This window comes from Natrix helvetica, assembly GCF_964273705.1.
Source record: "Natrix helvetica genome assembly, chromosome: Z".
In the NCBI taxonomy this organism is placed as follows: Eukaryota; Metazoa; Chordata; class Lepidosauria; order Squamata; family Natricidae; genus Natrix; species Natrix helvetica.
Genome location: NC_138554.1, coordinates 120,708,878 through 120,780,966, shown reverse-complemented (window position 1 = coordinate 120,780,966; position 72,089 = coordinate 120,708,878). Strand labels below are relative to the sequence as shown.

Below are 72,089 nucleotides of genomic sequence, written 5' to 3'. Positions count from 1 at the left end.
AAACAATTACTGCATGAACTTACACTTTCGGCATCACAAAGTTTCTTCACCAGCATTTCAACTGGAAGAGAGGTTTGTCTATGACAAAGAATGGGGGTTTGTTCAGAAACGGGGTCTGATTGTTTTTTCAACATCAAGGTAAGGATTCTAGATTTAAATGGAATAGGGTGTTCATCCTTAAATTCTGGAATTGTAATGACATCCTGCAATGAAGTTATGCTTTCTTTCTCAGAAAATTCTATGACAGCATACATAGCCTGAAGCAACATGAGAGAAGAAACAGGAAAAAAATATTAGGAATAAGAGCTTAAGTTTGAGAACACAGATGAACTATTTAAAGAATTAGGATTTAACAGTTAAATTGATCTCCCAACTCAGATAGTCAAGTTCATTAGATTGATATACTTAACTTCTTTTAAAATCCTTCAAGGCAAAAAAAGAGAATGTCAAAAAATAATTATTATGACATCCAATATAATAACAAAGCAGAAAAATAGGGATTTTCTTAAACTCATCCTTTGAGGCCTGTACTACCTGAAAATACATATACCTTAAATATTTAGATTTCAATTTCAATTTCAATTTTATTTGATTTATAGTTGCTAACCTTTCAAATACTTACTTTACTTTTATAGAAGAAATGATTCTTAATATTTCCATGCTGTGATAAGTATTTGAGAAAAGCCTTGGTATTGAAATTGGGGGGACAATTTATTAAGACAGTCCTCTGTGCTTGTACTTGTCTTTCTGCAAGAATTTCACTGAATGTCTTTTTCCTGGAGTCATTTTCGCTATCTAGATTTGGAGGAGAACAAGAGACTAATGTGAGAAACTTAGATGACACACTAAAAGGTTTTTTTTAGGATTACCTATAAGAAGTTTTCGATACAGAAATAAAAGGTTTGAGATGCAAAAGACTACATGGTTCTTCTCCTGAGTCCCTCTTGAATAATTCTCTGATTTGTCCTTTATAAACTATTTCACTGATGATGTAGCAAATTTATTAAGAGAAATAGATTGTGTTGATTAAGTGTTGTGTTTGTTAGCATTTACAATAGCTAAAATAGCATTTTACTGCCTCGTAGCAAATCCCAGTGAAAGTTAAGAGACAGAGTTCATGTGAACTAGGGAGGTTGGGAACAAAATTCATGATGTAATTTGAATTGATATGGAAGCTAATTTTTCAGGGTTTGATGTCCCATTTATCTTCAGAGTATCTTTAGCAAAAAACATGTTAAGTGCTAATAAAGAAAAATATTTGTAGCTCAGAATTGAAATGAGGAATCCATGATGTTCTCTGAGCTTGATTATTTTCTTGCAGACGTTTATTATCCAAACTAGGTAACATCATCAGTGCTCAACATCTGCAAGAAAACAACCAAACTCAACACATGAAGTGAGTATGAGTGACTAGCCTCAAAAAAGGGCAGATATCTGAAAGAATTGAAACGATGTACAGTCTGCCTGCCCCTTCCCAAACTGACTGAAATAAGAAGAAATTTTGTTATTATTCTAGATTTAAAAAGCAAGAGGATCGTGATCATCAATGAGTATCAATAAACCTAATGTGGGATTCTGATGTACGACCCATGTCCTCATAAAGAGACTAAAATGGAGAATGCAGAGATATAGTTCAACATGACATAAATCCCAGATGTAGGTTATCAACTCAATTTTGTCAAAGTATGGTTTTATCATTGCTCTTTTAAAAAAAAAGAATCTTTGAACTAAAGCCTCCTAATATAAAACAAGGAACCTCAGTGTAATTTTACAAGAATTGTAAAATCATGAGAATGCAGTTGAAAAAAGTAAATCAAAGAACTCAGGTAAATCCAAACACTTATATTTTGATTTCTTTTTTAATTTAGCAATTATGCAAATGAAAATTATGCAAATGATGCCATGTCACCATACATGGTTCAACTTTCCCTAGTCTGGCTTTGGACAGATTTATATGGTTAATATTATCAATGTTATTTATTGAAATGGTTAGAGGAACTTCAGAAAGATCAGATAATAATCTGGTATGAAATATGTTTAATCTAACATAATGTCCTTTGATAAAAGGAAAAAAATACTTATATTATTTTATATATCAGAATAAAAAGGATGCACGCCTTTAAATGTTATCTTGGATGACCTTTTTTTCTTTCAGATTCTTGGTTATGCAGCTACAGCTCTGTTTTTCAATCTTCCAATTTAACATATCTGCACTTCAAATCCCAGAATTCCACATTAGCATACTTGGGGGCAGTCTAGAAGCGAGTCCCTTTCGGGAGAGGGGGCGGTCTAGAAGCACGGTAAATAAATAAATAAATTGGGCACTGAGAGATGCATGCTGAGATTTGCAGCATGTTGCCAGTTACTGAATAAGCTTTTAATTTGGAAATACCCACTTCAAGATATCCAATTTAAAAAGTTTCAAGGTTAAAACTCTTCCAACATTGACTTATAGCACAGAAAAACACTAAATTTACCAATACTTGTCAGTTGAAAGGATCCGGGCAGACTTTGGGTATATGAAAACTTTTGTAACAAAGCGTGCATTATGTCAGAGCTGAATTTAAAGCTGAGGCTATTATGATCTTAATCCATATGGGAATGTTGCATTATTTGATTGAAGTACTGACTATCTCAGGCATCTCTTGCAGAACAGAATAGGAAGGTCAATGAAAACTCAAGGCTTTAGAAATGTATGAATCTAGTTGTAAACTTTTTATTACAGGTAGTCCTCAATTGAGCTCAAATTGGACCCAAATTTTATGTTGCTAAGCAAGAGTTTTTAAATGAGTTTCACCCCATTTTATGACCTTTCTTGCCACAATTAAGTGAATCACTATAGTTATTAAGATAATAACATGGTTGTTACATGAATTTGTCTTCCCCATTGACTTTGCTTGTGAAAGGTCACAAAAAGTGATCACATGACCCCAGGACATTTCAACTGTCTGAATTTTGGTCGCATGATTATAAGAATGTTGCAATGGTTGCAAGTGTGAAAAATGGTCATAAGTTACTTTTTTCAGTGCCATTATAACTTCAAACAGTCAGTAAACGAATGATTGAAAGTTGAGAACTATTTATATTCAATCCTCTGGCTTCTGCTTAAAGAACAGGTTATAAAGAAAATTTTAGATTTAAATGCTCACATCAAAGCAGCTGTCCTGTCAACAGTTGCAGTTCCAAATAGAAATTATCTAACATGCAATAAGAAAAGGAAGCATCTGAAAACTTTGACTTACCTGCATTTTATGCATATGGACATTATAATGAAGCTTGGCCAACTTTATGGCATCTCAGCTCAAGAAAGGCTTTGTGTTTATCAGTGAGGCAAGTATCAGAAGTGTTTCTGAACTTCTTTTAGTGAAATCCAGGAACGTAAAAAGAATAAATTCATACTGGAATAAACCACTACATAATAGTGGTTATTAATTATATTGATATGAACTGTGGTGGTGGAGTAGTTAGAATGCAGTACTGCAGGTTACTCCTGCTGACTGCCGGCTGCCAGCAATTTGGCAGTTTGATTCTCACCAGCTCAAGGTTGACTCAATCTTTTATCCTTCCAAGGTGAGTAAAATGAGGACCCAAATTGTTGGGGGCAATTTGCTGACTCTGTAAACCGCTTAGAGAGGGCTGTAAAATGCTATAGAAGTCTGAGTGCTATTGTTATTAATAATATTAATTACTAATAGATGATGATGTTATGAATGTTTGCCGCCTTGAGTTATTTGTAAAAACAATAACGGCAGGATACAAATAATTAACTATTATCAGCTAAGTAACAACTCCTAAATGTGATTCCAGTGCACTGCTAAAGTGATTCTAAAATATCAACACTTGTATTTGGGGAAAACAATCACTCTTTCAGAAAAAATTTTTTTTTAATGTTTTTAATTTTATTTGCTCTGTTTAGAACATTTTATTTGGTTTGATGTCTGTGGAGATTTTCAGTCATGGCTGTCCCAAAGGTGCTTTTTTTTTTCAACTGGACTTTTTTTTATTTTCCTCGAAGACGTGGAAGGAAAAGAAGAAAAGAAAGCCCAGCTGCCTTTTGGGGGGAAAAGCACATTTGGGATATTTGGTTTGGTATTTCAACTTGATATTTCAATTCTCTTTCACTAGGCTGTTGGGTTTCAATCCATTAACTCTTTATGTTTCATTTGCAGTCTGTTCACATAAGGTACACTTGACTGGATTCTCACGAACCTCTAGAAAGCAAAATCTCTCTCTCTCTCTCTCCCCATATATACATACATACATACACAGACACATGCGTATATACATACATACAGAGATACACACACAAACATATATATATATATATGTATATGTGTATATGTGTATATGTATATATACACACAAACACATCTATACATAGATGTGTGTGAATATGTGTGTATGTGTATGTATGTATGTATGTATGTATGTATGTATGTATATATATATGTTTTCTTTGGTTTTCGTGGGTGTTTGTATGTACGTCTTTGGTTGTTCGGGTTTTCTCCCGCGTAGAATTGGAAGTATCGACTTTAGCAATAAAGTGGACAATGCCTGGCATGCACTGCCTGGTTCTGTTGTTACATCCTCACACCTACAAAACTTCAACCTTAAACTACCCTGGACCTCACCCCATTCCTAAGAGGTCCATAAAGGGGGTGAGCATAAGCGCACCAGCTTGCCTATTGTCCCTGTCCTACTGTCCCCATTTATTTGTACTCATTTCTTATGTATATACATATACCTGCTATACCTATATGTTTATATGTTATATTCTTACTTATACTTGTTTTTTCATACATGCTTGACAAACCAAAATAAATAATTAAATAAAAATACCCTACATCTTAGGGCAGGGCTCTTCAACCTTGGCCGTTTTAAGATTTGTGACTTCAACTCCCAGAATTCCTCAGCCAGGTAAGCTGGCTGGGGAATTCTGGGGTTTGAAGTCCACAAATCTTAAAGCGGCCAAGGTTGGCAGAGGCCTTTCTTAAGGCATCACCTCGTGGTCCTCCTTTTCTCCCGATTCGCTTTCTCTAATGCCATCCCCTCAGAGAGGCCTTTGCCCAGTCTGATTCTTCGTAGGTAAAAACTCACGGACTATACAAAGTAAACGGCATTCCTCTCCCATTTCGAAAATCTACACCAGCCGATCTCCATGCGGGACCTAACCGTTCGCCTTTTCCCTTAGCTGGCTACCGTCCGAAAAAAATAAATAAGAGACTCCCCGTTTTACCCTTCGTCACCGCCATGCCGTCCGGAGCCTGCGGCTCTCCCACGGACACCGCAGCGGCTTCCGCGGAGCTGAATCGGATCGCACCGACCCGCCTCTTTGCCACAACCTGGCGGGATAAAACCAATCCTCGCCATTGAAGCAACAGAGGCAAGGTCCCTGTGGGGGCAGCCATAACTGCCGAAAGGAAGGAGAACAGTGCGCTTGCGCGCCGCGACCGAAACCGAACGGGACAGGGTAGCGCGAGGGTCAATCTTCCTCAGACGACAAAAAAAAACGCGTTTCCAGTCAAGGAGTCGCTATGGATCTGTCAAATTTATTTAGCTTCGCTCGAAGGATTATTGGAGGGAGAAAAACTAACCTGGCAAAGGCATAAGCTTTGCTTTGCTGCACTGAATGAAAAGTCAGGTTGTTATTTTTTGTGCTCTGTAAGAGGTCATGATGGAATTCTTTCTTTCTATTTTTGTAAAAGTTTCCCCCCCCCAATTTTAAAATGCATAAAGTCCATCTTTCCTTAAGCAGTGTGTCATCTGGGCACAGATATCTGTGCTGTATTCCTCCATAATTTATAATACATTATACAGTTAAATCTTATGAATCTCTTCATTTCCTTCTTAATATGTCTTCTAGGATATCTTCTTTTGTGTGTGTGTGTGTGTGTGTCCTTTTCTGTCTATCAGCTCACCCTAGGAGCCATCCAGACAGAAAGCCATTTTTTAATGTTGCCTTGTTACATTTGTGTTGCATTTGTGCTGATAAATAAATTCCTAGTAAGGGTATGGCTAGCTGATGAGAGCTAAATAGCTTGAAATAGATCTGTACTAGTCTCACTTTATTTATTTATCAGCACAATATAGTTATTTCCATCAAACTCATGCATTTACTACCGGTTTGCTCGTACTCACACACAACGCTTCTGCACATGCACGGAAGCGTCCGGGTGGGTGGGTGGAGCCTCCAGCCACCGCCACTACCGGTACAGCCAAACTGGGCCAAACCGGGAGCAACCCATTCTGATTCATGCTAACTATTGTCATTTTATTCTTATCTCTGTCTTAATACAGTACAAGAAGTAAATATAAAAATAAGTAACTGGGTGGACCGTAATCCAATAAAGTTATATGGGAGGGATAAAAAAGCGCACTATGATGGAATTATTTCTTGTAATTGATATTATTCATCTATTTAATGAGAATGATATGTGCGGATTTTGAACATAGAGACTCCATTTGGACAAGGAGCTAAGAATGACTGTGTTAACCCAACAACAATGTAGGTTTCCCTAAATCAATGAGGAAGAAGATAGAAAAATAGCAAAATATGAAAGAAGAAGGTGGAAAGGAAGATGGAAGAGAGCAACCAAGATTGGGAAGATGGATTGTCTTTATCGCGTTGTATATTTCATCATTTTCAAAGCTTTGCACTTTTTATCAGATAATTGTAAATCTAGCTCCCATTGTCTCTTCTAAAAAAAACTAAGAAAGGTAGACCTGACTGATACAGGATTGTAGGCTAGATGGGATGCTGGAAAACATCCTAAAAGAATCAAAAGTCAAGCATTGCCATACAGAATCACTGCCAAGAAAATGATGTGAATGTAGTACCAAGTCACCAGAAATAAATCTCTGATATTATTGTATGGTACTTATAATCAGATACAGTCAAAAAGAATTCTGGGTAGTATAACCAAAGGAAAGCAGCAAAAAGAATAATATAATAAATAGCAAAATCAGAACAAAAATAGCCAGTTGGTGTAGCACAGTGTCTTTCAAACTTGGCAACTTTAAGATGTGTGGATTTCAACTACAAATATGCTATGTGGGGAATCCTGGGAGTCAAGTCCACATATCTTAAAGTTGCAAGTTTGAAAACAATGTGGGTATTGCTTAAGGTCTAGAAACTAGAAAACATTCGAGTTCTAGGTTGCAGACATATAAATTGCCTGTATGACTTTGGGCCAGTCACACTTTCTCACCTCACAGAAACTGGGAAATCGGAAGCAGAATTAGGTACGTTCACTGCCTTAAGCTACATATAAAAAAGGCAAAATAGAAATGGAATCATAGCAATACTTCCCAAAACAAAGCATAACCGTCGGTAGCAATGCTAAAGTCCCCACTAAAATTCAAGATAGTTGCTACATTCAGCCAGCTAGGATGGAAAGCACATAGAAATAAAGCAATTTTTGCCCTTTGCACCCAAGTGAGTGCTACTTATGCTTTCTAGGACAATGCTTCCCATTAGTCATTTTAAGATGTGTAGTTTTTAACTCCCAGAATATTGCAGCCAGGAATATAGTACAATCCACACATATTAACATGGTTAAAGTTGAGAAACAGTGGCTTGGGGTGAAAGTTTTCCACCAAGGAAAGGTCTGCTGCTTCACCGCACCCTAAGGACCTCATAAGGGGAGGGACCCTTCAGCACTCCCTCCCTCAAGAACTGGGTCAAGTGAGTAGAAAATTTGCAGGCACCGCCTAGAGAAGATGTAACCCCTCCTGATGTACATTTTTCATATACCAGCCCTGCATTTATCACTCGGGGTGGCCCATAATGGCAGCACTTAGGATCTTTGGAAAAATACTTACCACCTGTCTCGTTTTGATACCTCTGAAAAGAAATGCATTAATTTCGCTGAGAAGACAAGGGTTATTAAAGCGGGCAGGGCTGACAGATGAGTGTGCACACGTGTGCTGGAAGTGATGACATGCTTCCAGTTTTCACACCCATCACAGTAGATAACCACCCATCCTGTTTCTTCTTTGCTCTGAAAGGCTGACTATTCAAAGCAACCAAATGTAAAACAAGCCAGTATTTGTATTAAACATACTATGTTCTTCAGCATCCCATGCACTCAGATATAGCAACAACAATATAATTTGATGTCCCTATGAATGGGGTTGGTTGAATATATGGAAAAAGAGGATCCATTCAGGGAAGCAGGCAGCTTTTTTAATTTTAACAGAAATGAAATCTATATAAAAGCTTCAAGGAGGCTGGTAAATAGTCACTGGAGCCAGACCAGGGCAAAGATAGCATTTTGTCTGTCTGGGCAGGATGCTGAGTAAGCAGGCATTAACTGCAACATGTCAGGAGAAGAGGGTGGAGAAGGTGAAAACAGCATTATCCTCTTAAACTGTAAGTGCAAACTGCTCTAAATTTACTAGGAAACATACTTCAAAATCGTGGAAGACGGAATGTCAACCAGGGGTGGGAGAGAAAAGAGACGACAAGGCTTCTGAGTCAGCCATACCCAGAATACAGGCCGAAGAGAGTCACAATTTATTTGGTGCTCTACATTTTCTTAGAGTCTTTCTTTGCTGTTGAGATGTTATCCATAAAACTAAACCACATAAAAGTAACTATTTTCACTGATGATCCTGATCCTGCCTAGGGGTCAATTTGCGTTCCTCCCCAGGACAACCAGTTGTAGCCACTTTTTGCCACTTTTACTGAACTTATGGTTCCATTGGAACTGGGGTTGGGATGGGGACAGAAATAAATTTTCTTTGCATTATTGTATTTTAAAACAATTTAAGGCTGTTTCATCTCTCACCTGGAAAGGAGATACGGGTAAATGTAATGTCATAGACCAGGGGTGTCAAACTTGCAGGCTGGATGTGTCACGAGCTGGTCACCCCCACCCCCATTTTAGCAAAGGGTATAAAAGTTCTGATACGTCATGCGATGACCTGTCATCGCAAGTTTGACACCCCTGTCACAGACAGACAACAGTGTGTTTCATGTCACCTTTAGGTACAAATAAGAAAAAGACCCTTCTTCACAGCCCACTTAAGTGCTATCCATAGATTTCAGTCAAGAGAACTGATGTTGACTCCAGCGTATAATTTGCTCACCCAAATTGTGATCCCTATCCTACCAAGTGAGAGATACTGGCAAACCCTGTTGTCCTTATGTAAGGCATACAGGCCATGGTAAAAGCAGAGATTGCTAGATTCCCCTAACTTGGTTTACCACTCCCCCCATTAACTAAACACTCTCCTTAATGTGAGCAGAGACTGGGGAAGGAAGTGGGTATACTGGCTGTTTAACCATCTGTCAAAACCCGTTCTGGTTTGGCACAAGTGTTTTGCTTGTTTCAGATACTTATATAGCTGGGCTACTTTTGAATGTACAGAACAGTGTTGGAGTGGAAAGGATATGACTCCACCATGCTAAAGTACTTGAGGATCAGAAAAGTTGGCGGCAGTTCGAAACCCTAGCACTTTGAAACGGAGATGAGCACCATCCCCTGGAGTCAGGAACGACTAGCACATATATGTGAGGGGAACCTTTACTTTTACCTTTTTAATCTGTTTTAAGATTCAGTTCATTTTTGTATTTGTCTTCAAGATGGGGTGAAATTATCTTATTGGTTTTGGGCAGTTCTGATGGGAGAAGGCTCTGAGGACTGCCAAAAATCAGTTACGGCTCTTCTAACACAAGCCCCATGGACAGTTACGCAAACTTGAAGTGATATAATTTAGAGCAGAGGCCTAATTTGCAGCTGCTACTGTTCAACAGTTGGGAATTAGGAATCCTTTCTGTTCCACTATAGCTATCATTAATATCTGCTAGTAGATCCTGATCTCGCTTCTGTCCTACAAAGGTACTTCTGAAAGGTTTCAACCACACCCTTTGTGCTATTTTGAGATAAGCCTGAGTTGTGATTTCCATCTGTGTGGGCTAGGAGTTCCCTGATCACTTATTCTATGATTAAAATTTGATTCTGCTGGTGGCTCTAGACTGCCAACCTGTGAATTAAATTTGTAAAATTTTTTTTGCAAAGATTGCAATGAATATGGAATCAATATCCCAGCATAAATAATACAATAAAATACAACAGCAGAGTTGGAAGGGACCTTGGAGGTCTTCTAGTCCAACCCCCTGCCTAGGCAGGAAACCCTATACCGTTTCAGACAGATGGCTATCCAACATCTTCTTAAAGACTTCCAGTGTTGGAGACAAGCTGTTCCACTGATTAATTGTTCTGGCAGGAAATTTCTTCTCGGTTCTAAATTGCTTCTCTCCTTGATTAGTTTCCACCCATTGCTTCTTATTCTACCCTCAGGTGCCTTGGAGAATAGTTTGACTCCGTCTTCTTTGTGGCAACCCCTGAGATATTGGAATACTGCTATCATATCTCCCCTAGTCCTTCTTTCTATTAAACTAGACATACCCAGTTCCTGCAACCGTTCATATGTTTTAATCTCCAGTCCCCTAATCATCTTTGTTGCTCTTCTCTGCACTCTTTCTAGAGTCTCCACATCTTTTTTACATTGTGGCGACCAAAACTGAATGTCGTATTCCAAGTGTGGCCTTACCAAGGCATTATAAAGTGGTATTAACACTTCACGTGATCTTGATTCTATCCCTCTGTTTATGCAGCCTAGAACTGTGTTGGCTTTTTTGGCAGCTGCTGCACACTGCTGGCTCATATTTAAATGGTTGTCCACTAGGACTCCAAGATCCCCCGTGGTAGTGCACGTGGTAGTGCAGTACTATAAATATTCTTTAGTTGCACTTGTAACCATTTCCAGAGATACTTACATTTGTATGACACCTTCACTTGCTATTCGGGTTATTGTCTGTTTTGTTGACTGCAGATTGAAAAATATAGATTGCAACATCAGCATGTAGATTGCAGAATATACTACTATCAAAAATACATCGTGGTTTTGTGAAAGAATCCCAACCCTTTTGGATGAAGGACCTGATATCATCAGTAGGTAGATTATATTCAGTTATGCATCTCAACCCAATCCAGGTCATGTTGTCAGTCTTTTGTCCATGTCAGGAAGCAGTTCCAGAGATGGGATGGACTCAGGTTCAATTCTAACTAGCTTGAATAGTTGTAGATGCTTGGATTCCTGGATCTGGGAACGTTTCATTTTTAGTTGTGAAAGAGGTAGCATAAGATCATAAGCTGCCCTTACTGGTTCAGACCCCTGATTACACAAGCAGCACTACCAATCTCTCAGCACATGACCAACAGTGAGTAATGCTGCTATCAAGGCTAATAGATATTGAGCCAAGATGCAGGTGGTAGCTTGGCCAAGAATGCTTTGCAGTTTTATCTGATGGGCCAGTCCTATTTCTAGTCATGCTCCATTCAACTCACAAATGGGCTATTGCAATGCAACTTCGTGAGATTGCCCTTGAAAATCACACAAGTTACAGGTGATCCAGAATGTGGGCAATGACAGGCATGTTGCAATATGTTCATATGTCTGCTACTCTCTGAGCTACACTGATTGCCAGTTGGTTTCCAAGTACAATTTAAGGTGCTGGTTACTACCTATAAAATGCGTCAAGGCTATTTGAGTGACCCAGAACTATTTGAAGGATCTCTGACAGCTTCTGATCATCCAAAGAGATTAGGTAGAATGGATGTGCTCCAGATCCCTTCAATTAAATGGTATCATCTATTGAGACTTAGACTCACCATTTCTATCGTGGTGCTTTCCCTCTGGCGCATACCCCTCTCATCTCCCCCCCAAATACCCTGTATGACTCCCACCCTGATGCTATTTCAAAAGTCACTGAAAACCTCCAAATCTTAGGGTACATTATATGCTGCTTCTTTGATATGCTAAGGATGATTTTTCCAAATTTGCATATCTTTTCTCTATTTTATCACATTTTTAAGTTGTCCAGAGTCCTCAGGATGCTTTTACATTTAATGAAAGGTAAAACATCTCTTATTACTTCATGTTTCCTTTTCTCCACCCTCGTCATGAAATGAGCCAAATGACACATAGCTAGAGGTCTGTCCTTTCTATACACGTGCTATGTGAAAAATCCTTTTCAATTCCCTTGCCCCGTTAATTATACTGTTTTTCCAAGACTCTCGTGACCTGCCCTTGTAAATCTGCCAAGGTGGCTTCAGAAGGAGCTGCCTCTCTTTCCTATGACGCTGGCCTTAAAAGGACAAAGGCTTCATTCAATTAATTATGAGCTTAAACATACTAATGGTTCTGACAGGTTATTTAAATTAATGACATCTTGACGCCTGCTGGGGAGAAGGTGCTTGACTCCTGGTTTCACCTTCACCAGTCATGTTCCTTAATTCTCTTCCTTTGATGTCCTCCACCCTCTGTTCCTCACCTGTACTAGATTCACATCAAAGATAGAGTTTTGAAAAGAAATTGGCTGGGACAAAGTTCTGGGAGAGGTTAATAATTAGACCAACTCATTAGCTCAGTGTTCAACAAGGTAGACAATGATGAATTCAAGAAAGGAATAAAATATTTATCTCAAATAGAGCTGACTTTAGATGTTTATGGTTGGAAAAAGTAAACTTGTTTTACTTTTTATTTTGATGTGAACATTTATATACCATTTCATTATATATGAATATAATCATTATATATAAATATAATATATGACTATTATATAATCATTATATGTGAATATAATCATCTATCACTGGAGGCTTTTAAGAAGAGACAAATGGGCAGCCATTTGTCTTGAGTGGCATAGGGTCTCCTGCTTGAGCAAGTCCCTTCCAAGGCCTCTTCCAACTCTGTTATTCTGGATTCCAGGAAGGTGTATATTATATAAAGATAATGCTTCATTTTCCTTTGAATTGAATTTGACTCCTTGTGATGCCCATGTGCATTTGAAAAGAACCAATATGGCCATGATGGCGAACCTATGGCACACATGCCAAAGGTGACACCCAGAGCCCTCTCTGTGGACACGCACACCGTTGCCAGCTGCTCCTTCGGGTTACCGTGCCAGCCAGCTGGTCTTCAATACTTCTTATTCAATTAATAGGCCCCTTTCATTTCCTTACAATGACAATAATGTGGAGGGCATTTTGGCCATTATGTGCACAAGAATATGTGCCTGAATATAATTTAGACTTCAGTATTAATCAGCTTTCTAATTGACCGATGCTACAAGCTCTGAAATAACAGGCCATAGCGCAGTGGCCAGCTGCTCTTCCCGGATTTGGTGCTCCAATGCGTTTGTATGTGCTCGAGTTTCATTACTTGGTGCCAAAAGGGTTAGCCATCACTGCAATATGGGAATGGCTTGTCATTACCTTTTTGGGATATCTAGTCTATAGCCCTAAAGTTTCTCAATGGTATCCCTATCCAAGCATTAATCCCAAGCATATAGCCCTAAAGTTTCTCAATGGTATCCTTATCCAAGCATTGTAGTTTTTCAACAACAACAAACATAAGTTAGATTTTGCTCCCTTGCTGGAAGTACATTATGTAAACAATTCATTGTTTGAAACCCATTTGTTGTATAAGATGTAATAGATAGACCTATAATAAAAGGCCTCCATAAAAAGTTAAGAGATAGTGATGCCAAACATGTGGGCCTAAGATATATGCTTCACTGTAATGCTGAGTGGACAGTACATAAGGTGCTAGGTATGTTTCCAGAGGAAGTCAATTCATTCATATCCTTTTTCTGATTAATAATTCTTACTGGAGTGAGTCTATTTCCCCCCTACTCCCAGTCCTTAGAGGTTGATTTGAAAATGCCACCCTACTGTAGCATTTTATTTATTTTATTTTTATTTATTTAGTTTGTCAGACGTGTACGAGATAACAAGTCCATAAACATGGACATGAACAAGGGAAATGAGTACAAATAAATGGAGACAATAGGAAAAGGAGGAAGGCACATTGGTGCGTTTATGCACATCACCCCTTTTTAAAATATATTTTTATTGTTTTTACATTTAAAAGAGTGCAGTACCGCAAAGTCAGTGACCATACAATCACATTATATACAAATAATCTCATCCATTAGCTATTAGCCTACTTAATACATTATCTATCCTTCTGTCCAATCACATTATTTACAGTTTGTTCCAGTCTTGTCACCTTGTGACAATAATTTACCGATAATAAAATCTGTTCCAGACTTCAAAGTATTCCGATTTCCCCTTTATTTTTTAGTTCAAGGGTTGGCCTATCTGCCTCCGCACAAGCCAAAATTTTTCTGAATATATCTAACTCTGATGGTGTATTTTATTTTTTCCAATACTGCACATAAGTTATACATGCCACAGTTAGTATATGTATAATTAGATAAAGAACATCTTTCTTATACCCCTCCCGTATTATACCTAGGAGAAAAATTTCTGTTTTGAACAAAATTTGATCTCCCACCATTTGTTCCAACCATGATTGAATAATTTTCCAGTATCTTTTTGCCTCATTGCATGTCCACCACATATGATAAAAAGTTATGCACATCCCCTTTATGGACCTCTTAAGAATGGAGTGAGCGCCATGGTAGACAGTTTAACGTTGAAGCTGTGAGGGTTAGAGGATGTAACAACGGAGTCATGTAGAACATTCTAGGCATTGAGCACTCTGTTGCTGAAGTCATATTTTCTGCACTCTAGTTTGGAACGGTTTACCTTGAGTTTGTATCTATTGTTTGTCTGAGTATTATTGAAGTTAAAGCTGAAGTAGTCGTTGACAGGTAGGATGTTGTAGGAGACAATTTTATGTACTATGCTTAAGTCAGATCGTAGGCGGCATAATTCCAGGTTGTCCAAGCCCAAAATTTCGACCCTGTTGGCATAAGGGATTCTATTGTGAGCAGAGGAGTGGAGTATACTTCTCGTGAAATACTTCTCAACCAGCTCAATTGTATTAATGTCAGATATATAGTGTGGATACCAGGCAGATGAGCTGTACTTGAAAATTGGTCTGGCAAAGACCAATTTTTTCATGGATGATTAATTGAATCTTACCAATCAGTGAAGATCTCAACTCAAAGAGATTTGAGTTCAAATCTTCACTTGGAGTTATTTTAGCCTTATTGACTGGACCAGTGATGGCGAACCTATGGCACGCGTGCCACAAGCGGCAAGCAGAGCGATTTGTCAGGGCACGCGAGGTGCTGCCCTGTCAGCTGGCCAGCGCGCATGCACGTGCTGGCCAGCTGAGTTCACCTTTTTAAAAGCTATTTTTCGCCTTCCCCAGGCTCCAGAGGCTTTATAGGAGCCTGGGGAGGGTGAAAAGAGCCTCCCCTGCCCCCCCGGAGGCTTCAGGGACTGTCCGGAGGCTTAAAACCACCTTCCGAGCAAACCGGAAGTGACTTCCGGTTTGCTCGGAGGGTCGTTTTAAGCGTTCTGAAGGCTTCAGGGACCGTCCGGAGGCTTCCCTGATGCCTTCGGAGCGCTTAAAACCACCCTCCATGCAAACCAGAAGGAGCCTGGGGAGGGCGAAAAAAGCATGTAAAAATGGGTGTGTCGCACGTTGCATTATGGGTGCGGCACGCCCGCACACGACCCCCCTGCGCTCCCCCCACTTGTGGCACGCGAGCCAAAAAAGGTTCACCATCGCTGGACTAGACACTAGAGGATAAATCATGTGAAAGGCACATCAGTCAATTGTAATGGATCTGACTGGAAAAGCATGTACAACAAAGATGGGACATTTGTAGCTGGCAGGAAGCCAGCTTTATCACTTCCAGGCAACCCACAGATTTCTGGACAAATCTCCCATTCTGCTGTCAAGTGATCAGTCTTTAGCTAGATATGGATACATGGGGAAAAAGAAATGTTTTTTAATGAAGGCTTCAGCCTCCTGCACTGTATTAATTCTAATCCTATTTTCCTCCCAAAAGATCAATATTCCCTCTGGCAATAACCACCTAAACCAAACTCCTTTATTGTATAATTTCTTTGATAAGGAGGAATACTTCCTCCTTTCTCTTATCTTTTTCGGAATCTGCTTAAGAATGGTGATTTCTTCATCTTTATATTTTAGTAGTCCCTCCCTTTAGGCCCCAAGCACCTCATCCCTTGTGGTCCTCCTGAGAAATTTAACATGTACCTCCCTTGGAACATTATGACTTCTAGCATATGCTGAATTAATCCTATAAACCAGATCCATATCCCACCACAACTGTTCTTTGTCTCTCTTAATATATTCTGCTAAGATTGTACTCATAATATCCTTACAATCTTCACTTTCTGTCTCTGGTAGATTCTGGAATCTGAGAAAAAAGGACATTTTTTCAAATTCTATTTTTTGCCATGAAGTTATCCAATTCTATATTTCCCTTCCAGACTGCTTTAACCTCCTCCCCTAGCCCAGCCGTCCCCTCCTCCAACACCATAATTCTAAGTTTGTTTTCTGAAATATGATGTTGAACACCCCTGAGTTCATCTTTAAGATCTGTCACTTCTTTTTTCAACTCATTTTGACCCCTCATAATTTCTTGAAATATTTGGGTAACAGATAGCTCTTTCGGACCCTCTCCAGACCCTTCTTGTTGTAACAATGAGGTAATTTTCGTTTGCTGCATGCTTGGATTGGAGGTGGCAGACGGAGGAGCTGAAAATGACTTGCCTGTTGGTGGTTTCTTAGGCCCCATTTGTCTAAGTTCAGAGATGTATATAAGTCTTTTACAAAGAAAATGGCGTCGGCGGATTGCACAGCTGATGCACTCAAGATTCTTGTTGCCTACACTTGAAGCAGCAACTTTTATCACCATCACTGGAAGTGACATTTACCATCATGTTCTACACACACATTTCCCCCCCTTACCCTCAGTATTTCTTCATCATTGTGTTTCAATATAGATATCTCTAGTGGTGCATCTTGGCTGCTAATATTATATCAGAGAAATAATGACCAAAGAACCATGTCCCTATCAACTTGTGAGCATCCAAAAGGGGCCTAGTTAGCTATTAAGAGAAGTAAACTTCTTCATGGACTACGATGGACATTGTTTTGATCTAGCTTTCTAATTTCTGTGAGCATTCACAAAATGGAACAGAAGATGCAGTTGAATCCCATACCTATCTTTCATAAAATGACAAAATAATCACTTTAGAAACCATTTTTTCTTTCTTTTTTTCTTTCTTTTTCTTTTTTACCTCTCTCCTCTCTTTCCTCCCTCTTTTCCATACTGCCCAGCTCAAACAAATATAATTTGCAATAGCTAACATAAAACAGTAATTAATATGGCTATCCAACCAATATCTCACATCACTTAACCTCCAAATGCCCGCACCAATGGTATTGTCTAACTGCTTTATAGGCTACATGCACACCCGTGACACAGAGAGGCATATCATGGATATCTCTGGGGACAACTGTGAAGAAAGATTGCCTCGAGTCCATATCCCTTGGATTTCTTGCTAAATTGGGATTGGAAGTGTTAGATTGGGTAATGGATAGGCACACACAGGCTTAACGGTAACAACAGCTCTTTAATAAGTACATATTACTTATATAAGAATTTACATGTCTACTGAATGTGAGCTTTTGTTCTTGATCCAGAACAATTGCTGAAATTCATTTGATATGGCTTCCTTTTCTTCAATAATAGCTAGCTAGCTCTCTCCCTCTCTCCCCCCCCCCCTCTCTCTGAATTATGGTCTTTTTTGTTGTTGGTTTGAAGGAAATAATTCTATGGAGGGTAATAATGGTTAGTCTATAAACACAATTCAGGAATCCATGATTCCAAACTTGCTATAATTGAGTGCGCCTATGCCAATATACAAAAAGTGAAATGTCCTTTAAGTCAAACTCAGCTCTTGTTGACTTTCTGTCTGTCTCCATGTATATTACTTAGCTATGATCTAGAAGCCACTGGAGAATTTTTGACTATCTGTTCTACTACAAAACCATGAGATCCACTGGAGATATCCTCCTAAGACTGTGATGGTGAACCTATGGCACATGTGCCGAAGTGGCATGCAGAACCATCACCCGTTGCTCTTCCGGATTCCAGTGTGCCGCCAACTGGACTTCACACATGCAAGAGTGCCATAAACTGGAAGAGCAACCGTCCAGTGCACATGGGCGTGCTAGGAAGACGATATTCCAGTTTCTGGCATGTCCTTGCGCTCTGGCCACCTGGTCTTCATGCATGCGGAAGGGCCGGAAACCAGAAGAGTAGCTGCCCAATGCGTATATGCACACTGGGAAGATGATCTTCTAGTTTTCGGTGTGCGCATGCACACTGGACACCTGGTCTTTGTGTGCGCATGTGCACCAGAAACTGGAAGATCATCATCACTCGATGCTAAAAAGGTTTGCAAACACTGTCCTAAGAACTAGCCACCCAACTTTGCTTTGCTTATGTACACACTCATTTGCCAATTTACATCCGACATCCTTCGTATTGGCATGTGGATGCTATGAGTGGCACAAAAAGCATTGGAAAGATACATGCTTGTCATTACAAGACAAGATAGAAAAGCCTGCACGTGGATTAGATAACGAATGGAAGTATACGATAACATCAAGAGAGTAAAAGAATTGAAATGGAAATGGGCTGGTCACAAAGCAAGAAGAACTGATGGCAGATGGACCAAGGTAGTCATAGAATGGATCCCACCCTGATAAAAAGCATCTATGAAAGAGATCTAAAACTAGATGGATCAATGACATCAGCAAGTATTGCAGTCCCAGTTGGCAAAGGAAAGCTCAGGACTGAAATGGATGGACACATGCAGAAGAGCCTTTCATCCTGCAGTGGATAAACAATAGCTAAAATGATGATGATTATGATCCTTCATACAAGTGTGTTAATATTTAGGCAATGTTAACTGAGTACATATGGTGCCTCTTAGCTCTTCTCCTTTTTCTTTAATTCTATTTATATTGGGAAGATCAGGAAACATGCAAAAAATGAACAACATTCAGTTCTCTTCAAACCTGTACATTTCAACACAAGAGAATTGTAGTGCACTGCATTTGTACTAAATCCTAGTTTTTTTAAAAAAAAATCACATAAGATGGATATTATGGGATACATTCAATGTGAAACTGTGAGCAGGTATTATGTTGGAATCTTTGATTAATTTCATGGGAGGCCCGCCAGCGGTATCCTTACAGTATTATATCCACTAATTTAAAGCTTCAGTTCACTTTCAGTTTCCTTCTCCCTGAATCTTACATGGGTTACAAATCTGCCCAGGGATTTCCCCAAACCTTCAAAGTAAATTCGTAGACTGGCTGTGTGTGTTAAGAGGAGAAAAAATATCCTCTGTTGCATCCCATCTCATCAGCAGAATGTCATCTAATTCAGGGTTTCCTAACCTCGGCAACTTTCAAGATGTAGATTTCAACCCCCTAGAATTCCCTAGCCATTCATGCTTAACCTACTCTGGCTGGGGAATTCTGGGAATTGAAGTCCATGCATCTTAAAATTGCCAAAGATGGAAAGCCCATTTCTTATTTATTTTTACAGTAACATACACTTCATAAACATAGGGGGTCATTGTACAGTTCTCTGATACTGCTGAAATATAACTTTCTGGTCTGCTGGAACTGCTGGAAGGAAACAAAGTGGTGTTTAGTATGCCACTGCTGCCACCTAATAGCTATCCAGAGTTTTGCAGCCAAGGTATAAATCTATAATTTAGCACATAAAGTAGCCTCTGTATCTCTTACACAGAACTATATCTAAAGCTTGAACTGAATTAAATATAGACTGGCTTACTGCAATATGGTAAGAGATGATGTGATTATTTCTGATTTACCATGTTACCCGAGCTGAACCAAGTCATGGATTGTTCAACAAACCAGGGTTAGACAGTGATTTGCACATTACATTCTAGAGCTATTTTTTTAAATGAGCACTGCTGTTGCGTCAAATTTTAGATTATAAACTGTAGCAGCATGCCAGTGTAAAGGCTTTGATTGGTCACCATTATGGCACTTATTTCAAATTAAATTCTGGATTACATCAGTTGTGGTAGATACTGTAGTGTGTGACTGAAATAAAATTTTGACAGATGATCTGGTTGTTTCAATAGATCTCCAAAATGTTCTCAAAATATATAAAGTAATTTTCCATACATTTCACCAATTTTGTATATGACAGATAAAGTATCAAATATATATTTTATGTCCTTTCCAATAGAAATGGATGATTGAAATAAATGATGTGAATTGTAATATTTTAATTATCATAAAGACTGTTAGGTTTAATTTAGTAGTGGGTGAAAGTTAGGTTTTGACCTAGCTTGTTTTATGAAAACATAACATTAGTTTATTTCATTATGGTTTACATGCTGGCCGGGCAATTCTGGGAGTTGACGTCTAGAGCTCTTAAAGTTGCTGGGGGTAAGAAACACTGCTGTAGCCTCAACGTTCATAACATTATTAGCAATTCTCTTTTGGAGTACCAAATCTGCAGGGCAATGTAAGAATAAAAGCAAGCATCTGCTAAAATCAGCAAAGAGCATCCATATGCCTGGCTTCAGATATTTCACTAAGCTTTGTTTAGCCAAGATTCACTGAAGAAACTAGGATTAATAAAGGAGAATATTTGTAGCTAAAGGTTGAAACGAGGAGTCCTTGGTACTCTCTGAGCTTGGTTGTTTTCTTGCAGATGTTTCATTGATCCAAGCAGATAACTTCATCGGAATTGTTGGATTCCCTCGAGGCATCTTTCTCCCTATGATTTTGAGAATTTCTACTAGAATACAGGTAGGCCTTGCCCTACAATCACGAATGAGCCCTCCAACTCTGTTATTCTATCATTCTATCAGTTATTAAGTGAATCACTGCAGTTAGTAAGTTGGTTGTAACTCTGAACAATCACTAAATGATCTGTTGTAAGTCAACTAATCTCTAGAGTTCTTGTATGGTACTAAATCTAAGATTTTGAAACTGTATTGAAGTATGGCCTAGTTTCCCTCATAGTATTTTTCATTCAAGTTCTATAGATCACCAAGCTGGTCAATGATTCAGGGGTGATGTCATTGTTTACTGATACCACTGCTTATTTTTAGCGTGTTACCTTAAGTCCAGACAAGGCAGTAGCACTTTGCTCAACAAACCATGGTTACACAATGTTTGTATGTTCCATAAACAGAATTATTTTTCCGTGTCAAAATTTAGATGGTAGTAGGAACCACACAAAGGTCCACCCTATTGCTGTCGGTGGCCTTACAACTGACCATTTTTGTTCCTCCATTTCTCTACCCCCATTAATTTGTTTATCCAAATTGTTTTTATCCCCCCCCCCATTCGGTTCCTATTAATAAAGTAATAAGGGCGGGATAAAATATCTAAAATAAATAAAATCCTTTTCTTTCTTTCTTTTTCTTTTTCTTTTCTTCATTTCACCTCTTTTTCAGGACACAGCCCGATTCTTTAAAAAAAGACGGCCCCAGCAGGTGGGTTCAGTGTCCCAAAACACCCAGACTGAGCAGGTTGTCACCTGACAGCCCCCATCACCTCTCGCCCCGCTAAACCTGCCGAGCCGCGGTCCCCGCTCGCCTTCCGCATTGCTTCTGAAACCGAAATCGAAAGCGGCGGAAAAGTGGACCATCCTCCCTGCTAGGCGAGCTCCGCAATCGCGGAGGCTGGATTTCCCATTCGGCCCTCCTCCTCCTCCTCCTCCTCCGCCCGGCTTTTCCCGTTCCAGCAGGGGAGCGTGCGCTCAGCCTGCCCAGGTATCGAGCGTGACGGCCGGAGAGAGCCACCGCGCTCACCTGTTGCTCGCCTGGGATCCTTTTTTCCCTTGCGCTGGACAGGATTGGCAATTCTCCCTTGGCCTCGTCAGCTATAGGGGAGAGGGAAGGTGAGAGCCGCGGGTATCGGAGGAGGAGAGGGGCAAATCCATTCGCACTCCCGAGTGTAAGTAAACCAGTTGCCTATTTTCTATAAAGAAAAAGGACGGGTTTGGACATAATAAAAATACTTCTTTCTTTTGGAATTAATGTAACCCTGGCATGATCTCCGGCTGTTTATGGTTAAAGATGACGTGGGAGTTTCGACTCAGTCACATCTTGTGTTTGGAAAATGGTTTATTTATGATTTTACAACTCTTGGGAATGTAGTATTTTATGCATCGCATTTACAGCCGGGAACTAAAACTAGGAACCACTTATAAGGATTTAGGCGTATTTAACGAAGGGCGATCTTAAGTCTCTTTAAATATTAAATGTCTTGTCAGCGTTTGCTTGATGTACTTTTTTCTTTAATGGTAATCTAACCCAGGTTTTAAATCAAGCAGTTTATGCTATAATGTTTCTCATCTACACACATTATTTCCAACCTAGAGAGCACCGTTGGGAAAAGTGGTAAAAATAATTTTCTTCCTCTTCTATAACTGGTTTCATATCAGTTTGCTTGCTAAAATGTGGTGGGTTAGTTTATTGGGCTCAGCTAAACAATTGATAAACATCTATTTAAAAGTACCTTCATAATAGGTATGAACTTTTAAGCTATAAATGTTACATGCAGTAACTTAAAACTGTTAATATTTAACCATAGAATCTCCGATTTTTGTATCAATCTGTTTGAAATGGATTTTCTTAAGTTTGCATTGGTTGGAAGGGAAACTTATACAAGAGTCTCCTTGTTTTTCTGTTAGCTATCACCAAATGTTCCCATCACAAGTGTGGGAGAATTCGGTGGAATATATTTGTCCTTGGAGAGGAAGGTGAATCTGCTAGGAAATTCCCTTTCCAAGTTTGCAATGAGTTCAGGACTCTCCTTTCTTCTTGCTTTCAATATAAGAGTAGCAACTTTATTCTACCTGATAGGACTGTTGCAAAGCTTAAGACAGATCTGTGCTAGAAAGTGATTTGAAGGTTATTTCTCCAGTTTAGCCTTCCAGGGACAATGGAATGCCAGCTTCCAAAGTTTTCAGCAAGTCCATAGCAACAATATTCTCTGGAGAGAATTTGTTTACTTTACTTAATATTATTATTATTATGCCTTAAATCACTGAATTAAGAAAGAATGTTTTTTTTTTGCAGATTAAAAATATGTTTATAATACTTGCTTGGAATTGGGACATTCATTTTGTTAATTTCTTTCCTGTTCAAATGCATGAAAAATTCAAAGAATGTTCCTAACATCCTGAGTGCCTGTCTATTGTTTTTAATTAACATTATCCTGGATTTGCCTATACAGAAATTATATTTGACTAGTGAAAAGCAGGAAGCATGGAAAAAAATCATTCCCCCCCCCACTTTTTTTTAAAAAAGCAGCCTATTTGATAAAATATAGAGTATAACAAAACTCAGGTCTATACACAGTTCATTATAAACATTATCTTAAGTGTTTGAAATGGTTCCTATTTTCTTCTACACATTTCCTCATGCTTTTGACACATGACATTTGAACTTTTTCAATTGCAGTAATATATTAACTGGGAGAAAAAAATACATTGTGAGTAGTGGCCTATGGGCCTGACTTTTACTCTGTACAGGTAACCTTCACTTAGAACCATGTGTTTAGTGACAGTTTGAAGTTATAACAGCAGTAAAAATGTGAGTTACAACTTTTTCATACTTAAGGTCATTGAAGCGTCTCCACAGTCATGTGATCCAAATCTGGTTACTTGGCAACTAGCATGCATTGATGATGGTTGCAGTGTCCCAGGGTCATGTGGTCAGTTTCAACAACCTCCCGACAAGCAAAGTCAATGGAGAAGCCAGATTTCATTTAACAAACATGTCACTAATTTGAACATCTATAATGATTCACTTAACAACTGTGGCAAGAAAGGTTGTAAAATGGACAAAATTCACCCATATTCTGTTCATAATGTCATTGTGTCTAGGGAAGAAAAAAATGGGGTGTGTGTGTGCAAACTGAATCATACTTAAAGAAGAAGCCCATTGAAGTCATTGGTACTTCAGGTTACCAACAATTAATGATAGTTCAAACCCCATTGCCTGTATGCCGAGGGCTTTATTCTAGCATCACATAGCATTCTTCTTTGTGATAATCTAAGACAAACTTATCATTGATCTTTATTTTCATTTATATGGCTGTCCATCTCAAATTCTTATCCCGGGGTGGCTAACAACAATTACAATGAAATGAAACGTGATGCATTGCTTCTCTTCATGATGATAACTGAGAACAGACTAGAGCTGTGCGCCTCAAATTTGTTAAATTTAAGAAGTGTGGACTATAGTTGTCAGAATTCCACAGCCAATACTTTCTTTTTTGAGGTTCTTGAGAGGTCTTAAAACCTGACTTTGGTCCCCGGCAGGTTAATGTTTAATGCATTTAATGCATTTTGAGGGGCTCTGTTGTGATGTGTGTTTACCATTAAGATCATTTTAATCTGGGCTGTCTGTGCAATTTTATGGCTTAATTGTTTTTACAGTTTGGGGATTTTTATGTCACTCAATGTTCATGTGAATTGGGTGGTAGGTAGGTAGGTTAGGTAGGTAGATAGGTAGGTAGGTAGATAGGTAATTCAATAGCTATTCTCCAAAGCAGACAGAAAAACCAAAAGCATGTGTCTAACTCTATTTGCAGAATCTTAAATATTTAAAAGAGAAGTTTTGAGTAGCTGAGGTTGGAAGCCGGTGAATGGCATTGGCTTACTTGTTCTGCTTTATCATTTGCATATTCATTTGTGGAATGAATTCCTAAAGGGAGAAGATGAGTTGGGTTTTACTGACAAGCATCTCAGCAGCCATCCAACCACTTTAGTGGTCCCTCAGCAATAATAAGACAAGAAAAGTGGACGGCTGGAACAATCCTGGCTTCCTGTGTTGGTAATCCCAGGCGAAAAAGACGAATGACATCCTGTGAAAACCCTCATCCTGGCATTTTGGGTGGAGTGGGCAAAAGCAGGCTGCTAGCCTGACACTCCAGCATTCAAGTTTGTCTGGATGCTACAGTCCTGAATCACCTCTCATGTTGATCTCATAGGCGTGAATTGAATGAATCAGGCTCATGGAGAAATGTCACTGAAAAATACTTGCTGCAGAATTAGGTCATGTTTCAACTCAGTGGGGACCTAAAGACACAGGGTGTCCCTGCCCCTAGGAATTTTGGCTTACGCCTTTCTTAATGACTTTGCAGGTCAGTTAGTGGAAAGTTAATTGGGGTGCCACCTTTGTGATTTTTCTTGCTCACTACATTTTATGCATTCTTTGTGGTAAGCATTTTAGTATACTTATTTGGCAATGTCTTCTTGACTATTCCGAAGTGTAAAGCAGATTTGCCTCATCTAGATTTTTTTTAAAATTTGCCTAATCTTGTATCATCCTGCTGGCTAGACATTATGGGAGTTGTAGTCCAACATATCAATATTATGCCTAATCAGGGAAGGTGTTGTGCACATATATTTGTCAACAAGCATCCTTGCGATAAACTTTTGTTCAGTGCATATCATTTAAGGCAATGATGGCTAACCTTTTCCGGACCGAGTAGCCAAAGTGCGCGTGCCCAAATCACCAAAATGCAATGCATGCATGGGCCCCAGGCCTGTATGTGTGCATGCCCTGAATGCGCCCACCCCCTCAGGCCCCCCGTGCATGCATGTGATCCCCCTGCATGCCCCCGCTCTCCATGCATGTGTGGCAGAGACCTGAAAACTAGTCGGCTGGCAGGAGATGCGTGCATATGCATGACAGCACTGAACTGGGGCAATGGCTTGTGTGCCCACAGAGAGGAGGCTGTGTTCCACCTCTGGCACATGTGCCATAGGTTCACCATTCATGTATTTAAGGGGTCACAGATCCTAGTTTTTTAGAATAGGCTCCATCACATCCTCTCTATTGCCTAGCAAACCTCTTTTTGTAGGAAGATACATTGTACACAATGCATTTAAGGAATGAGGATACGATAATGCTTGGAAAAGGCAATTCTATGAGTTTATTTCCTAGTGGTGATATTCCAGTCTTCACTTGGTGTCCTTGTGATTCTGGAGCAATGAGGCAAACAATAGAGTACTAAATATAATATGAACAAACAACTTACATAGTTAGTAAGTATTCCAAAGTAGTTCAAAAAGCCTTAATCATTATCATAATCTTGTCAGTCTTTTTTGCTATAATTTTAAGCTCTGCAGTTTATAATTTTAAGCTCGCAGAAGTTAGAAAACTCAGAACCTCTACAAAAATATTTATCGCTTGTTTGCTTAATTTATGGGATTTATAACCTGACCCAATCCCAAAATACTCTGTGCAACAAACCCTCCCCCCTCAAATAGCACCACTAAAACTGAACAAAATCCAAACCAAAAATAACCCTAGAGGGCAAAGATAACCACCACCCCCAATAAAACTCAAAAGAAATTCCTGTAGTCAGCCAGTTTCCAAAATGCTTTGAAAGAAAATAGTTGCCTACGGAATTGCAGCAAGTATAGGCAGTCCTTATTGAATGGCTACTCATTCAGCGGCTGTTTGAGATTACAACCAGCATTGAGTGAGGAGGACTTGCAATGGCTCCTTGTAGTTGTGACTGTTACAATATCTTGGGAATGGCATAATCGTGATTTGGGTGTTTGACCACTGAATTCTTGAATTTACAACACTATAATGTCCTGCAGTAATATGAACACTGCAACCTCTCCTTCCAGCTTCCAACAAGCAGGCCAATGGGGAAACTGGCAGGAGATTATAAATGGCAGTTGTGGTACTACGGGATGGCCAGAACTGCATTTGTAAGTTAGTATATCATGCTTTTATCACCACATCACTTGGAATCAAGTTCCTGGTCCAATTTACACTATTAAGTTACTTAGTAGTTTCTTAGTGGAAGAATAGAGGTAGTGCTCATTTAGTGATTGCCTCATTCAGTGATGATTTGCAGGTAGAATAATTATGAAAAGTTATGTATTTATTTATTTTACTAATTTGTCGAGGATGTACTAGATAAGGGACAGTAGGCACGATGGCGCACTTATGCACACCCCCTTTACAGACCTCTTAGGAATGGGGTGAGGTCCACGGTAGACAGTTTAAGGTTGAAGCTGTGGGGGTTTTAGGATGTAACAACAGAGTAAGGTAGAGCATTCCAGCCATTAACCGCTCTGTTGCTGAAGTCGTATTTTCTGCAATCGAGTTTGGAGCATTTTGCCTTGAGTTTGTATCTATTGTTTGCCCTATTCTTGTAAGTTAATCACCTGAAGCTATTGAGAATGTGTTGGAGTGACCATATATATTTTCTTAAATAAATAAATAAATTTTGTGACCAAGCCTCTTGTTTGTTTGTTATTTGACACATACAATTTTCACAGTGAAAGAAAGCTGAAGTAAGACACAGTTGCTATTTCACTTAACAATCATTTCACTTAACAACCAAATTTCCTTGTCCCCCTTTTTTGCCCCATTCCTAAGGAGTTACCTGTTGTCAGATGGAGGGGCTTTCACAAAACACAGGGAGCAGAAGGGGCACAAGACTTCTTAGGTTATCCCATTGCGTTCCTTGCTGTTAGGATCCAACACTTTCTATTCTGATACAAGTGTGATCCACTGTTCTTCTTTGTGCTAAATGAAGACTAATTCTAAAACACAGCCTTACCCATTTGGAGCTATTAGAATGATGTCAACTATGCAAAGCTCTCATCTCCAGAGGCTGAAGGTATTCATTATCATCTCGAAATTGCAAGAAGTTTCGCATGGAGATATTTAAAGATCACATGGAAGCATAAACAATGTTTATCTTCTCTGGTTTGTATGGGTAGAGTTTGGAATTCACTGTAAAGGTGCTCAGAAGGTAACCTGGCATGATGGATGGCATGTAGGTTGCCTCTCACGATCCTTCACCTGTCTAGCCATGGATCACAGATTAGTGAATATTTTTCATTAAAGAAATCCACTGTAACGTACCTATAAAAGGGTAGATTCACACAGTGCATATACCTTGTTAAACTAGGATAATAATGTTATGCTTTTTGGAGTGTCAACATTTTAGGGATTTTGTAAATAACAAGACTTCCAAGCACTGGTATTGAGATATCTGTTTGGGGTTTGATCAGTACTTGCTCAGATCCATATTTCCTATAAAAACCTAATGGTTCTTAATAGACATTGAACCTGTAAAAGGTTTGCTATGACCCTTCTCTTCAACTTACAATGAATGTAATTTCCTGTTTCCTTTTGTCAGGATTTTTTTTTTTTTGCATAATTGCCCTGCTAGTTTATCAAGTCCCAATTGATCTTTTTCTTCTATTTCAAGCATAGTACCATTTCGTATCATTTACCATTGTACTTCAGTCCTGGGAAATCCATTAGGGAGGAGAACAAAATCGGAGAACTGCTGCTGAAAGTCCTTTGATTGGTTGAAACTCTGACTAAAGAGTATATGTTGGAATTGCGAGGGACTTTTTCTGATTATTGGGGAAATAATAACTGTTCTTGGTGAAAGAGAAAACCTTTCAAAGCCTATACACTAGAGTTAAATGCCAACACAAGAATGCTTTTTAAAAAAAATCTAGACTGGTGAAGCTGAAGTTGGATTTTAAGTAGCTGTATAGGTGATTTTTTTAAAAAAATACATGCAACACTAGAAAAAAATATGTTTCAATTTGGAGACTAGCAGCCACCTTGATTCTACCTGGGAGTAGGCTTACCAGATGTCCAGTAAAAAGAGAAACATTTCCTTTTCCTCTCATGTGTTTTGTTCAGCACGTATAGCCTTAAAATCAAATATTGTCCAGGTTTTTTTTAAATGTCTTCGGCTTCTTTGAAAAAAATGGGCTGCTTTCATCATGGTTTTTTTATTGTGATCAATTCAGTATTATTGCTAGCAAATGTTCTTGAAAAGAAAGATTTATTGGAAAAATATTGCAGTTAAAAAACCCGTCTTTCTGATATTGGATAGAATCATTTCACATACCTGTAGGCTTATTTTTTGTTTGTTTGCTTGCAGTGTTTCACTGTAGTGTTGGTCATGGATGCCAAGAAATTTAAACAATTAGTGTGTCTTCCTTTTCTCCCCATTTGTCCTTTACAATTATCTTCCTTGTCCTTTTCAGTTATCTGGCAATCATTTCCGTGACAAGGCAGATTTCATTAGGACATGGGGTTCGTGCACTTAGTTTTGTCTGGGGCAGCGATAGCAAACCTTTTTTGGCTCGTGTGCCATAACCGGGGGAAGTGCAGGGGGGGTTGTGTGTGGGTGTGCCACATCCATAATGCAACACGCGACACCCCCCCCAGTGTGCATGCGCGCATGACAGGCATTCCCCCCATTTTTGCATGCTTTTTTCGCCCTCCCCAGGCTTCAGAGGCTTTATAGGAGCCTGGGGAGGGAGCAAACAGCCTCCCCTTGCCCCCCTGGAGGCCCTCTGGAGGCTTCAGGAGCTTTCCTGAAGCCTCTGGAGCTCAAAAAAACGGCCCTATGGGCAAACGGGAAGTTCAGGAACAGACTTCCGGTTTGCTCATTTGTAGGGCCGTTTTTAGTACTCCTGAGCCTTCAAGTAAGGCCTCTGAAGCCTCTGGAGGGCTTAAACGGGCCCTACGAGCAAACCGGAAGTCCGTTCCCGAACTTCCGGTTTGCCCACAGGGTTGTTTTTTTGCATTCCGGAGGCTTCAGGGAAGCTCCTGAAGCCTCTGGAGGGCCAGCACGCGCATGTGCCAGCACGCGCATGTGCCAGCACGCGCATGTGCTCTGGCCAGTTGACAGGACGCCTCGCATGCCCTGACAAATGGCTCTGTGTGCCACCTTTGGCATGCGTGCCATAGGTTCGCCACAGTTGCAGCAAGTTTAAAAGAATGGTACAAAGTCCATCAGTATACAGATAGAGAACATCCATGTGAAAAACCCAATGGAGGACATTTTGTTTTATTTTGTTTTATTTAGTTTGTCAAACATGTACAAGATAACAGATATAAATATGAACAGAGTTTGTATTGATTGTTTGCCTTTGTATTATTGAGGTTGAAGCTGAAGTAGTTGTTGACAGGTAGCAGACAATTTTATGCACTACGCTTACGTCAGACCGTAGGCAGCGTAGTTCCAGGTTGTCCAAGCCCAAAATTTGGAGCCTGGTGGCATAAGAGATTCTATTTTCTGCCTGCTTCTTTGAGGTGTGATCCTCTTCACATTTGGGACAAAGCTGATTGGCAGCTCTTAGTCATCACAGAAGAGACAGAATTCTTAAGACAGAATTGGCAAATGTGCTTTCTACTGATGCTGTATGAAAGCCTTGTCCCAAGGGCTCCCCGCCAGCAGAAAGATAAAAATCTTGGACCCAAAACTGCAGCTCCGCACACTACATTGCCTGGCAGCTTCAGCAGATCAGATGTCACTTAGCCTTGGGAGGAGTTGACCCATATTTCCTGCCTCTCGTGTCACTGTCCACTTTTTCATCCTTCCATCGCAGATATGGATAATCAAGATTCTGTCAGGTAGGACAGGTGAGTCAAGGGGAAACCTGCCTGTCAGCATGAGGAAAAGTAGGTCTAGGTAGGTTTAGATATAGGTGGAATAAGGAAAAAGAGAGTGATTTCAGAGAAAGAGCTTTGTCCTTGATCAGGTCCAAGGTCCCAAGTAGGTTAGATGAATTTATGCTGGCTGAGCTCTCCTTTCCTCTTGAATTTTATTTTTCTTTCTCAGTTTTCACTGCCAAATAATAAATAATTTCAGCACAATGGTACAGTATATGATGGCTCAGTGGCTAAGACGCTGGTCAGAAAGGTCAGCAGTTTGGTGGTTCGAATCCCTAGCGCTGCGTAATGGTGTGAGCTCCCATTACTTGTCTGCCAACCTATTAGCTTGAAAACACATAAAAATGCAAGCAGAAAAATAGGAACCACTTTTGGTGGGAAGGTAACAGTGTTCTGTGCGCCTTCGGTGTTTAGTCCTGCCGGCCACATGACCACGGAGATGTCTTTGGACAGCGCTGGCTCTTTGGCTTTGAAACGGAGATGAGAACCACCTCCTAGAGTTGGGAACGACTAGCACATATGTGTGAGGGGAACCTTTATCTTTACCTTACAGTTCTTCAGAAGAGAGGCTTTTGTTCGTAAAACATCAAATTCAATAACAGTACATTGGAAAAATCTTTGCTTAATATGTGATTTTTAATATAAAATCTGAAAATAAATATGTTTTTACAAGCCAGTTGTTATATATTTTTTTCTTTTGAGAGAGAGAGGGAGAGAGAGAGAGAGAGAGAGAGAGAGAGAGAGAGAGAGAGAGAGAGAGAGAGAGAGAGAGAGAGAGAGAGAGAGAATGAGAATTGTCTACAAAGAATACCTCGGGGAATTTCCAGTGATCTAATTATCTAAAATAATGCAATCCTTGTTTTTCCAGGTTTTTGAGGGAACCCTCTTGTGAATAGGAAGGTTTCTTCTTCTGATTGAGCACTGGGAAGTGATTTTAGTTGACATGTCAGTTTTGGATTCCTGTAAGTTCCCTTCCCTTCCCCAGCTTTGTACTGGAACTATGTCAAAAATCCGCACAGAGAAAAAAAAAAGTAAATTAGAAACAATGTAAAGGGAAAGTTAACTCTATGATATCATTGTACAGTAATGTAGAAACTTTTTGGAACTTTCCTATGGCAATGGAGTATATCATCTCTAACCCTCGTATCCTCCAGTCTCTGCTGTTTTATGCAGTATTCCCAGTTTTCCCCATGGAGAGGGTTTCTACACTAAATTACTGGAAAAAAACAGGGGAGCTAGAATTTTTATTTCCTTCCTAGGTTATTTCTCACAATTGCTGGGTTTATTTTATTTTTTTCAGATTAGTAAAGTGTTGATCCATTGTTTGTGACAGAAGTTGATTAACCCAGGCCTACTGTACAGGCTGAGAAAGTTACCCATCCAGTTTCCATGCCTAAGGTGGACTCAAACTCACAGTCGCCTGATTTCTAGATGGTGCCTTAATGTTTTTTCCTGAAATTGCAGGGTCCACTTTTTTTTTTTGATCAGCCGAGAGGGTTAATCCATCGGTTGCAACAGACACATTTCAGCCTATGAGTAAAAGAAGTCCTGCGGTTTCTTTGGGACTACTTGGATCTTGAGCAGATATGGTTCCAATCAGCCTTGGCGGGTATCGGTGGATAAAGTTAAAACATGGGAAATAAATGTGGTAGGGAGAAGACCAAAGCAAAATTTCCCCAGGTTAGTGCTGCTCATTTTGCAGAAGCAGCAAGATAGTTTAAGCCAGAGAATTGCAGAATTAAGTTTTCTGCCACATCAGATGTCTCACTTTCCCTCCCCCCCACTTCCTTCCTCCCTACACCCTGCCTTTGTTTAGTAGTTGATAGTTGGATCACTCAGAGTGGTGACCTTCTGCACTGCAAAGAACTGTTGAAAACATGGGTTCAAGTAGTACCACCCGAAGACCTTAAAGACTACAATCAGTCTACATGGGCCACAGGAGTTGACAGCCACTTGATGTCTCATAATCAATTCAAATAGTTACTACTCTTCAACATATTGGAGAGTGTCACTGGCCTTCCATTCCAAGGATAAGAATCATAGTTCTACAACATTTGCTGAAAATGTAATTCCCAAAAGTTCCAGTCAGAATTGCCTAAGGTGATAGACACTGGGAAATATAGTTCAGTATTAACAGAACAGCCACTGTTCCCCACCTTTGCATTAGATTTCAGTGAGTACATTCTGCTTCAGCAGGGTTGATAATATTAGCACTTAAATGTATTTTTGATTATCTGCTGGAAAAGGACACAAGGCATATTAAACTCCTTTCAAAACTAGTGGTTGCCTAATGTAGAGTCGACTTGGAGATTCCCTTGAATTCAGAAGTACTTAGGCATATGCAACTCTGGATTAGGCCCACTGCTAACACACATTGCTCTAAGTCAGACCCTGTTTATCTATTGACCTTCAGCATTTTTTTTGCTCTCAAGATGTATTATGCTTTGGCTCTACTAGTCTTCAGCCCTATTTGACCTTTGTAACCGGGAGCAATAGTTAACATTTAGCACATCTGGAGGAGGAAGAGCTAATATCAATGCTTATTTGACATGCCTCTGCTTACAGTGAACTTTCTCCAACTACCCAGGGTACAATTAGGGCTTTAAAATGTGCTGGTTTGCATTTTATGATTAGGTAGATTGCACAGTTCTGCTTTTTCCCCCCTTCTTAAATGTAGAGATGTGTAAGCTGCCCTTACATATTTCTCTTGTAGTATTTCCTCTGTTGCAATTTCTTAACCAACCAAAAAATATTATTCCTTTTTTTTTTTTTAGGTAGAATAAGAGGAAGAGAACATACAGTAATGGAGTATATGAGCACTGGTAGTGAAAATAAGGAAGAATTTGACTTACTGCTGACAGATTTAAATATGTCCGAAGTAATTGATATCATGGAGAACCTTTATCCCAAAGGTGACCTGACAATTTACAAAGACAGCCTCATTGCTCTGCACCCAGAAAAGAACAAAAATGAGGAACGGACTGAATCTTTGCTGTTCAGCCGAAGAGAAGTTTCTTTGCTTTCGTGTGTCAAGTATGGAACAGTGGAAGACCTGCTCGCATTTGCCAATCAGGTGTCAAACACCGCAAAGCAGTTGTGCCAGCACAGGAGACAAGAATCTGGAATCATATTAAACATGGTGTGTGTTTTCTAAAACCTCCACCAGCTATTCTGCATGAATGTATTTCATATGGAACTTGGCTGAAAGCTGTGGGTTTTGTGGCTGGTTTTTGGAGTCTTCACAATTTAGGTCTGTCTGATGAGAATTTGCTGACCAGCCATTGCTGTCTACAGACTTTCCTATACTCTTATCAGACTGTATAATATCTAAATATGGGAGTTAGATATTATTTAGTTCCAAAGTGGTGAGAGGGTGAAGGTATTGAACTACTGCATCATACTTGGTCCTCTTGCAATTTTTTTCTCATTTCCTCGTCAGAGTTACCAGGAAAACCCTGAAAAGAGAAGGGAAATACAACTTGAAGCTCCAGGAAAAAATTACATAGTACCACAAAATGAATCTTGGCCTGAGCTATGGTTTCTGCAAGCAGAGTCTTTAGCTTGGATTTAAGTTTCTGTTTGCAACTATAATGAACAAATCTTGGAGTGCAATACTGTTATTAGCATCTAGCTTGCCTTCTTTCAAATAGCTAAGCAGGGATGGACTTGATTAATACCTGGGAGGTCAGGAGGGAATCCCAGGTTGTAGGTTAGGCTGAGCAAAAGGAGGCAATTGCACAGCCTTCCATGTAGTGGCCAAAATTTGACATTAATGTGCCAATGAAGTTGCCAGGCATTGAGCTTGTTGAGTGAGACTTTATTGTATAAATCGAGTCACTTTCCGAAAAAGAGAGTTGCAGCTATGAAGATAAAACTAAAATAGATAGTTTGCCCCTTTCTAGGAAGTATACATTCATCACTCTGTGATACCCTATATGAAATTACATTGGAGCTGTCTTCCAGATATTCTGCCTGTCTCTTTCTTTCTGTCTGTCTATAACTATCTCTGTCTCTACTTCCAATGCATCCGTCCATCCATCCATCCATCCATCCATCCATCCATCCATCCATCCATCCATCTATCTATTACAGCCACCCATCTCCCCAACGGCAGCTTTTGTGCATTGCCCAACTTTAAATCTCAACCATGATGCAATTGAAAATATCATGTAAAAATACAGAGTGAGACAAAAATCTAAATTCTGAGCATTAAATGTTAATACATGTATTAACATTTAACATGTTAATGTATTAACATTAAATGTTAATACATTAATATTAATATTAATATACCACCCATCTCACCAATAAAATGACTGTAGACCTCATACAAAATGGTAAAAAGATAAATATAAAAACTATTAAAATTATGCAGTTGTCTTATCATGTTTCCATGAAGAGCATATTTGTCAGTCCATATTTATGGTGGTTGTTTTATCAATCCTTGCTCACAGTTGCTATTTGCAACCATGAGGACTTGAAAATAAGGCATTTCTTGGCAAAAAAACAAATTAAATATGAAGTTTCCATAACAGGTTGAAATTAAGACCAGGAAAACAGGATCTTCAAGCTTCTTGTCACTTCTCATGAAGAGAGGTTTCCCTTTGATTTCTGACAGGGTTTTTTTTTAAATGAGAAAAAGTGGGGTTAGGTGCTTCAAATTAACAGAGATGGAAGGGACCTTGTAGGTCATCTAGTCCAACCTCTCTGTTAAGCAAGAACCCTACACCATTTCTGACAAATGGCAGTCCAATTTCTTCTTGAAAGTCTCAAGTAATGAAGCCCCCACAACCTCCGAAGCAAGCTGTTCCATTGGTTGATTGTTCTGTCAGAAGATTCCTCCATATTTCTATGGAGTTGAATCACTCCTTGATCCGTTTCCATCCATTATTCCTTGTCGGGCCTTCAGGTACTTTGGAAACTAGTTTGGTCCCTTCCTCTCTCTGGCAGCCCCTCAAATATTGGAACACTGCTATCATGTCTCCCCTTGTCCTTCTCTTCACTAGACTAGGTTATAAACCACTGTTTATACTAGCCTTAGATTAAAATCAAATGGTAGGCAACAGTTGTGAGAAACCATTGGATGGAGATAATCAGCTTTTTAGTGTTGTTTTTCATATGTTCAGTTCTTTTCATAAGGTTTTACAATCAGATAGCATACCATATGATGTCTTGCCAACTCATTCTCCATTCTGTTTTTCAGCTTCAGCTTTGCTTGTTGTGCCAATTCAATCATGACCTCAAACTCAATTAAACTTCCATAATACAGATTAATCTCTGTAGAGGCAGTTGAAATCCCACTATTTTAGGGCAGATGAAGCTAGGCTTAAATACAGTAATCTATTTGCTATACTTGAACTCACCCCAGGTATTTTGATAGTTTTCTCTTGATTAATTTTCCTTTGCAGAATTTTACCTTGTTAAAATAAAATCCTTGTACTTTGAAAGAACCATTCATTTTTTGTAGTGTATGAATAATTAGATTTCAAATTTCTTCTGCATTACCTATTGTGAGGAAAAAAAAACAGTTTCTACTCCTCTGCCAACCTCCTAATACAACCTTTGAAGATAGAATACCTTGTATTAGCTCTCAGAGCCAAACTCACAATTCTGTAGAGCAAAAGGTTAGGAGATAGCTAGAATTACCCAATAAATTACTAAGAGGGCTCCTTATATAAGCCTTCTGATTAGGTTGTCAATCAAGCTGTTGTTGCCAGACAATTAAGTGCAACTTATGCTTTATGCAAAGCTAATCACCACTTGGAATTATAAATATTTCCAAGATTAATTGAGTACTTCACATGCTGTTCCCATTTTAATGTTCTATATAAAGACTACTATGGTCATGGAACTGCTATGTTCTGAAAAGTAAAACATCAGCAATGTTCTGTTAGAGAAAGAGCTGTAGTTTAGAGCAGCTCTCATCTTACAGGTATAGCTTGGGAATACCTACATTCTGTCCTAGATACAGGTAAAAATGCTTTGAAATCAAGCTTTAGATCTGGTAATTTTTATGCACATATCCATGTATTTTTCCTAGCAGTGTTTTATAAGTAATTCACTCCTGGCTTGTTTTGGTATTCATTTATCATCTCCTCTACAGTATGTATCTATCAGCCATAGGTGCCCCAATGGTCTCTTAACTAGGCACATTCCAGAGTTGATCTTGCTTAGCTTCTGAAATCAGCCAAAGTTAATTAACTGCTGTTACCTATTAAGACTCTGTGCCAAAGACCTTGGGAGACTGGGCAAAAAAGTACAGTTAGATAAGACACAGCATAACCTGTAATTGGATAATTGGCTGGGCGAGAGACTCAGAAGAGACATACGTAGTTTCTCAGATGCTAAAGGAGGTGGGAACGGATTGTACTTTCAGACTTGTAAGATTCTGTCCATGTAGCTTTACAACAAAGTAGAATTAGCTCATCAGGTCATGATTTCTATCTGGTTTGCCCTCTGAGGACAATATCCTTCATGTCTGAATCCAGTGGCAGGTTATGTTGTTTCTCAGATTTCCATTCCCTTCGCAGCATCTGTTTGCCCAGTCTCCCAAAGTCTTTCCCACATACTAGTTTATAGATGCAGGCCCTAGTAATTTGCAACAGAAAGACCTCGGGGAAAATGTAAGACCTCAGAAAAGGCATTGTAAGGTAAAGGTAGATGGTTGGTGCATATAGATTAATTTGTGTGTGTGTGTATTCCAGTAAACACATTCATATTTTCAGAATAAAAAGGTGGTGAATATGTATTGTGTTTCTCCTTTATCTCAAATATCTTTACATAGATCAAACCAAAAAATGGACGCTATAAGATTGACTCGGACGTGCTTCTATTTCCTTGGAAGCTCACATACAGAAATATTGGGACTGACTTCATTCCACGGGGAGCTTTTGGGAAAGTATACTTGGCACAAGATACAGAAACCAAAAAGCGGATGGCTTGCAAATTGGTAAGATTTCTTAATTATCTTTGGTAATGCCTCTGACATGTTAGGCACTTACTATACACTTACATGCATATGGTAGACTCAAGTTTTGAAACTCAGTCTAAGTAGGACATATCCAGTTCTCTTCTTCTTTGGAAGAGATTCCATATATACCTCATCAACAAAGGCTGAAGTGTCACATATGTGAGATGGGTGGCTATATAAATTTAATAAATAAATACATGTAATTATGGTTAACAACCATCAAGGTGGATAACTATGCTGAAACTAATTAAGTCTGGTCAGGATAAGATAGAACATCACTTGAATAGTCTTGATTTGCCAATGAGAGATCTATGGAGAATATATAGAGTAGCACTAGAAGAATGAGTCAATCAAAGCTTAATGCCCTTTGGGTTGGGATGGGATATTATAAGCATTCTATCATAAAAAAGGATAGGAAGCTTCTGCCTATGTAGATATTTATACTGAGGTTGGCATGCATATGATTTAAAAGACATTACAGAGGGTGATGAGCATAGCACAAAAAATTATGGGCTGGCCCCTGACATCACTGGACAAAATCACTAGAACCCGTTCCCCCTACAGAGTGAGGAAAATCTTCAGGGATGATTCACATCCTGGTCAGCACTTGTTGACTCCTACCATCGGCAGGAGATATAGAAGCATAGCCAGCCAAATGAATACGCTGAAAAATAGCTTTTATCCGTGGGCTGTCAGACCTCTGAACGCAACATAACACCACAACTAGGTTTAATATGATAGACTTGCAGAGCCAGTACAACATGTTCATACTGATGTAATATAATATAATGCTACACACATATATGCATATGGGAATGTGTGTTAGTTATTACTTATTTGGGTTTAGGGATTTTATTTCTTTCATTTATTGAGTTATTGAGATGCATTTTGTGTTTAGGGGTGGGGGGGCCTGCACCAAGGGAGGCTCATTCAATTTCATTGTTCACATGTACATTGACAATAAAGATTTGATTTGATTTGATTTAAAAGAACATACCAGGGGTTTAAGATAAAAATATATGGAAGGATTTTTATTTCTAATTCTTTGCCTGAATTGCTGTATTAAAGCAGTAATTTCTATCAATAGTCCCCAATCCTGCTGTCATCCTCCTCTTCATGATACCCCGTTTCCCCCAAAATAAGATCCAACTGTAAAAATAAGCCCTAGGGTGATTTTTCAGGATGCTCATAATATAAGCCCTATCTTGAAAATAAGACCCTGTTAAGATCGTCAACCAGACGAATGCATTTAGTACTGTATTTCCCAGAAAACAAGACCTAACCAGAAAATAAGCCCCAATGTGTCTTTTGGAGCAAACATTCATTTAAGACCCAGTCTTATTTTCAGGGAAACACAGTAGATACCCCATCATTCTCTGGCAAAGTTATTAAGAAGATGAGTAAAGGTCAAAGAAAGCTGGGCTTTCTCTGACTATTATTAAGTAAGGAGAAATGGAAATTCCTCCTCCCCATTCTAGCTAAATATGCTGAATTGGTTTGGGGTCTGTTTGCTTCCCCAGCATGAAAAAGCCCTGGTTTTCCTTGGGACTCCAGAAAGGAAGGTTGGGGTGAAAAAATTTCTGGATCTACTTTCTTGATTTCTTTTTTTAAATTTAATAATTTTAGATTTCCAGATTATTATGTTAACAGGGGTAGCACTCCACAATGTGGACCATCAAATTAAGCTTTGCAAGCATTCTAGCAGAATTATCTTTGCTTGGACAGTATAATTTAATATCAGTTTATGTTTGGCATCATAGGTTCCTGTGGAGCAGTTCAAGCCATCAGATGTTGAAATCCAAGCATGTTTTCGCCATGAAAATATTGCTGAACTTTATGGAGCCATCTTATGGGATGAGACAATCCATCTCTTTATGGAGGCAGGAGAAGGAGGCTCTGTCCTAGAAAAGATAGAAAGTTGTGGGCCTTTGAGAGAATTTGAAGTCATCTGGCTGGCCAAACATATTCTCAAAGGACTTGAGTTTCTTCACTCAAAGGGAGTTATTCATCAGGATATCAAACGTAAGTTAACTTGGCTCGAGGCTCATGAATCAATTAGGGCATCTTTCGGAAACCTGACACTAGTCCTTATATTGTGCAATATAAACTATATTCAGGATAACCCCAGCTTCTTTTAAGGTTATTTGGAGATTATTTACTTACTGAAGATAACTTGAATTTCTGCACCTTAGAGACAAGGCTAATCTTGCTGGAAGGAAGTGCTATCTATGAAACATTTTATACAAATTTTCTTTATATGCAGTGGACATTGTTAATTTATAGTTTCTATCCCATAATTTTTGCCATTTATCCAATTCTATAGTGTCCAAAATTTTTGGCCCATGCTATCCTTGTTTCCTTTACTTGCTCTTCTTTCATTATACTGCTCAATAAATAATTATAGAATTTTTTAATTAGTTTCTTCTCCAGTCCTATTAAAATTAGATTCAGTTCTGTTGGTTCTTTGTAAAAAACATATATTTTAAGTGTCTTTTTGATATCTAGATTGTATTTGTACATGTGGCCACCATGTTAAGTCTCTCCCTTGTCTATTCAATTCCTGTTTGTTTTTCAGTTCCCCCATCTCATTCAAAATGTCTTCATAACATGATTTTTTTCCATATCCATCACATTTGGGTATGTAGATGCTTCCATCATGGAGAAGTGATCGGTCTTAAATTGAGGTTTATGTATACTTAAAAGATAGGGATGGCTCGGTGGTTAAGACGCTGAGTTTGTCGATCAGAAAGGTCAGCGGTTTGAATCCCTAGCGCTGCGGAATGGAATGATCCCCCGTTACTTGTCTCAGCTTCTGCCAACCTAGCAGTTCGAAAGCACGTAAAAATGCAAGTAGAAAAATAGGAACTGCCTTTGGTGGGAAGGCAACAGCGTTCTGTGCACCTTTGGTGTTTAGTCATGCCGGTCACATGACCACAGAAACATCTTCGGACAGCGCTGGCTCTTTGGCTTTGAAACGGAGACGAGCACCGCCCCTTAGAGTCGGGAATGACTAGCACATACGCACAAGGGGAATCTTTATACTTAAAAGGGCATTTCCAGGCCCAGGAAAATGAAAAGTTGCTTTTCTGCCTCCCTGTTCCTTCAGAGGCTCTTCTTTCTTTAGAGCTATGCTGACAAATCCAGTGGATGATGTTTATCTTGGCATGGAAATGCATCAGGAGATGTTCCAGTGAAGAAAAATGTGATAGAAATCCTAGCAATTGAAAGCATTTCAGAGCTAGCATTTATGAAGTGTGTTAGAGCAAGAAAAAGCCAATCGATATGCCTGTAGACCTCCACAACTTTATTTTCCTTCTATAGACAAAGATGTTTTTCCAGGTTTTTCTCCACCTACATCTGACTGAGACAAAAAGATGCCCTGGCAGCCTGTTTTTTTTTTTGGCCATTTCCCTCTGATATGCTCTTCCTGTCATGTCCAACTCATGAATGAGATATACTTGAATTGTTCTTAGCTGTACTGGTGATAAAAGAGAATTATATTATATCCAAGGCAAAGTCAGGTGATGAGTAGTGGCTGGGATCAGAATGGGACTGCTTCAGGTTGATGTGGACATGTTCCTTTTCCTCTTGTGTGCCCTCCCCAGTGATCTGCAGGACAGCATTATATTACCGTTCTCTTAGATCTGCACAACTCCACTTGACTGCCCAGTCAGGATTAAAGTGAACATCTAGTTTAGCATAGCTCCTCTCTGTTTTCCCTTCTGAAGAGAACACGGTTAACTCTGGAATGACAGTTGTTGCCTATGTAAATGTAGCGCTTATCCCTAAAAGGGCCATTGGAGTCCAGATCCCTCTGTCCCTTTCCCAGGACAATTAGGTCCTTCCCGCTCTCAGTTGCTAGCCTGACGTCTCTTCCTCGTCCTGGTCTTCAGCCCATTCTGGTCACTCACCCAGACAGCTCCAATCGCCCAGCTCAGTTTACCTCACCTCCATCGCCCTCTGGTGAATCTGGCTCCCCATATTTTCACTAACTTGTCCATGGATCAACTTGCCTTTCCTGTCTTCTGGCACATCTGCTCACCCACTCATCTGCATCAGCTCCCTTCTGCTATGGTTTGGTATGTCTGGTGCCCTTTCTGGTCACTGGTTCACCCACTTGCCTAGATCAGCTCTCCTCCTGGTATGGGTGGTGCCCCCATTGGTCACTGGTTTGGCCACTTGCTTGGCGGCTTCTCTCTCTCTCTCTCTCTCTCTCTCTCTCTCTCTCTCTCCCTCCCTCCCTCCCTCCCTCCCTCCCTCCCTCCCTGTCTCTTGCCTCTATTGTCTCCTGTGCAGCCCAACCAAGCGGGGTGTATTTGGGTGGTGGCAGGGCCAGAAAGCCCCTCTTCCCATATTTCTTCTCTTCCTATGTTTACTTTGCCTCCACTTGCCTCCGTTTCTCTCCTGCCATTTCTCTGCTTGTCTCCCTCTATCTGTCTCCTTTCTTTTCTCCTTTTCTTTTCCTTTGTTTCCACTTTGTGCCACGCACCTCTTCCTTTTATATCCTCCCTGAGCCATATCTCCCCCCTAATTTCTGCCAGGTCATCTGCCCAGCGATTATCCCCTTGATGAGCACCATTTCCTGCAATTATCCCAAGTCCTGTCACACTGAGTGCTGTGGTCCTGAGGCATCTCCAGCTGGCCAGTTACCCAGGTGCCCGTGGTGATTGGGGCTGCCAATTAGCTGGGTTTTTCTGCCTCTCCCTTGCCCCTGATTGGACCCAAGTTAAAATCCCTGTGGAAGAGGGATCAGGGCAATCAGGTCCTTAGACATCCGCAGCCAAGCCACTTAGCTGATCGGCATTGTGCTGTTGGTTCTCCCCATTACACATACTGCCTGCTACAGAAAGAAAGGAAGAAAATTCCTAAGCAACAGAGCTGCTTCTAACACAGCTTCCTTTGGGACTCTACTCTGTTTTTTTTTACTTTGTTCAACATGAGTTAGGAAAAAATGGGGCATAAGAGAAAGACAAAGGAAGGAAAGTTTTTTAAAAAATTTCCTGGTTGATGACAAGCAAATAGGGCAGTAAAACTGAGTGGACTAACCGAATGGCTTGGTTATTACACATTATCATCCGAAATTAGGACAGTGCCATGTAGCAGTGACTTATAATAGATGAATTACTGAAGAGGCAGCATAGAGTTTGGCAATGTGGATAGAAAATTGCACTACAAACGAAGGCTGAGTAAATAGCGATTGAATTCAGCCATGAGGAAAGACTTTTGGAAGTTCTAATATTCACCGTCCTTCTGAGCAAAGTTCTGCTCCTTGTTACCTTAGGTCTACTTCATTCCTGAAGCATATTTTATGCCAGCCACCAGTTTTCCCCAATTTAGTACCTTCTAGATTTGCCAGTCTAATTGTACTCCTAAATACATCTGAAGGACTGATGGCTGGAGGAGCATGATAGCAGTGAAATGCTGCCATTCAGCAAGCAGAAATCAGAAGTCTGAGCTACAGACTACACAAAATATCTCATGCACTTTTGCTTACATTATCCCATAATCTTTCATAGTCTTGCAGTAAGACTATTGTTATTTTTGTACAACAAGGAGAGGATGGGAAGACCCATTTTGGTATTTGAACTAGAGGGACCCAAGTACACCACCCATGAGGAGGAAGATACAGGATTTTGATCACTGAATAATTTCTTCTCCTTTTTGACTAAGAAAGCTCTCCTAAAGTAAGTGAGAGTTAAGCTTGATTTAGTTTGTCCAAAATGGTATAGGCATTAAATGTATGTAGCCTGTTTCCCTGAAAATAAGACCACCCTGGATAATAAGCCCAATCGGGCTTTTGAGTGCATGGGCTAAAATAAGCCCTCCCTGAAAATATTGCAACACAGCAGCAGCCATGAGGTGACCACGCTCGCTGCTTCCTGCACCTCAAAAATAATAAGAGCTTCTCGAAAATATGGCCAAATGCTTATTTTGAGAGTCAAAAGAAAATAAGACCCTGTCTTATTTTTGGGAAAACACTATATATGCAGCAAAGGGTTGAGGGGAAGACTAAGTTGCAAATGTTTGCAGACAGGCCAACATGCAGACCTCCTAAATCTCAGGTACATGTTGTATGGAGATGCGTGTCCTGCATGGATGTTTGGTTGATCCAACCATGGTTGATCCTTTGTTGTTTGAATGTCCCTAACCAGAATGTTAACATTCACAGAAATGTAAATGGAACAACTATTCAACATGAAAATGTGTTCCCTCCCTAGCCTAATCCTCATTTGTTCCTTTAATTTCTAGCAAGCAACATCGTTTTCATGTCAACCAAAGCTGTTTTAGTGGATTTTGGACTTAGTGTTCAAATGGCAGAAGATGTTTATTATCCCAAAGAACTTCGAGGAACAGAGGTAATGGTTCTCCATGAGAAAATAGCCCCATATGTATCACAGTAATTAAGAATAACTGCCAAGGGTTTCTTCTCTGTCCCCTCCTTCAATTTATTATGCCTTAGTGAAACAGCCAGCGTGGTGTGGTTAAACAGCTTTAACATATCATTTAGTAGCAAGATTAATATTGGCTGAACATTCTTATGAGATAGAATTGCTTCTAGTAACAGGTAAAACACTACTGAAGAGTGTTTCAGATGTAGACAAGTTTAAATGAAAGCAAGGCTCCCTACAAATGTAATCATTGTTATCAATATAAATCTTTGAAAAATCTTAAATGGGATAGTATATTATGATTTCTTGCTCTTGGTTAGTTGTTAGTTGGCCATCAAAATGGGCAGCCAAAATTGGCACCAATAATTCTCCTGTTTCTTTGAGCAAAAGCTCAAATTTTGCCTGGCTTTTAAGTGAGATCAGTGAAAATGCAAAGTCCTTTTTTAAAACCTCCTGGGCCAAACTGCTTGACTTTAAAGATGATTCCAGAGTAAAGTAGTCACAGAAGCTAATTTTCTTTTGGATTTTATTTGAAGATTTACATGAGTCCAGAGGTGATTCTCTGCCGAGGCCATAGTACAAAAGCTGACATCTACAGCCTGGGAGCAACCATCATCCACATGCAAACTGGCATTCCACCATGGGTCAGTCGATATCCTCGTGCAGCCTATCCCTCCTATCTCTACATAGTAAGTTTATTTAATTGACTGTTCAATAGGTGTTCAGATGCCAGTTTACAACCTCTTTCTGTAGACCTCTTATAGTAGTGCAGTGATTAGAACAGTATTTTTCGACGTTGACAAATTTAATATACATTGAATTCAACTCCTAGAATTCCCCAGCTGAGGAATTCTAGGAGTTGAAGTCCACCGATCTTAAATTTAGCAAGGTTGAAATATACCAGGTAGATCTTGGTTTTGTAAAGGTGATGAGGTTTTTAGAAATGGAACTGTGTTCGATTTGCTTTTGGTGTCATTCTGTTTAGCAACAGAACTGGAAGAAAATCACAGCATGGTGGGGCTCTTTGGAAATCTAGGGTGTATGTGGGAATAGACTTTCTTTTCCAGCATTACAGTTTCACATTCATTAATCCTAACCTTAATCCCAAGCAAAAAAAAAAAAAAAAAATTCAGGCAAAATAAGTTGGCAACTACATTGCTTGTTGTTTATTATAAATTTATTATCTCTGAATGGGCTTAGACAATAAGATGTGACACATTAACATACAATAATCATCATATTATCAATATTTTCAAGTATACCAAATAGTAACTGCAATTAATCTAAATCATATGCCAATCATTATATACATTATATACATTATATATATTATATCATTATATACCTATAATATAAAACAACTAATAGGTTCATGCCAAAGCTCTTAATACAGGTGATCCTCAACTTTTGGCTGGTTGTTAGCAACAGTTCAAAGTTAAAATAGACCTGCCCAGGGCTATTCATCACCTATAGCAGTGATGGCGAACCTATGGCACGCGTGCCACAAATGGCACGTGGAGCCATTTGTCAGGGTTCACCTTTCTAAAAGCCATTTTTCGCCCTCCCCAGGCTCCAGAGGCTTTATAGGAGCCTGGGGAGGGCGAAAAGAGCCTCCCCCGCCCCCCGGAGGCCCTCCGGAGGCTTCAGGGACCGTCCGGAGGCTTCCCTGAAGCCTTCGGAACGCTTAAAACCACCCTCCGACTTCCGGGTTGCTCGGAGGGTGGTTTTAAGCATTCCAAAGGCTTCAGGGAAGCCTCCGGACGGTCCCTGACGCCTCCGGAGGGCCTCCGGGGGGGGCGGGGGAGGCTCTTTTCGCCCTCCCCAGGCTCCTATAAAGCCTCTGGAGCCTGGGGAGGGCGAAAAAAGCATGTAAAAATGGGGGGGTTGCGTGTTGTGCGTGCATGCGCACTGGGGGGGTCGCACATTGCATTATGGGTGCGGCAAGCCCGCACATGACCCCCCTGCGCTCCCCCCACTTGCGGCACGCGAGCCAAAAAAGGTTCGCCATCGCTGACCTATAGTCACATGATCATTTTTTGGAATCTCAGTGATCAGCCCGCATTTATGACCATTTGAAGCAGCCTTCAGGAGCACTTTGCAAGCCTCCCAAACCTTCTGCATGTCTACTTTTGCAAAGGGGGGTGGAGTTTCGGGAAGCCAAAAATGCTGTATTTGGTGTATAAGATGCGCCCAAATTTTCACACTCTTTTTTGAGGGAAAAAGTTTTGCCGAAGTTATACGCAGAAAAATGCATTAACTGTGGCAAGAAAGGTCGCAAAATGTGGCAAAACTCACTTAACAGCTGTCTCACTTTGTAACAGAAATTTTGGGCTTCTGGTTGTACGTCGAGGACTACCTGTACTCTAAATTCATTTTCTGGGTTTTGCAACCCTGAGCCAAAGGAGTTTGCAATCCTGAACCTGTTAAGTAGACCAGACAGAAATTCAGTCTAAAACCTTCTGCATTTAATATAGGAATTTCATTTCAGAGAAATGTAACATTACAATTTGGGTCACATCATGAATCTAGCAAGGGCCAGAACAAAAACACAAACTGCTACAAAAGGAAGGCAATCCTTCTTTCTCACAGAATACTTTGCCTGAGGCTTGGAATCCTAAGTGCCCATCCTGTTGCTTTAAGCAAGGATTGCACAGTGCTTCTATAGTCAGTATATTTATGCTTATCATCTTCAATTGCCATAGGTATCTAAAGAATGCTTCTATTGGCGAGATCTGTATGTATGCATGTGTGTGTGTGTGTGTGCGCGCGCGCACCTTTGGGTGTGGTGAAAAGGATTGTTACTTTGGCTTTCTTGAAATATGCAAGGAGTCAAATTTGAAGGCTTCCAAAATTCTTTCCAAATATGTGATGTGCTTGCCCAATCCTGAGAAATTGGGGAAGAGGCAACTTCAGTGGTCAAGTAGCACAGGAAGAAGGATTAAACAGTTGTCTTTCAGTGTAATCTAAATTTCTATGTGGAACCTTTCCCAACTGGTTGAATGGGAACTCCCAAGTTTCCTTTGTATTAGAGATAAGCATAGCTATTCTACTGTAAGCAATCCAGACAGTTGAGATGGTAGTGTCATAATTATGTACCAAGCAGTACAGCGTTAATACCAAAATCAAAGGGGAGGTTTTTAGTATTTGGGATGGGGAAAATAGAAGTGTACTCTGCCTTGTTATGTCTGACTACTGAAATATAGTGAAAATAAAACATTGTAGATATGAATCTATGAAGTGAGCTGATATGCTGCTGTGCTGCCCCTCAGGCCTTTTGCATTCACCTTGTGTAAAACTTCTTTAATCTTCACAAGATTGTGGATAAGGGAACAATTTGGAGAATGAAGATGTTGATCTGAGAGGGAGTGAGATAAAAACTGCAAGCTGAGAAATTTGCAAGCGAAAAATAAATTTTAAAAAGGCAGCTTTGCATGATTCAGCTTTCTTGTTTTTACAGAACCTAAACTTTACCAGTGATTCATTCTATTTACTATAAAATCCATCAGTACTGTTTGGAATTGGCCCAAAGCTCAATTGATTAAAATTAGGCAGTATTTTTTTGACTAATTTCTTCTTTATACCAGAAATAGAACATTAAAAAATACAATATTTCTATATAGACTCCTTTCAAACCCATAAATCCCACCTCACTTTGAAACCAATTTAAGTATTTCCAGATGCAAAGCTGGCAAGTTATGCCTTGGGAGGTTGTGTTTTGTGACAGGAATGACAGCACCAGCCTAAGCCAAAAGAACTATGTTTCTCATTTATAGCATGTCCATCTCATTCCCTTTTGCTCCTCAAATTAGATTGTTCAAATGCTGTGCATCTGTCTTTGCTGGCCTTGGATATTCTGAGTTAGGATTGTAGACCTTATGTTGAATGTGAACCTGTTTTGGGAGCAAGTTTCAATGTGAAACTGGCTCTGCTTCCAGAATTCCTCTGGCTTTTTGTCCTGGGAGTTACATGGAAATTTTCCAACCTGTGAATCAGGGAGAGGAAATTCCTAGAGTGGTAACTTTACAACATGCATATATTCGGGCAACTCTGGGAAACTTTTCCCTGCCTCCTCTTAAGCATCAAGTTACAACCTTCCTTTTTTAAACATTTCTTTTGCTAGATCCATAAGCAAGCTCCGCCCCTTGAAGACATTGCTGAGGACTGCAGTGCTAATATGAGGCATTTATTGGAAGCAGCTCTTGAAAGGAACCCCAACCAGAGACTTTCAGCTACAGAATTGCTCAAACATGAAGCCTTGCACCCGTCACGGGAGGAACAGCCCCGGTGTCAGAGTTTGGACTCAGCTCTTTTTGCACGAAAGAGGTTGCTGGAGAAGAATGAGTTGGAACTCTCTGAGAATATTTCAGGTATGGTCTGCTCTTATCCCTTCAACATAGCTTTGGTCCTTATGACAAAAACCCACGCACAAGGGTGGGGTTGAAATTTTTTAGCAACTGGGTCTCTGCCCGGTTGCTGGGTAGGTGTGGCCATGGTGGGCATGGCCTATTCGGCCTCCTGCATCACGGTGCCCCCCCTGCATTTTTGACCCTCCCTGGCTCCGGAGGCCAGAAACGGGTCTGTTTCCGGACTTCCAGAACTTCCAGGCGGCCTGTTTTTCATCCTTCCCAGGCTCTGGAGGCATTCCTCGAGTCTCCAGGAGGATAAAAACTGCTTTCCCCGGGCGCCAGAGACCAGAAATGGGCCTGTTCCCAGACTTCTGCAAATTCTGGGAGGCCTGTTTTTTTGCCTTTCCAGAGCTTCCATGCGGGCCCTGCACTTACCTGGCATTCAAAATGGGCTGCATGGAGACTCCTGGGAGGTGAGGTGAGGGGCGGGCAGGCCAGCCAGTCCTTGCAACTACTGGTTCAGTGAACCAGATGTAAAATTAGCATCCAGTTTGCCTGAACCGGTCCAAACTGGCTGAGTCACACCCCTGCCCACCCACTTCCCAAGTCTGAGGGCCAGCAAAGCCAATATTTAAGAGCAGGGAGAATCCTTCTCAACTAAAAAGGCTTTAGATGAAGTGTGTAATTCCTGCAAAATCATTTCAGTAGGTTCACATTGGCATCTATGAATCTCAAGTATTTTGGAGCTTGCAAAATTATGTAATCTAAGTAGTCCTTGGGTTACAATCACACATTCAGCAATCATTCAAACTTGCCATAGGACTGAATGATGTGCTCAGAATCCTGGCCATTGCAATGCTCCTGCAGTCACATGCTTGCAGTCCTAATACTTGGATTGTCATTATAACCTGAGGACTATTTATAATATTCTGCAGAATATGAAATATTAGATTATTATCTTAAAAAGGCTATAAGAGGGAAAATCACAATAGAAGACTAACTTGAGTGTGGTTGGTTTGCTGTATCTGTCTTCTTCATTTTCCTAGAACATCATTATTTTCATCAATAATTATATTCCCAGCCTTCAAACAGTGCAATCAAATTTCATAGTTCACCAGGTTACTTTTTTCCTAGCCAGTATCAGGCCAATATGGTTTTTATTTAATTGTGGTGGACTTCATTCCTCATTTCCCTTCATTCCTCATTCATTTGTCAAACAATTCCTGTTCTAACAGAGCTAAGATAAATCTACATCAGCACAAATAAAGCTCTCTTTCATATTTGATATAAAACTTTATTAGACATGTGTTCATCCCTAATTGCTTTACAAAATGAACTATTTTTCAAGTTCATTGTAGATTTAGTTTTTCCAAGGAGGATTTTATGAAGAACACTCTGAAGCTTGCTAAAGGAACAAACATCTATTTAATTGATGACAATATTTAGCTAAGAAGAGTAAAACTGTTGATAACCTTATCTTCCCCTTTGAAGTTATCTTAATTGAGAGCCATTATTATGAATACAGTTGTATACTTATTTATAGAGGAAGGAAGGGAATTCATAAACCATAGAATCACAGAACTGTGGAAGTTGGAAGGGACTACAAAATTAGTCCAACTGAGGGGTGAAATTCAGCAGGTTCTGGAGAACTGGTAGCAGAAGTTTTAAGAAATTTGGAGAACTGGCAAATACCATCTCTGGCTGGTCCCAGAGTGGGGTGGGAATGGAGATTTTGTAAGATCCTGCCCCTGGAGTAGGGTGGGAATGGAGATTTTGTAGTATCCTTCCACTGCCATGCCCACCAAGCCACGCCCACAGAACTGGTAGTAAAAATAATTTGAATTTTGCCACCGGTCCAACTCTTTGCAATGTGGAAGAAAACCAATTAATGGATCCTCCAACAGTAATTGATCCATCTCCAGAGATGGAAGAATACCCAGTCTGCCCAGTTAATTGTTCTGAAACTACTTTTCTAGTGCATAATATATATTTTCCTTTAATTTTTCCTTGTTAGATTCTTCAAGTCTTGGAATTACTGAGGAGTCGGATTTGCTGAGGAGACAACGCTCATTATATATAGACCTTGGAGCATTAGCTGGCTACTTTAATATTGTCCGTGGACCAACAACACTAGATTACGACTAGATTTAGGAATCTCTCATGGAACTGAACAGGACAAATGATATATAGAGGGGTGGGAGAGAGAAAGAGAGAAAGCATGAGAGCTTTTAATTGGCTGTGCTTGCATTCCTTGGACTCTAACGATGTTTAATGAATGGACTGGATGAGTTCCATTGCTACTTTTTAATCACACACACACACACACACACACACACACACATCCTTGGTCTGGTAACTCTGATTTTTAAAATACAATTACACTGACAATGAGTCCTTTCCTTGGATTACGTTGGGGAAAAAAAACCTTGCCTTTTGTTAGCTGTAGTTCAACCCCTATTTTCCCATTATCTTCTTACTAATGAATGAAGTAATATTGGAGCAAAAGAGCATATTTATGCTACCCCACTAGTTTTGTTTCTGCTTAGTTTTGATTATCAAGTGAGATAAGCATCTCCTTTTAAAATATTTTGGGCCTTCATGATTTTTTTTTGGGGGGTCATTCTTCCTAACTCTTAGTGCTGTGGCAATGACCTCCTTTCTTTCAGACTGTGGGTATGGCAAATTGAAGAATTCTGTACATAAGCTAAGAACATTTCCAAGAAAACATTAGTGAATTCTGGGTCACCTAGTTTCTTAATGAGAGGGATACGGTGGCTTGGTGGCTAACATGCTGAGCTTGTTGATCAGAAAGATCGGCAGTTTGGTGGTTCAAATCTCTAGCGGCGCATAACGGAGTGAGCTCCCATTACTTATCCCAGATTCTGCCAACCTAGCAGTTCGAAAGCATATAAAAATGCAAGTAGAAAAATAGGAACCACCTTTGGTGGGAAGGTTAACAGCGTTCTGTGCTCCTTCAGCCAGCCACATGACCACGGAGGCGTCTTTGGACAGCGTTGGCTCTTCGGCTTTGACATCGAGATGAGCACACACCCTAGAGTTGGGAACGACTAGCACATATATGCGAGGGAACCTTTACCTAGTTTCCTAATGAATATGTATTATTTAATTCATGTATATCCATTGGTTTTGAGGGAAGGAAACCCCTATTGTGACTTTAATTGCATCTCCTGTTTAACTTCTTAATTATCAAGCTGCTAGACAGAGAATTGTCAAAATGCTTGCTCCCCTTGCTGGCTCCAAATATTTTCCAACACAATAGTTTTGTGACATGAATGGGAGCTATGCCAGATCTTGAGATAAACTCTGTCATGTGAATGTAAATTACACATAGACTTTGTAACTGTAATCATAGGCTATTTGAATGTTGACACCTTGTATAAATGACTCGTGAATGTGAGCTTAATTAATTTAAGAACTATGTGTTAAAAATAGACATGTAGTTAGGTGTTATGGTTATTTTTTATTCCTATGGAAAGAATACCTCCTTTTGTTTTTGAAGATTTGAGTGCATTTAAAAAAATGTTTTGAATGATAGTAAAACTGGTTCAAGAACAAAGTTTTGTACATCCTATGGGATGAATATATTAACTTTTATAAAACAGTTTAGTAGAGGCATACTATGTATGTTATAGAGTGCTTAACAACAACACGGTTTAGATTTTATATTGAAGTGTCTTTATATGCAAAATGTGTTTGTATTAATTTCTTGAAATCCTAATTCCTGAATCTGTTATTGTAAAAAAAAATTCTGTTAAACATATTTACTGTTTTGGATGAAAGTGATATGAAATTATCAGTTTGTTTTGTTCCATTTCTCTTTTGTTATTAAACATGTTTATTTCAAAGCTGTTGGGAGGGCAGATTTTCAGAGGTCAAGGGCTGCTACTTAATTTCTGGGCTTTCTGGAGAGTCACAGTAAAGCTTCTTGTGACAAGAAGTGTGGGTTCTACATCTGTCCGTTTGTCCATCTATCCGTCCGTCCATCTGTCCATCCATTCATCCATCCGTCCATCTGTCCATCCATCCATCTATCTATCTCTATTACATCTCTCTACAATTATATGATTCTTAGACATTCACAATAATAAAACACAGTAATCAAACAAAAATATCACAAATATATTAAAGCAATACATAAAACAATATAGTGTCAGACCACAAAAGTCTTAAAAAGCTCTGTTCTTCAGGAAGGTTAATATGTTGGAGAGAAGTGGACTGCTACTGAAAAACAATGCTTCAATGAACATCACCAATGAGTAGCCTTCTGTTTTCCCCACCACAATATTAGTCTAGTTAGTGGTAATGAGGGTGGGAGCCATTTTAGTCCAGTTCTCCCCTCAAGTAAGACCACAAGCTGATACTGAGTAAAGACCCTTTGTCTACAGCCTCCACTAGGAAATTAAGGGACACACACACACACAAGTCTAGGATAACTTGTCATAGCCAACTGCTCAGCACAACCAACTCAGCATGGCCAACTCACTACAGGAGAATTACACTAACGTCAAAGAAATGGTGGAATAGAATCATTAAATAAAAGATGCCAAAGGAGGGACAAAATGAAATGGGAATGACAAAAATTAAAATATTTTTAATTATTTTAAATCAATTATTAAATTGTGAATTATTAAAATGTCCCACAGGCAAATTGACCATGGTGAATTGTTTCATTCCACACACATACACACAAACAAATATCTAAAGTTAAGGACTAGGATACAAGATCAAAGACAATCTAGCACGTCATACCCACTTCTTTGGAAGTAACAGGTCAAAAGGTAGTCTAGATAAATTGGCAAGAGAGTCACTCTACAGGACTCCATTCAAGTGAAGTTCAGATCAGAGTAACTTTGCCAGCCAAAGTGGTCACAGTGGTCAGATCAATAGAATAACTCTTGAGGAACCATCTCATCCTGATGAGACTGGCCTGCCCCATCCATTCTGGCAGAGGGGTTATACTGCAGATTCTTAGCCAAGGAATTCTGACTGGCGGGACCCAGGAAAAGAGACTTCTCTGCTACAGTTCCTGCCCTCTGGCAACTTACCCCTGAGGCAACGATGGGTTCTGGCAGAGACTACTGCTGGTTCGCTCAGGGGCACTTCACATTTGCATGCGCAGTACAACTAAAATTGTTCTGCGCATGCACAGAAGCAAAAAAACCAGGGGCGTGGCAGGCCTGGGTCAATGCCGGTTCCAACGACCAGGCCTCCAAGCTACTACTGGTTCAGCTGAACCGGTCCAAACTGGTAGGAACCCACTACTGCCCTGAGATGAGATTGGCTCCCTCCCTGGATTCAGTGGGGAAGCTTCATACTGGATGTGGTTGATAGATTAAATCTAATCCCACCTCCCCACCTCCTATGTGTCCAGATCCCTTCTTTGATTTTATCTGTTAATGTCATTATTTATTGTATTTCTATAAAGGATGATTTTAATATTTTTCAATGTGTTTTATATTATAAAACATCCAGAGCAAGATACAAGATGGGCAGCAAATAAATTTTATGTATAAACAAATAAACCCCAATTCAAAAGTGAACTGGGCACAATAAGGTGGAAGAAATACTGAAAGCGTCTTTGCTACCCTTATCATTGTAGAGTACGCCTGAATTTGGACATGCAGATGTTATGTCAGATTCAGTCTTAGTTACTTTCAACCTGCATTTGCTTCTATAGCTTTATTTTGTGAAGGTCTTTAGAAAATCAAGGAACCATCTGGAATCGGCTGAAAGAGAAACATTACTTGGGACTAATTTCAACAAGGAACTGGATGATGCTTCATGCCAGCAATGACAAGACTCTCAACTGAATCATCTACAAGATTGTCAGACAAATCTCAAAACAATTTCTGGAAACTAGATGGATCCATAAAGTATTTTGTGGGGGCAAATCATCTAAATGGATCAAATGGTGGAAGAAATGAATGACTGCAACATATGGGAGATGGTAGTCACTTCTCACATGCAGATACCACAATAAACCGCTTAGGAGTGAAAAACCATGTGAGTGTCAAAGACAAAATGACTTGAGAGAAACGCATAGTTATCATACACACTGAATTCTTGACCTCTATAACACATGGCTTCAGCTACCTGAAAAATAAAATTCTATAATAAAAATAAATTGGTAATGCCTAATATTTCATTGTTGCTACAGCTGCTAATACAGGTAGTCCTCAGCTTACAACAGCTTGTTTAGTGACTGTTTGAAGTTACAATGTCACTGAAAAAATGTCTTATGACTATTTTTCTCATTAAAAGAGTTGCAGCATCCCAATGGCAATGCGGTCAACACTCAGACACTTTGCAACTGACTCATACTTATGATAGTTGCAGTGTCCCTGGGTCATATGATCACCTTTTGCAACCTTCTGACAATCAAAGTCAATGAGGAAGACAGATTCACTGAACAATTATGAAACTAACTTAACAACTGCATTTAACTGTGGCAAGAAAGGTCGTAAAATGTGGCAAAATTCACTTAACAGCTGTCTCACTTTGTAACAGAAAATTTGAGTTTCTGGTTATACGTCGAGGACTACCTGTACTCTAAATTCATAGCAGCACTTGAAAATCCCATTTATTATTTCTTGAGATAATGTATTTTTCTGACTATAAGAAGCACTGGAGTATGAGACGCACCATGATTTTGAAGAGATAATTTTTTTAAAAAAGGGTTTTTGCACTCTACAGGACTCCCAAACCCTCTGCATGTCTCATTTTTCTGTAAAAAAAATGGGCATGCAGAGATTTTGGGAGGCTTGTAGAGTGCCCCTGGGGGCTGGGGGGGGGCAAAATGGTCCGGGGTTTTTTGCTCTTTTTTCCCCTTCCCAGCCCTGAGAAGCACTTTGCAAGCCTCCCAAATCCTCTGCATGGCCATTTATGCAAAGAGGGAGGGGTTTTGGTAGGCCAAAAATACTGTATTGAGTGTATAAGAGCAGCCAGTTTTTCTCCCTCTTTTTTGTGGGAAAAAGGTGTACCTTATACTCCGAAAAATACAGTAACTTACATACAAATTAAAATTGGAGGTTACGCTTCATACCTTTCCCATGTGAAATTGATAGTAAGAAACCTTACTATCACTTTTGGGGAAATATAATTAAAAGAGTTGTGGGAGGGAGATAAAAATATAGCCTTAGACCCTCTGGCTATCCATTACGTGTGGCTAATTGAACTAGCAATTACTTATAGCTTCTAGTGTCAGAGGCTGTAAATGGTCATACAACCATAATCTAACTGGTTACAAGGATCACACATGAAACAAGATTACAATATCTGAAGAAGACTAACATTAACAGGAAGTAGACTATTACCATATCAAAAAAATAAGCACCCTTCACCAATAGAACAAAACAAATAATGATTTTGTAATAATCACAAGAGTAGTGACTGTAACTGAAATAAGGCCATTTACATATGGCATAGGTTGGCCATGCTACTTGGACATTAAAGAGTTGTTTGTTGCCATATTATATTTTTCATTCAAATTTTCTAAAAAATGTGTTTGAACCCATCACTCTTATCCTGAAAGAAACATGGCACCCAGGTCACAATTTAGAGTGATGTGATGTGGTTCTGGTATGAATTCCTACAATGATCATGTTCCTTCTTCAAATTGAAATCCAGCATTTTTGTGGCAAAGGACAGCTGGAATAAGATGGAGGAGCAATTATGCCCCCATTATAAATATACAGTTTGGCTGCATACAAATAGAAATTTAGGAATAATTACTCTCATTTAAATGGAAATACAATACCTATCATCAAAGGAAAGAGAGCATCAATGCCTTGCATGCATAGTTAAATTATATATTTTACTGCCATCAAACTTGATGTCACCAATTTAATGGACTTAAAAAAGAACTAGAGGCTATCAGTAGTTATGAATTTCGATAGTGGCATGGGACTGCCTGAATATAAAATCAAGCTACTGAAGAGCATCAGTAGAAGACAATTATCATTCTCTTGTAAGCTTTCTTAATATATTAAATTATCTGTTATTTGATGTCTTATTAGGTGGGCCTTTGACCTGATCCAGAAGACACCCAGGAAAGACTTCTGGTTTGTCAAAAGTGCAAAACAGAATAAAAAGTACTGGGTAGATCGATTGATCGATTGATCGATTGATCGATTGATTGATCAATCAATCAGTCAATCAATCAAGCACCTAAGATATTATTTTTGCCCTTTCTTAAGTAAATATGGGTTAGGCCATGATAAAATCAAGGCTAAATATGGATGAAACATTACCAAATCAAGCAACCGTACTGAAGAGTGCATTTTTATGAACTACTCTATGTTACACTTTTCCAACTGGTGGTACATTGGCTAGGATGGCCATGTGATATGAATTGGCTGTACTTTTTAAATATTTGATTTGTTATACATAAATAAGCAAGGGCAGAGGCAAATGAGAGGCCTGAAGCCTCTTCTAGCATGGGATACTCCTCTAATGAGTCAAGATATATATATATAACTCAGAATATTCTCAATTGGTTGAAATTCCAAGACAAGGAAAAGCTGCTTTAAAATATTTAGCTAGCTCTCAACATCTCTCCGCGATTTCTTCCACACTTGGAATCCCTCTTAAATGTGATAATATAACAGTAAAGGCCGAGTCACCTTCTGCAACTGGTACTCCTCATCCAAAGGGCAGATAGATAGATAGATAGATAGATGGATGGATGGATGGATGGATGGATGGATGGATGGTTGCATGCATGGATGGATGGTTGCATGCATGTATGCATGTATGTATGTATGTAGGTATGTATGCATGGATGTATGTATACGCATACACACACACACACACACATGAGAGAGAGACAAGGTGGGTGGGTGAATTGAGATGATAGATAGATAGATAGATAGATAGATAGATAGATAGATAGATAGATAGATAGATGATAGATAGATAGATGATAGATAGATAGATGATAGATAGATAGATGATAGGTGGATGGATGGATGGATGGATGGATGGATGGATGGATGGATGGATAGGGGAGAGAGAGAGAAAGAGAGAGACAGAGACAGAGAGATATGTGGGTGGGTGGGTAAGATGGTAAGCCTACTCTCTTGCTATCCTGTATGTTTGGCCTACTCTCTATGTGTAGGATATTCCAAGAATGGCTTGTTAATTTCCTCCCACATACAAAGAGCTAAGAATCTGTGGCACGATCAAGATTAACAAACATTGTTAACTACATCAACAGATCCATGAACTATCCTGAGAGACAAGTGTATATCTCTAATTGGATGACTAGATATTGGTGAAATGAGCTGCAGTCTATGAAAACATGTGACAAGTTACTTAGTTAACATTTAAAGTGCAGAGTATTTGATTGTTTTAACTACAATAGACCTCCCTGGATAATAAAACAAACTTGAGCGTCATGTGTATACTTTTCTATACAACTTTCAAAAAATTTAGCCTAACTTCAAATCAGCAGTGCTCTAGTTTAGAGGGCAGAATTTGTTGAAGTGCAGAATGGGGCAATTCGCTTCAGCCAACTCACCATGGACAACTCGGTGTGGCCAATTCATTGTGGGCAACTCACCTAGTCCAACTCGCCATGGGACAACTCAACATGGCCTTGGCGCCACGGGATAACTCGCTGTGGGATAATTCAACAATTCAATTTAATTATTTAAAATAATTTTAAAAATATTTTAATTTTTATCATTCACATTTCATTTCCCCCCCTCCTTTAGCATCCTTTCTGTAATAATTATATTCCACTATTTCTTCGATATTAGTGTAACTCTTGTCCCGTACAAGTTGTCCTGTGGCAAGTTGGCCATGGGACAACTCCAGAGGTGAGTTGTTAATGATGAGTTGGCCATGATGAGTTGGACTTTAACCTCAATATAAAATCAGCTGGGAAACTATGAGCATCCTAGAGCAAGCTAAGTCCAAAAAACACTACAAATTTCCTGGAAGCCTGGTATTCAAAGAAATCAAATAGGCACATAGAGATAAGCAACATCTACAAACCATTGAAAAGAGACAATCAAAAAGTTAAAAAGGAAATAAAAGGTAGTCCAATCAACAAGCCACTAGCATACAAACAGAGAACCAGCCTCTGTTCTCACCAGCAATTTACACCCACATAAGTAGAGATTAACACCAAGATTAATACTAGATCAAAACTAAAGCAGTAAATAATACTACAATGAAGGAGCTACCAACTCAGATAAACAAGCAGTAAACAACAGTCCCAGGAGTTGATCATACTGTTTTCTGCTGAGACTCCATTCCTTCCTTCCATGTGAGACCTCATAGGTTAAGGAAAAAACCCAAGTGTTCCTTGCCATGTTGTGTCCCATTTCTCTTTTCACCAATATCATTTTGGGAATAAAAGAAAACAAGGGGACATGCGTTCCTACCTCTGATATCATCAGTGTGTATTGGAAATTCGTGTAAAGAATGCAAGGTGGAAAGTTTAAAAATTGTGGACATCTAAGAAGACCGAATGCAATCTGGCTACCAGATTCTAACTGCTTATTTTATGATTGTTGTTCTGTTTATTTCTTTCCCTATTTTTAAAATCTTACAGGTAGTTCTTGACTTACGACTGGTCACTTTTAGCAACCATTCAAAGTTACAATGGGCTTCCCAAAAGCCACTTACAACTCAGTTTTGAAGTTATGATATCTGTGCCCCTACCAGCTCCCCACTCCCATTACATGACAACATTTTGGGCACTTGGCAACCAGCCAACATTTACAGCCATTTGAAGCACTCTGCTGTTCATGTGACTGGGATTTATGACATTTTTCCTCTGGAAACCTGTATTTTCTCTTGGCTTCCAAAAATCCTCACCCAATGAGTTTTCTTAACAATTGCCACATTTGCTTATGAGTGTCACATTCTCTTAACAACTATCACAAAAAAGATTGTAAAATTGGGTTCCAACATGTGATGACCCACTTTATGACAGTCACAACTTATGACCATAACAGGCAAGCTCAGTTACAGTTGTAACTCAAGGACTACCTTTATTCTCATAGATTTTCCCTCGTTCAGACTATACATTGATTCTCCTTTACAAATTCATTTGACTGGCGGACAGGATTCTCCAACCAAATCCTTAAAATGCAACAATCTGAAAGGCTTTTCCTTGTGGTTATTCCAGAACATGACTCTTGAGCTTGCGTAGTTGTTGTTTTTGTATCACCCAGGAGACACTTGTACAAACAGCCTTCAGCTTCAGAGCAGCATGGCCAGCTGTGTAAGTAAAGGAAGTGTGGCAATGTTATTGGCCAGTGAATTTTGAGTGGCACCTGCACATGTTGACCTGTAGTTACTTTAGTGCTCACCCAGGTCACAGTTTGTTTTCCATCTTTCCAAATCATGAATCAAAAGATGAGATGAAATGAGAATTTGGAAATAGTGGAGCAAACTCTGCCTACCTGGGACAAGACACAGACTATCATCATTCTACACTAGACTAATTAAATGTGTTTCTTAAGCTGTTGCTACCTTGATGAATTGAGCTTAACAAAGGAACCTGTATACCTGTACAAAAGATATTTTGCTTTTTTGATCCTTATCAAGGGAAATACAATATATCCTCTGGGACAGGGAGATATTTCTTCTGCAGAGGACTGCTCTTTTATAAAATAATCACAATCCAATTACTTATGAGTTGAGGATACTGGAGTCTCATTACCATAGCCAAGAATGATGCACCATATCTTCACAACATGGTTTATTGGAAGCTGATTCAACAAGTGGGCCTAATGAAGGATTTCAGGAACTCATAGCTCAGCCCCCAATTCCCCGGGGTGGCAAATTATGGGGATGATAGTAAACAGAGCTAATATCATTATGTTTGCTGCCACAGTCATGCTCAGAATATTCACATGCACATTGCTTTTCACAATAGCTTTTCCTTCTTCTTCTAATGTGTGTAGCAAAGACAATGGAAGGAAATCCAAGCACGTTCCCATTTATACAACCCAAAAGCTGTAGAAATGACCAAACAAACACATTACAATTTGGGGACAGAATTATTTAGATGTAAAGGGCCACACGTTTCTTGATTGCATGTGCTGCACTTTTCTGGAAACTTCATTTGGGTTGCTTAATTCATCAATTTTTTTTTCTTTGCCAGACAAAATAAAGTATGATGAAAATCACATGCTGAAAAGAAAAGGAGTATTGTTGCATGTTGTACAATTGACATAAGAGACACTGCACAACTCTTGGTACCAGGTGACCCCCTTACCTATCCACCATGCATTTTGAACAGCCATTTTGGTGCTTTGACAAGGTTACTATTTTCAATGTTTCTTGATTATTGTCACTCTTATGCTGTGTTGCTGTTCATGGTTATTTATTATACCATCTCCATGTACTGTTTTCTGTACATTTTCCCCCATTTTAATAAAACCTTTAGTGACTTTATGCATGGGCCCATAGTTGTTCATTTTGAGATAATCTAAAATGACAAGAAAAGAACAGGACAATCATTGTCAATGTAGATGGGCTCAATTATAGCTACAATGGGTGCACCATTGTAGCTATGATTAGAAGGGCCAGGTTGGAACGGATTATCCTGGAGAAGTTTATTGGTGTGGCCTCTAATACTCAACATTAACCCAAAGGCACATAACCAAATTGGGGGGGGGGGGAATTACACACACAGCAGTGCTCTCCCAAACAAGAAATGGGATTGTAGAATCATTAAATTTAAGATCTAAAATTAGATAGCTTTCATACAGAAGTAATTGTCTGCATGTATTCTTAGTTCACTTCTGGTCCAATCAATGTTTATAATCCTTTGGTGGTGCAATCAATTGTTTTTGTCCACCCAGGGGAGATTTTTCTCTCTCAGCCTTCTCATGAGATAAGATCTGGTTTATCCTAAAATTAGTTTGCACCTATCTTACTTGATGTTCATGTTTCGGACCTGACTCATAGCTTGCATTTGAAAATTGGTTCCTCATAAGATTGGTCAGTTCACAGCACATGCAACAGTAAAGTAGCACAGTTTCTGTTAGTGACATAGCACAGCGGTAGCAAATGTATATGAAAGGCAGCTGCCTAACCAGCCTTTCTACTTACTACATCAAAAAACAAAAAACAGAAGCGCTGCTGGCTTCCTATGTTAGGAATTATCTAAAGGGCAATGCTTTATGTTATGATAACTCATGGTAAAAAAAGTACATCGGGGTTATGACAAATTTGGAAATGTTTTAACAACTTAGGAAAAAGTATTGAAAATAAAGCTATGTATACAAGTGGAAGTAAAAGAGAAAGGTACTAAATTCAATCCAAAGGTAGCTTTAGCATTTTAACATCCTTAGGCATTATGCATCTGAACAATCTCTAGCAAAAGATGTATTGGAAGCTTTAGAATGATCTGCAAGTAACCAAGCAAGCAAACTTGCAACATCAACAGAGTAATCTTTGTAATCTGTCATAATAAACCAATGGTTTAATTAGCTGTTGTAAAGATCAGAAGCAGCTATTCACAGAACAACTGTGGGTAATCAAGCAGAAGATGAATCTAAATAAATTGAAGAAGCTGAGAGAATGTTTGTGTAAGCTAGACAAAAGTTGTATATCTTTTGTCTACATTTGTGCATGTTTTCAAGGATCAGATGAATGGCTTGGGGTGCTTTTGATTTTTCTTTGTTCTGGATTCAGAGTTCAAATGTGGTCAAGCCAGTCTTATTACTCAGCAAATGAAACAGTGAATTCTGGGCAGAATTCTTCTTATCATTATATGACCCACCATTAATCTATTTTGGAGGAAGGTAAATTAAGGTAAATTACCTGCGGTCTTCCATACTTTGTTTGTCAGAATCACAGACCTAATGTAAGATGTCTGAATACATTAATTAGTTTTTAGAGATTATTTGGCTCTATTCAATGCTCTTATTGTGATCTTTTTAAAGACTTAAAAAAGCATACATTAATGTCCCTATCACAACTCTTTCTCAGGCTTCATCTTTGTATATTTCATATTTGTGCTGCTCACTCAAAAAATGTCATCCTGGAAAATCTTCCTTATTTTCTTCTAAGGATTTCAGGAGAGTGGTAATTCATAATTTATTTTTCAGGGTAATTTTTTCCAGACTGAATTAATACAAAATATTAACCTATAGGTAAGCTAACAAGCCATACAGCTTGACAGATTTTTTTTTAAAAAGGAAAATAATTATAGAGTGAAAAATATCCACATGTTCAAAATACTTCAGTCTAGTACTGAAAGGAAAACCTATTTTATGCCGGTATCTAATTATCAAGCATCTTATCAAGTTTTAAGAAACTATAGAATACATATGCTTTTAAAAGAACAGCTCAAAATATTTATTCTATTGGACATTTGAATATTTGAATAGTTGCTATTATTTAAAAATATTTCCCAAGTCTAGGTGTATTCCAAGCAGCAGGAATCGTCACTGCCACTCCACCGCCACGTGACCTGCAGAGGCCGAAAATGCAACGTGTGGAAGCGGTAATCAGCGGTGATGTCCTGTGGGGATCCCTGCAGCCTGAAACATGGAGCGTGGACAGGCTGAAAACGTGATGCAAGGAGGCCAAAAATGACCCAAGGGTGGGGGCTGGCAGGTGGGAGGGGCTTCGGCAACATTTGGTATATAAGACGCACCACAATTTTCAACCACTTTTTGGGGCTGGGGAGTGCGTCTTATACTCTGAAAAATACAGTATACAACATTTAGCTAATCAAATGTCGCTATCCAGATAGTCTTCATTTACAGACACAATAGGGACCGAAAATTCATCATTAAATGATGTGGTCATTAAGTGAGGCATCACGCGACCACGCCTGATTTTACAACCTTTTTTTGTCACAGTCATTAAATGAACCATCTGTGATAATTGAGACATCACATGACCATGATATGCAACTTCCTTCCAGCTTCCCCACTGATTTCATTGTTTGGAAGGTGGCGGGGAAGATCGCAGATGGCAACCATGTGATTCTACAACCATTTGTAAATATGGGATGGCTGCAAGTGCCCAAATCATAATAACATGACCGTGGTGAAGTTGTAATGGTCATAAGAGTGAGAACCAGTTGTAAGTCTCTTTTTTCAGTACTGTTATTATTGTAACAGTTGCTAAACAAATGGTCGTAAGTGAATAACCTGTACCACAGTAGATGAAGCTTGATCTAATAGATGTCAGGCCTGGAAGCCATCTTTTACATTGGGTCTTCAGGCATGCCACATTTTCTACTCTGGGAAAATGGGAGGGGGGAATTATATGGAGTATTGGAGATATATAGTCAAAATAACATTCCTTTCCCTGCAGCTGCAATGGTGTAACTGGGAGGCATCTCTAGTTTTGGACAGTGCTTGATTGGACCATGTGATGGGACCATGTGATGGGCAGGGACTTTCACTTGGGTGGGGAAAACCTGGAAGCTTTCAGATTAGGGTTTCCCCAGATGTGCCAATGTGACATCTCTAATAAAATGGAACTTTGAGGAAGCTCAAGCCTTGGAGTCTTCTTCATTGTGTGTGTGTGGGGTGTCTTACTTGGACCTCTGACAATAGATTCTGCATACATGCTTAATACTGATTTTCTTTCCTCTTACAATAGACACCACAATTTATTCCCATAATGGGGCAGTAATGGGAACCAAGCACAGGGAATGCTAGTTTTGTTTAGCAAAGGAGCTGTAGATTAAGAAAAAGCAATTGTTTCCTGAAAGTGTAGAAAGACATCTAGCAAAACATTATGACCTGCCTTTTTTTTTTTTTGAATCTGATCTTTCAGGAGACAACATTTCCAAAAAGATGTAAAATTCAAGATAACTACTGTCACAATGTGGGTGTTAAGATGAGTTGCTGCACTTGAAAATACTAAAGCATGTTTCAGAACAGAACATCACACGGGTCAGTCTTTCAATTAGCACTGTCTAGATCAGGGGTTCAAACTTACGTCGTCACATTGTCATCACATGACAAATCGTGATTCCCCCCTTTCACTAAAATGGAAGTGGGCGTGGCCAGCATGTGACGTATCCAGCCCATGGGCCACAAGTTTGACACCCCTGATCTAGATAATTTGGAATTATAATTATAGCAGAGTCCAAACAACTGGGCTGCATTAGATTTAGGAAACATGATAAGTAGTATGCTAATCTGGAATACTATTGGATTCACAAGGGACCCAAAGCAAAATGCTTTAGCATCCTACTTTGCATCCTACACGATTCCTTAGCTAGATTAATTTAAGAGTACTGGAGTTATAAAAAAGAAGTAACATTTTGATTCTCCTGTGGCCTCATAATCCATGAATAGATTAATGTGCTGAATTGTGTCCATGACAGTCTTGAAAAAATTCTCCTTGTGAAATAAATTGTTTGCAGCTTGCAAAAATCTCTTTTACGCACTGTCTTTCAGTAGCTTTGTTTGCAAAGGATGGCTCACCCAGTGAGTATCCCTTAGTCAATTCAGCCAAGTTCACGTGTCAGCAGCACATGATCCATAATGATGGGATCACTCAGCAGTGAGCATCTTTTATTCCACCCAGCCACCAAACAGGCGGCTGCAGAGTTATTACTTCCCTCCCACTTCCTGCCTCTTGTTTGTCCCTTTGACAGATAGAATGTGTTAGAGATAGAGAGATAGAATGCGTGTGATATGGATGGGGGGAGGGAGGGGAAAGAGAGAGAGAGAGAGAGAGAGAGAGAGAGAGAGAGAGAGAGAGAGAGAGAGAGAGAGAGAGAGAGACCAAGAGAAAGAGAGAGACAGAGAGACAGAGACAGAGAGAGCGGCAAAGAGAGAGCGAGCAAGAGAGAGAGACAGAGAGAGAACAAGAGAGAGTTACAGAGAGAGACAGAGAGAGAGACCAAGGAAGACCAAGAGAGAGAGACAGAGACAGAGAGAGCAAGAGAGAGACAGAGAGAGACAGAGAGAGAGTCACACAGAGACAGAGAGAGACCAAGAGAGAGAGAGACCAAGAGAGAAAGAGACACAGAGAGAGACAGAGACAGAGAGAGAGAGAGAGAGCAAGAGAGAGACACACAGAGAGAGAGAACAAGAGAGAGTTACAGAGAGAGACAGAGGGAGAGAGACCAAGAGAGAGAGAGCAAGAGAGAGAGTGACACAGAGACAGAGCGAGAGAGAGAGAGAGACTAAGAGAAAGAGAGACAGAGAGAGATAGAGAGACAGAGACAGAGAGAGACCAAGAGAGAGACAGAGAGAGAGAGACAGAGAGACAGAGAGAGAGACACACACAGAGAGAGACTGAGAGACACACACACACAGAGAGAGACAGAGACAGAGAAACAAAGAGAGAGACAGAGAGAGCAAGAGAGAGAGACACACACACAGAGAAAGAGAGACACAGAGACAGATAGAAAGTGTGTGTGAGAGAGAGAGAGAGAAAGAGAGAGAGACAGAGAGAGAGAGATGGAGGAATATAACTCAAGTATATGCTACCCTTGATTGCTTGGGGAGCTATTGTGAATGTAAGCTTCTTCCCAACGACAGACCCAGTCATTCACAGAGTTTCTAACATCTCAATAAACATCCTTGTTCTTTTGGTCATATGCAGAGATCTCTACCTCTTTGTTGCAGCTAACATGAGGAAGAAATTGTTGGGCAGAGGCTGGTAAACAAGTGGTATGTGCCATCTACCCAAACAGCCTTGATTGATACATATATAGCCATGATAGCAAACCTATGGCACGCACATGTGTGTGTGTGGGTTCACACATGCATGCATGGAGGGGTGGGACATGCAGAGGGGTCATGCACGCATTGCATTATGGGTGTCTGTGTGCGCTTTTGGCACTCAGCACCGAAAAGATTAGCCATCACTGATGTATAGCATCATCAGGAAATCAAGGTACACTGAATAACAGAAGCAACTCACTTTAAGAAGACTTTTGTCTCTATAGAAAGGCCTAGCCAGAAAAAGTTTTGGAAAAAGATCCAAAAGTGGCTGGAGGCAATAACGGGAGTTAAAATAGATTGGAAACCAGAAATTTTCTTATTAGGATTACTGCCTACAAAATACAAAAAAGAAACCCAGTACTTAATATTGCATATAATAACGGCGGCAAGGATTGCCTATGCCCAGAAATGGAAAAACAAGCTAATTCCAAGTGAAGAGGAAATAATAAGAAAGGTGATGGACTGTGCCGAAATGGACAAACTAACTAAAGAAATCCAGGGAAAAGAAGAATCAGAATTCTATCAGATATGGGATAAATGGTATAGGTGGATGGAGGAAAGAAATAGGAATCCTAGGCGATAAATAAACAGAATGTGGTAGCTCTTATAGATTGTTGTCGGTGTTAAAATGTTTATTCATTGAATAATATAAATACGAATGATTTTGGATAAAAGTACTTTCAAACAAATGTAGTTAAAGGAGAATGTTGGTATATTCTTTGATTTAAAATGCACAACTTAATTTGAATGAAGTATAAAGAATGATTGTAGTAATGCACGGAATTCAAATGTAACCAATCGACATGCTAGCTGGAAGACGTATTGAAGAGTGTTTTGTGTGTGTGTTATCCGTCTAATTAAAACAATAAATTTTTTTTTTAAAAAAGAAAGGTCTAGCCAGAATTTTTCTACATTTCTTAAGTCTACTGTTTATTATTTCTCTGTCCAAATTTACGATATACTCTCTCTCCCCCTCCCTCTATTCCCACTCTCTCTTATCATATATCTACCATTTATCCTATATCTGACTATCACCTATCACCTATCTATATCTGATCTTTCTGGTTTTTATAGCCATCTCATATATCTGACTCTCGTCAGACTTTAAAGACTCTCGTGCACAACTTTAAAATCACTCACCCCCCCCCTTCTACTAAAATTGAGTTTAAAAACACAAAGCAGCCAGAGAATCATACCATGCCTTTAACATGGCCAGGAAATGCCAGGCAGCAATCCCAGAAATGTTCAAAACCTTCTGGAAGCCAATTGGAGGGAGCATATAATCTCAGGGGTGAAGATGCTCCAGAGGACCAGATCAGACAAAAACTCTTTTTTGAAGTCCCATCAGCCAACACTTTTTAGCCAAAGGTGCATTTGAATGTGCCTTTCCTGCCAGATCTCATAGGATGGGTAGAAACCGGGGGGGAAATGTATGTCCTGTAAGTATCCCAGCTCTAAGCTATGTAGAGCTTTAAAGGTAATGATGTACACTTCAGATTATTATGCACATATCCAGTTGTGCATTATACAGTATATATATATTTTCAGAATCTCTGTGTTTTATAATATTAAACTCAAATGCATGATTTAAAAAATGAGAAACGAAATAGGCATTGAAACAAGAGGCTTATAGAAATCTCTGTTTTTTGAGTCACACTTAGCCCATTATTTCAATTGTGGATGGTGAAAGAGATATCTAATCATTCTGAAAGTAGTTCGGGCAACCTGGCGCATATATATGGGTGGGTGTGGGTGAGAATTAGTCCAAATAAACCCAGTTCTGTTTGAGGTTAAAAATTATCCTCTGAATATTGTAGTGGAGAACACTGTAGCTTAGGGGTGGAATGTTGAGGATTTGGGGTTTGTGGGCAGTGTTTTCTCCTTGCAAATATATTTTATTATCAAACTATGTAACATTTTTATTTATTAACTAACCAATAACCTGACGTTGCCCAGGTATTTATTTATAGGTGGTAAATGTCCAGACCAAACGTAAGGTTCTAAGGTTGGATTTTCCCCCTTACCAGAGGGAGTCCCCTTGTGGAGTACTATGAAGTCATTACTATGGCAACTCCACTAAGCTGTACAGTAGAAACCATTTTATGGCAGTACAGTAGAAGTCACTTTAAGGCACAACAGGCTGTATCTTAACATAACACACATCTAAGGGGTGTCTTACCCCCCACAGTATTTTTTTCCAGAGAATAAGTCATCTGTGTACCAAGTTTGGTTGAAATTGCTCGAGGTGTTCCAGAGACATGCTGGAACATATGCACACACAGCCATTACACACACACACACACACACACACACACACACACACACACAAAATTATATATTACCCATTTCACTGTTGGAGTAACTTTGGACAACCTATAAATCAATGAAAAGATAAACATAACAACAGTTACAATTAATAAGAATTAAATGGAGAATAAAAACCAAGGGTACGGATGGCACAGGGAGGGATAATGCCAACAGTTTGCCAATCAGGGAGGCCAATCAGTGACATCCGCCCTCCCAAACTACAACAACCCCGATCAAGACAACAGGACAAGTTGCCATGTAAACTGTACTTTGTGTCAAAGTCCTGATGGTATTAACAAAGTTGGGAATGAAATGTTTGCAAGAACAAAACCGGGCTCAGAAAATATCATAATTCCAACAAGATTCACATTCTCTAGAGTTTGCAGAGGAATCAAGGACAATCAAAGCGGAGAAGGATTACAGCATTGCAGTGTCAAAACTGTAAGAAGCCCCCCCCCCCTCCCCAGAAGAATGAAATATTTTGAGGAATCTTTTGAAAAGACAGGATATTATATTTCCCTAAATGAAAAATGGAGAAACATGTTTTTTTTTAGAGGCAGGAAGCAGACTCAGTCTTTCTTAATAGCCCCCAGCAGATATTTTGTGCCCATTAAGAAAGATTGGGCCAGCCTATTTAGAAACCAGCCCCAGTTTCCCTGTCCCCCAAGCAGAAACAGAGGAGGCCAACTTGTAGAAATGCAACTTTTGGCAATCCATTCAAGACAGGATATTTTGAAACAAAGGCAGAGTGGTAGGATTAGAAGCAGCCCCTCGCCCAAGATTCAACACAGAGCAAAAGTCATTAGGCATAATAAGAATGGCCAAACTCCCGTTCAGAACATAAGCCCCTTCATTCCACCATCCAAGAGCAGTCCAAACCAGTGGTTTGGATTGGTTTGGCTGAACGGTAGTGGTTTGGTGGCCTGGGTTGCTGGAACGGGTAGCAACCCACGTTTGCCACACACCCAAACCGGTTCTCCCAATGGCACCATAGGCGCCACCATCTTGTGTTTTTTTTTTTTTGGTTTTGCACATGCACAAAGCAATTTTAATCACACTGTGGATGCCTGATCAGCATGCACCAAGCATGCATGCATGCATGTAGTGTGCACACAAGCAAACTGACAGTATTGTCTGCTGGAAACCACCCCTGTTCCAAACTTCACTTGGGAGCTTAGATAAACAATAAGCCAGAGACTGGTCAGATTAGCTCAGACAAACACCTGTCTTTTGCATTTCCTTTTTTGCCTATAGAACCAGCTATGATCCCTACATAACCCCTACATGACCTCCATAGGGATCTGACAACAGCAAATAGAATACATGTCATTGCACAGGAACAGGAAGCTCAAATACAAAGCCCAAAGAAGGTATAAAAACCCACCCACTCTCAATTCCATTTTGTTAGCTGCAATAGAACCATAAACATTGTTGGTTCTGTTCATCATTAAACCATCTTTTCAATCAGCCTCCATTTTTCCAGTGTCTTTCTCCCAGCATGGAACTGAACCAGATGGACTTTTCTTCCAATACAATGCAAGTCCTCCTCCCTTCTTTGCATGCATCACAATGTCACCTGCATACCTGAAAGGGCAGAGCTTGTGGTATAATTTTGCAATGCTACTTTGGTCATTCTGATGAAAGAAACAAGTGTGAGGAGACACTACCATTTCTCTAAATTAATTGACCTGGACACCATTGGGATCAAATAATCAACACATTTCTATATTGCAGTTCTCTCATAATGACTTATTTTCTAAAGATTTTTGTAAAGATATTTTCTAAAGATGAACAATTTGTAAAAAAAAAATTAAATTGGTACATTTGATTGCAGTAATTTTAATTTATTGGTGCATTTGATGGCAGCAAACTTCATTCTGATTTTTTTTTTTTTTTGGCTGCTCAATTTTATTCAACAACAATGAGTCAGAAGAACTGTGAGTGCAACTATGTGGAAAGGCAGGTTTAATTATGTTTATGGCATGTGACAAAAGCATCTGCCAGCCTTGGGAATCAACAGCCTGAAAATCAAGCAAATAACTTCCTCTGATGAATTTACTCTGAAATATGCCATAATAGGCATTCCTCCCACTGGTCAAAGTTTTGTCCTGGCATTCCATTTTTAATCAGGGATGAAACCTGTCTTTTGAAAGCAGGAGTAATTGTGTCCTATATTGCATACATTCTTATAAAATCAGCATAGGTAAATTGGTGCCATTGGAAACAGTCTATAGCTCAAGGCCTTATTTAGATTGGGGCTCCTACTGGAATCTAGTGGATCTTTTAAAGTTGTAAAGTGCTTCAACAGGCTGATCTTGCCTCAATATGTACCATTAAGCAGCTGGTTCATTAAGCAGCTTCAGGCATGATGAATATTTGGGTGGGAGATCTCAAAGGAATATTAGAGCTATAAACTATAAAGGGAAGTTAAGAAATATACTGGAATGTGAAACTGGTCAACCACTTTTGTCCTGCTGCTGAAATCATTACACAATTCTATCCACGCAATTGCTAAAAAGCCAGTTTGACTTAAATATCCATCTGTTTCAGTTCCATCCCAGGAGAAAGATACTGGAAACATGGAGGCTGATTGGAAAGATGGTTTAATGATGAACAGAACCACCAAGCACATGGTTCTGGGCCGCTGGCCACATGAAGTTGAGAGTGGTTGGCATTTATACCTCCTCTTGGGCTTTGCACTTGAGCTTCCTGTTCCTGTGCAAGAACATGTATTCTATTGGCTGTTGTCAAACTCCCATGGGGCTATGTAGGGGTCATGTTTGTCTGAGCTAAGTTTGGTTGAAGTTTGCTGGGGGTGGTGCAACTGAGATGATGCAACGAAGGAGCTTGTGTTCTGAAAGGGTGTTGCCAATTCCTATTATGGCTGAGGGCTAATCCTACCTTTGTTCAGACCTTGCTGCAGATAATTTTTGCCTATGAATAGAGCTACCTAGATACTTGTCTTCTTTCAATAAGGTCTGTATCTACATCTGCTGAGGGCTTTTAAGAAAGTTGGGGGCTGCTTTCTCCCTCTAAAAAACATGCTTCTCAATTTTTCATCCAGGGAAATATAATATTCTGCCTTTTTAAATATTCCTCAAAATATTTCATTCTTTGCGGCTCACATGTGCAAACCGATAGGAAAGATAAGTGAATCCTACCTCTGGTGTAACCCTTGCCCGATGGGCTGTCTGTGAGCCCAGGTTTACATTGGAAGGAAATAGCACAGGAAGAATGTGCTACAGAATGCTTAGAAAATCATGTGTGCAAGCAACAATCCCCATCTCCCCTCCAAAAAAAGGAAAGGGGGAGGGGAAGTAAAGTTCTTTGTAAAAATAGCCAGTGCTCAGTTTATAAACTTTCTGGGATAAGCACGCCTGAGGAGTGTGCGCCATCTAGTGACTTGTGAAGGTATGACTGTATCAAGGAGTACCTATGTAAGTTTCTGCCGATCGAATTGATGTTCAGCATATCAACTGAATCTAGCAGTCAACAGTGCTTTTGGTAAACACTTGCTAAAGCATGGTAACATGTCTCTGTTTTTCTCCTCTCTAATTTGCCTTCAAAGGCCACACTGTCAACTTGTCCTCCAGTGGCTGGGATGGTGGGTTTCCCCCTCAAAGTTACTATATATACAAGGCTTGGCAATGCGGCTGCTACCTACATCTGCCCCACTAGAATCTTGTCTGGCGTCTAGGAGAGCTTTTTATGTCACAAGCAATACCCGAGCTCCTTCTCCATATTTTTCCTGCTCCTTTTGCTCATCCATGCCCAGCACAACTGCACCCAAGCCAGCCACGCAAACCCATATGCCCGATCGAATTGATGTTCAGCATATCAACTGAATCTAGCAGTCAACAGTGCTTTTGGTAAACACTTGCTAAAGCATGGTAACATGTCTCTGTTTTTCTCCTCTCTAATTTGCCTTCAAAGGCCACACTGTCAACTTGTCCTCCAGTGGCTGGGATGGTGGGTTTCCCCCTCAAAGTTACTATATATACAAGGCTTGGCAATGCGGCTGCTACCTACATCTGCCCCACTAGAATCTTGTCTGGCGT

At 39.6% G+C, this 72,089-nt stretch overlaps 2 protein-coding genes across 5 annotated transcripts in view; one reads left to right on the top strand and one right to left on the bottom strand.

Annotated features, from left to right (window-relative positions):
• MTPAP (mitochondrial poly(A) polymerase) overlaps nucleotides 1–5,441 on the bottom strand; it is a 19,582-nt gene extending 14,141 nt beyond the window's left edge. Inside the window, exons 1-3 of the mRNA XM_081932329.1 lie at nucleotides 5,237–5,441; nucleotides 623–795; nucleotides 24–257 (exon numbers count right to left, since the gene is read on the bottom strand). Of these exons, the coding sequence (XP_081788455.1) occupies nucleotides 24–257; nucleotides 623–795; nucleotides 5,237–5,408 (579 nt within the window). The 5' untranslated portion in view covers nucleotides 5,409–5,441. The remainder of the gene's footprint in view (nucleotides 1–23; nucleotides 258–622; nucleotides 796–5,236) is intronic.
• Nucleotides 5,442–21,632: 16,191 nt separating this feature from the next.
• MAP3K8 (mitogen-activated protein kinase kinase kinase 8) lies at nucleotides 21,633–51,979 on the top strand. 4 transcript variants are annotated; one of them, XM_081933560.1, is made up of 9 exons: nucleotides 21,646–21,819; nucleotides 31,201–31,294; nucleotides 33,107–33,471; nucleotides 37,117–37,281; nucleotides 39,063–39,324; nucleotides 43,552–43,658; nucleotides 44,228–44,380; nucleotides 47,812–48,058; nucleotides 50,052–51,979. In XM_081933560.1, exons 2-9 carry the CDS (start codon nucleotides 31,276–31,278, stop codon nucleotides 50,180–50,182), a joined length of 1,449 nt encoding a protein of 482 aa, XP_081789686.1. In that variant the 5' UTR covers nucleotides 21,646–21,819; nucleotides 31,201–31,275; the 3' UTR covers nucleotides 50,183–51,979. The 4 variants fall into 4 exon arrangements, with proteins under 4 accessions (XP_081789689.1, XP_081789686.1, XP_081789688.1 ...); XM_081933563.1 differs by lacking the exon at nucleotides 31,201–31,294 and having other exon boundaries at nucleotides 21,633–21,763; XM_081933562.1 differs by lacking the exon at nucleotides 31,201–31,294 and having other exon boundaries at nucleotides 33,111–33,471.
• Nucleotides 51,980–72,089: the final 20,110 nt, after the last annotated feature.

Coding starts and splice junctions, on each gene's coding strand:
- MAP3K8 (XM_081933560.1), top strand. Junction 37,282..39,062: donor AGCGGATGGCTTGCAAATTG/GTAAGATTTCTT, acceptor TTGGCATCATAG/GTTCCTGTGGAGCAGTTCAA. Junction 44,381..47,811: donor ATCCCTCCTATCTCTACATA/GTAAGTTTATTT, acceptor TTCTTTTGCTAG/ATCCATAAGCAAGCTCCGCC.